Here is a 72,089-nt window from a genome sequence, read left to right on the forward strand (position 1 = left end):
CTAGCATAATTAGAGAAAATGGCCGAGTACGTGGACCCCCATCTCGAGTGCCTCAGCCTGGGTGAGACCTTAGAGTTAATATGCATCTCCTGTAAGAAACAGATGTCAATATCATGGCATAGTAAGTAGCTGTGCATCAATCTAGATTTCCTGCCATCATTAAGGCCTTGTATGTTCCATGTTAAAACCTTTGTTACACCCATTAACTCTTGCCCAAAGCAGTGAGCGCAAATATCGATTGACTAATTTTAGAACTCTGTACAATGCATCTCTGGTATATACTCAATTGCCATTGACAATTCGCCAAACTACCCCGTTCCCCAAACCACCCGCCGCCCACACCAACCCCCCAATCAGGTTGTGTATAAACCCCCCTCATTACGCCAACGGCGTCGAAACAGTAGAACTGTGGAATTATGGGAGACACCCCTGGGAGGTGTTGCAGTCCGAGCATACACCCCTGTTTGCACAGGGTGGCTGCAATATTACAAGCTGTTTGTGCAGTGTATGGATTGAATACACGACCAGGTATAGAGTGTCAAGGGCAATATATAGAGCACACAATATTAAACAAAGGCAGAGGCACTACATAAATCAAGTTCCCGATTATTCCTAATTCACAGGGCAGATCTATAGGAGCAGGACAAGTAGTCAGTGTGACAACTCTGATATGAGCAGCAGGAGCTGTGTTACATCCAAAGGTGCCCAAGTATCAGGGCAAACTTATTTCAGTCATTGTCACTCATGGAGCCGCCCCCGTCAACCTCTGTGCGTGCTTTCCTCTTTGATTTAGACCCACACACATGTTTAGCAAATTTTAGAGCAGATTTGGCATCGAGGAAGTGGTGCGCCGTGCCATCATGCATGACCCGCAGCTTGGCCGGATATAGGAGGGAATATGGGATCTCAGCTTGAAGCAGTAACCTTTTAGCTGGCAGAAATTCCTTGCGGGCCGCTTGCACCAGTGGTGTGAAATCGGGATAAAAGGAAATGTTGTTACCTTTGTGTGTTATTTTTCCTTTCTCCCTTGCCAGACGCAGTATCAGATCCCTGTTTTGGTAGTTGAGCAGTTTCACCAGAATCGGTCTCGGTGGAGCCCCGACAGGTGTTTTTTTCCCCAATGTTCTGTGCGACCCGCTCCACGGTGAACACCGGGGAGAGGCTCGGGTCAAAGATGTCGTGCAGTAGATCAGTAATAAAGGCTTCCATTTTCCCCATTGCTGTGGTCTCCGGAATCCCCGTGACCCTGATGTTGCTTCTTCGAGAACGCGCCTCCAAATCGTCCACCTTGGCGCAAAGAGTGTCAATCCTAGTTTCCAAGTCAGTGATATGCGTTTTGGTCTCCTGCTGGAATTCATTGCACTCTGTGTTTCGGTTTTCAAGGCTTCTAGCCGTGTTTCATGGGTGGCAACCTGAGAGCGCACAGTGTCTAATTGGGCCGCCATGGTGTCAAGTTTGGCATCTATGCTTTTGAGGCTTGACCGCACCTCCATCAAGAGTGCTGCGACATCTATGTCCGGAGGGGCCTCTTGTGTCGACCCCCCTGCAGCCAAAGCATCCTGTTCAGTCTGTTTGGCTTGTTTTTTTTGCTCAGATGCTAGCTTCGGTTGGCGAGGATCGCCCTTGCCCATGTCGTGATCGGCCCCCACACACTGATTCCGAATCAGCAGGTGAGGTCACTGTCCGGTATAGTGTCGTCGCAGGATCGCGGAGTTGGCGCAGCAGATCACAGGTGGCACCAATATGACCAATACAGCCACATTCCTCTAAGCGGTGCTCTGCTGCTCATGTGAAGGCACCGACCAGGCAGCACACATGGGCAGTGACACAGTCAGAGGGGGCACCACATTGACCCTGGGCAGTGAAGCGCCAAAAGGGAGATGGCGAGCCCGCGCCGAACCACCACAGGGCCAAGGGCGCACAACAAACACAGTCTCAGTAGGTCTCCACGCTAAGGCCCAGGAGAGTGACTCCGAGAAGCGGGGAGCGGCCCTCCGAATGTCCGATCACAGGCAGACGCCGTTTACTGCTCCCACTATCGCCCGCGTCGCGATGTTGTCCAGCTTGGCATAGATGTGCATTGGTGCATGCCAGCCACAACGCGTGCGTGTGCCTTGAATTTGTTAGTTGAGGCCACGGATTTCTACACACGGCATCAGGTCCCCCATGCACACATCACTCAAACGGAGGCTCAACAGAGCAATCGTAGCCGAGTTGTCTCTTGCGCCTGAGCGTTCCAATTCAAAATGGCGGCACACCACCTCACCGGCCTGCAGAGAGCCACCACCCAGAGAGTCGGGTGATCTGCAAATCTTCCCCCGGGAGCCACGGGCGGGCAGGGGATCTGTGAGGGAGAGCGGCGATCCTATCTCACCTCTGTGTGAACAGCCTCAACACCGTTCGTCTCCCGCCCGTTCCACAAGCGGTAGGCCCAAGTGTCCCCGGCCTCGAGTAGTGGGCGGCTCCGGAGGTGCACCTCCACCGTCCCCGGGCCGCAGCGCAGCACCGCGCCGGTCGAGACAGCCGGAGTCTGTGTCTTTGGCAGCTTTCCTTTCCGGACGTCAGAACTTGGGTCGATCGTGCCCAGGACCCTATGGAGGCAGTGGATATCGAAATCAGGTAGGTATCTCTTGGAACAGCTAGGATTTTAACAGGATTAATATAGCCGCCGGGGGAGCTTGCCGATTAAGCGGCCATTTCGCAGCTCGGGCAGCCACGCCCCTGGGAAGGTCTAATATTAAATGCAAGTGGTTTGGAGAAAATCCATGGTGATTTATTTTGTTTTTTTGGCACTCCTGACTGTTTTGGGGGGGCTGTTTGGGGGCGTTCCCCATTTCTGGGGGTGGGTCAAGGGGTCTGGGAGCACTGCTGGGAAGGTTTAATTTTGATTGCAAGTGGTTTGATGAAAATTCATGGTGGAAAAGGGGCGTTTGGGCCTAGCTGCATAGCGGGTTTGGCACAATTTAAAGGTAGGCCTCGCTGAGGATAGCACTCCTGTGTGTTTTTGGGGGACTGCTTGGGGGTGTTCTCCATTTATGGGTGTGGGTTGAGGGGTCTGGGAGCACTGCTGGGAAGGTCTAATTTTGATTGCAAGTGGTTTGAAGAAAATACATGCTGGAAAAGGGGCGTTTGGGGCTAGCTGCAGAGTGCGTTTTGGAGCGATTTAAACTTAGGCCTCTGGAGATTCTAAGTGTTGCATTTCTGTGATGGCCTGTTTGGGGGGTTCTACATTTTTTAGGGTGGGTCGAGGGGTCTGGGAGCACTGCTGGGAAGCTCTAATATTGAATGCAAATGGTTTGGAGAAAATCCATGGTGAAAAAGTATTTTTTTGCACTTTTGCGTGTTTTTGGGGGGCTGATTGGGGGTGTTCCCCATTTCTGGGGGTGGGTCGAGGGGTCTGGGAGCACTGCTGGGAAAGTCTAATTTTGATTGCAAGTTGTTTGAAGAAAATCCATGGTGGAAAAGGGGTGTTTGGGCCTAGCTGCAGAGCGCGTTTGGCATGATTTAAAGGTAGGCCTCGCTGATAGCACTCCTGTGTGTTTTTGGGGGGCTGTTTAGGGGTGTTCCCCATCTCTGGGGGTGAGTCGAGGGGTCTGGGCGCACTGTTGGAAGGTCTAATTTTGATTGCAAGCGGTTTGAAGAAAATCTATGTTGGAAAAGGGGGGTTTGGGCCAAGCTGCAGAGTGCGTTTTGGAGCGATTTACACTTAGGCCTCTGGAGATTCTAAGTGTTGTATTTCTGTGATGGCCTGTTTGGGGGGTTCTACATTTTTGAGGGTGGGTCGAGGGGTCTGGGGGCACTGCTGGGAAGGTCTAACATTAAATGCAAGTGGTTTGGAGAAAATCCATGGTGAAAAAAATGGTTTTTTTGGCACTCTTGCATGTTTTTGGGGGGCTGTTGAGGGGTGTTCCCCATTTCTGGGGGTGGGTCGAGGGGTCTGGGAGTACTGCTGGGAAGGTCTAATTTTGATTGCAAGTGGTTTGAAGAAAATCCATGGTGAAAAAGGGGGTTTGGGCCTAGCTGCATAGCAGGTTTGGAACGATTTAAAGGTAGGCCTCGCTGAGGATAGCACTCCTGTGTGTTTTTGGGGGGCTGCTCAGGGGTGTTCCCCATTTCTGGGTTTGGGTTGAGGGGACTGGGAGCACTGCTGGGAAGGTCTAATTTTGATTACAAGTGGTTTGAAGAAAATCCATGGTGGAAAAGGGTGGTTTGGGCCTAGCGGCAGAGCGGGTTTGGAGCGATTTAAAGGTAGGCCTCGCTGAGGATAGAACTCCTGCGTGTTTTTGGGGGGCTGCTCGGGGGTGTTCTCCATTTCTGGGGGTGGGTTGAGGGGTCTGGGAGCACTGCTGGGAAGGTCTAATTTTGATTGCAAGTGGTTTGAAGAAAATCCATGGTGGAAAAGGGGGGTTTGGGCCTAGCTGCAGAGTGCGTTTTGGAGCGATTTAAACTTAGGCCTCTGGAGATTCTAAGTGTTGCATTTCTGTGATGGCCTGTTTGGGGGGTTCTACATTTTTGAGGGTGTGTTGAGGGGTCTGGGAGCACTGCTGGGAAGCTCTAATATTGAATGCAAGTGGTTTGGAGAAACTCCATGGTGAAAAAGGAAGGTTTGGGCCTAGCTGCAGAGTGCGTTTTGGAGCGATTTAAATTTAGGCCTCTGGAGGTTCTAAGTGTTGCATTTCTGTGATGGCCTGTTTGGGGGGTTCTACATTTTTGGGGGTGGATCGAGGGGTCTGGGAGCACTGCTGGGAATCTCTGATATTGAATGCAAGTGGTTTGTAGAAAATCCATGGTGAAAAAGGTTTTTTTTCGGCACTCCTGCATGTTTTGGGGGGCTCTTTGGGGGTGTTCCCCGTTTCTGGGGGTGGGTCGAGGGGTCTGGGAGCACTGCTGGGAAGGTCTAATTTTGATTGCAAGTGGTTTGAAGAAAATCCATGGTGGAAAAGGGGGTTTGGGCCTAGCTACAGAGCGGGTTTGGCACGATTTAAAGGTAGGCCTCGCTGAGGATAGCACTCCTTCGTGTTTTTTAGAGGGCTGCTTGGGTGTGTTCTCCATTTCTGGAGGTGGGTCGAGGGGTCTGGGAGCACTGCTAGGAAGGTCTAATTTTGATTGCAAGTGGTTTGAAGAAAATCCATGGTGGAAAAGGGGGGTTTGGGCCCAGCTGCAGAGTGCGTTTTGGAGCAATTTAAACGTAGGCCGCTGGAGATTCATTGTTGCATTTCTGTGATGACCTGTTTGGTGGGGTTCTACATTTTTGGGGGTGGGTCTTGGGGTCTGGGAGCACTGCTGGGAATGTCTAATATTGAATGCAAGTGGTTTGGAGAAAATCCATGGTGAAAAAAAATGTTTTTTTCTGGCACTCCTGCATGTTTTAGGGGGGCTGTTTGGGGGTGTTCCCCATTTCTGGGGGAGGGTCGAGGGGTCTCGGAGCACTGCTGGGAAGGTCTAATTTTGATTGCAAGTGGTTTGAAGAAAATCCATGGTGGAAAAGGGGGTTTGGGCCTAGCTGCAGAGCGGGTTTGGCACGATTTAAAGGTAGGCCTCGCTGAGGATAGCATTCCTTCGTGTTTTTGGGGGGCTGCTTGGGTGTGTTCTCCATTTCTGGAGGTGGGTCGAGGGGTCTGGGAGCACTGCTGGGAAGGTCTAATTTTGATTGCAAGTGGTTTGAAGAAAATCTATGGTGGAAAAGGGGGGTTTGGGCCTAGCTGCAGAGTGCGTTTTGGAGCGATTTAAACGTAGGCCGCTGGAGATTCAGTGTTGCATTTCTGTGATGACCTGTTTGGGGGGGTTCTACATTTTTGGGGGTGGGTCTTGGGGTCTGGGAGCACTGCTGGGAATGTCTAATATTGAATGCAAGTGGGTTGGAGAAAATCCATGGTGGAAATTCTTTTTTTTTGGCACTCCTGCATGTTTTTGGGGGGCTGTTTGGGGGTGTTCCCCATTTCTGAAGGTGGCTCGAGGGGTCTGGGAGCACTGCAGGAAAGGTCTAATTTTGATTGCAAGTGGTTTGAAGAAAATCCATGGTAGAAAAGGTGGGTTTGGGCCTAGCTGCAGAGCGCGTTTGGCACGATTTAAAGGTAGGCCTCGCTGATAGCACTCCTGTGTGTTTTTGGGGGGCTGTTTGGGGGTCTTCCCCATCTCTGGGGGTGAGTCGAGGGGTCTGGGAGCACTGCTGGGAAGGTCTAATTTTGATTACAAGCAGTTTGAAGAAAATCTATAATAGAAAAGGGGGGTTTAGGCCTAGCTGCAGAGTTCGTTTTGGAGCGATTTAAACTTAGGCCTCTGGAGATTCTAAGTGTTGCATTTCTGTGATGGCCTGTTTGCGGGGGTTTTACATATTTGAGGGTGGGTCGAGGGGTCTGGAGCACTGCTGGGTAGGTCTGATATTGAATGCAAGGGCTGTGGAGAAAATCCATGCTGAAAAAAAAAATTTTTTTTGGGCACTCTTGCATGTTTTTGGGGGGCTGTTTGGGGGTGTTCCCCATTTCTGGGGGTGGGACGAGGGGTCTGGGAACACTGCTGGGAAGGTGTAATTTTGATTGTAAGTGGTTTGAAGAAAATCCATGGTGGAAAAGGGGGGTGTGGGCCTAGCTGCAGAGTGCGTTTTGGAGCGATTTAAACTTAGGCCTCTTGAGATTGTAAGTGTTGCATTTCTGTGATGGCCTGTTTGAGGGGGTTCTACATTTTTGGGGGTGGGTCGAGGGGTCTGGGAGCACTGCTGGGAAGGTCTAATATTGAATGCAAGTGGTTTGGAGAAAATCCATGGTGGAAAAGTTTTTTTTTGGCACTCCTGCATGTTTTTGGGGGGCTGTTTGGGGGTGTTCCCCATTTCTGGGGGTGGGTCGAGGGGTCTCGGAGCACTGCTGGGAAGGTCTAAATTTGATTGCAAGTGGTTTGAAGAAAATCCATGGTGGAAAAGGGGGTTTGGGCCTAGCTGCAGAGCGGGTTTGGCATGATTTAAAGGTAGACCTCGCTGAGGATAGCATTCCTTCGTGTTTTTGGGGGGCTGCTTGGGTGTGTTCTCCATTTCTGGAGGTGGGTCGAGGGGTCTGGGAGCACTGCTGGGAAGGTCTAATTTTGATTGCAAGTGGTTTGAAGAAAATCCATGGTGGAAAAGGGGGGTTTGGGCCTAGCTGCAGAGTGCGTTTTGGAGCGATTTAAACGTAGGCCGCTGGAGATTCAGTGTTGCATTTCTGTGATGACCTGTTTGGGGGGGTTCTACATTTTTGGGGGTGGGTCTTGGGGTCTGGGAGCACTGCTGGGAATGTCTAATATTGAATGCAAGTGGGTTGGAGAAAATCCATGGTGGAAAAGTTTTTTTTTTGGCACTCCTGCATGTTTTTGGGGGGCTGTTTGGGGGTGTTCCCCATTTCTGAAGGTGGGTCGAGGGGTCTGGGAGCACTGCTGGAAAGGTCTAATTTTGATTGCAAGTGGTTTGAAGAAAATCCATGGTAGAAAAGGGGGGTTTGGGCCTAGCTGCAGAGCGCGATTGGCACGATTTAAAGGTAGGCCTCGCTGATAACACTCCTGTGTGTTTTTGGGGGGCTGTTTGGGGGTCTTCCCCATCTCTGGGGGTGAGTCGAAGGGTCTGGGAGCACTGCTGGGAAGGTCTAATTTTGATTGCAAGCAGTTTTAAGAAAATCTATGTTAGAAAAGGGGGGTTTGGGCCTAGCTGCAGAGTTCGTTTTGGAGCGATTTAAACTTAGGCCTCTGGAGATTCTAAGTGTTGCATTTCTGTGATGGCCTGTTTGGGGAAGTTTTACATTTTTGGGGGTGGGTCGAGGGGTCTGGAGCACTGCTGGGTAGGTCTAATATTAAATGCAAGGGCTGTGGAGAAAATCCATGCTGAAAAAAAATGGTTTTTTGGGCACTCTTGCATGTTTTTGGGGGGCTGTTTGGGGGTGTTCCCCATTTCTGGGGGTGGGACGAGGGGTCTGGGAGCACTGCTGGGAAGGTGTAATTTTGATTGTAAGTGGTTTGAAGAAAATCCATGGTGGAAAAGGGGGGTGTGGGCCTAGCTGCAGAGCGGGTTTGGCACGATTTAAAGGTAGACCTCGCTGAGGATAGCATTCCTTCGTGTTTTTGGGGGGCTGCTTGGGTGTGTTCTCCATTTTTGGAGGTGGGTCGAGGGGTCTGGGAGCACTGCTGGGAAGGTCTAATTTTGATTGCAAGTGGTTTGAAGAAAATCCATGGTGGAAAAGGGGGGTTTGGGCCTAGCTGCAGAGTGCGTTTTGGAGCGATTTAAACGTAGGCCGCTGGAGATTCAGTGTTGCATTTCTGTGATGACCTGTTTGGGGGGGTTCTACATTTTTGGGGGTGGGTCTTGGGGTCTGGGAGCACTGCTGGGAAGGTCTAATATTGAATGCAAGTGGTCTGGCGAAAATCCATGGTGGAAAAGTTTTTTTTTGGCACTCCTGCATGTTTTTGGGGGGCTGTTTGGGGGTGTTCCCCATTTCTGGTGGTGGGTCGAGGGGTCTCGGAGCACTGCTGGGAAGGTCTAAATTTGATTGCAAGTGGTTTGAAGAAAATCCATGGTGGAAAAGGGGGTTTGGGCCTAGCTGCAGAGCGGGTTTGGCACGATTTAAAGGTAGGCCTCGCTGAGGATAGCACTCCTTTGTGTTTTTGGAGGGCTGCTTGGGTGTGTTCTCCATTTCTGGAGGTGGGTCGAGGGGTCTGGGAGCACTGCTAGGAAGGTCTAATTTTGATTGCAAGTGGTTTGAAGAAAATCCATGGTGGAAAAGGGGGGTTTGGGCCTAGCTGCAGAGTGCGTTTTGGAGCAATTTAAACGTAGGCCGCTGGAGATTCATTGTTGCATTTCTGTGATGACCTGTTTGGTGGGGTTCGACATTTTTGGGGGTGGGTCTTGGGGTCTGGGAGCACTGCTGGGAATGTCTAATATTGAATGCAAGTGATTTGGAGAAAATCCATGGTGAAAAAAAATGTTTTTTTCTGGCACTCCTGCATGTTTTAGGGGGGCTGTTTGGGGGTGTTCCCCATTTCTGGGGGAGGGTCGAGGGGTCTCGGAGCACTGCTGGGAAGGTCTAATTTTGATTGCAAGTGGTTTGAAGAAAATCCATGGTGGAAAAGGGGGTTTGGGCCTAGCTGCAGAGCGGGTTTGGCACGATTTAAAGGTAGGCCTCGCTGAGGATAGCATTCCTTCGTGTTTTTGGGGGGCTGCTTGGGTGTGTTCTCCATTTCTGAAGGTGGGTCGAGGGGTCTGGGAGCACTGCTGGGAAGGTCTAATTTTGATTGCAACTGGTTTGAATAAAATCCATGGTGGAAAAGGGGGGTTTGGGCCTAGCTGCAGAGTGCGTTTTGGAGCGATTTAAACGTAGGCCGCTGGAGATTCAGTGTTGCATTTCTGTGATGACCTGTTTGGGGGGTTCTACATTTTTGGGGGTGGGTCTTGGGGTCTGGGAGCACTGCTGGGAATGTCTAATATTGAATGCAAGTGGGTTGGAGAAAATCCATGGTGGAAATTCTTTTTTTTTGGCACTCCTGCATGTTTTTGGGGGGCTGTTTGGGGGTGTTCCCCATTTCTGAAGGTGGGTCGAGGGGTCTGGGAGCACTGCAGGAAAGGTCTAATTTTGATTGCAAGTGGTTTGAAGAAAATCCATGGTAGAAAAGGGGGGTTTGGGCCTAGCTGCAGAGCGCGTTTGGCACGATTTAAAGGTAGGCCTCGCTGATAGCACTCCTGTGTGTTTTTGGGGGGCTGTTTGGGGGTCTTCCCCATCTCTGGGGGTGAGTCGAGGGGTCTGGGAGCACTGCTGGGAAGGTCTAATTTTGATTACAAGCAGTTTGAAGAAAATCTATAATAGAAAAGGGGGGTTTAGGCCTAGCTGCAGAGTTCGTTTTGGAGCGATTTAAACTTAGGCCTCTGGAGATTCTAAGTGTTGCATTTCTGTGATGGCCTGTTTGCGGGGGTTTTACATTTTTGAGGGTGGGTCGAGGGGTCTGGAGCACTGCTGGGTAGGTCTGATATTGAATGCAAGGGCTGTGGAGAAAATCCATGCTGAAAAAAAATTTTTGGGGGGCTGTTTGGGGGTGTTCCCCATTTCTGGGGGTGGGACGAGGGGTCTGGGAACACTGCTGGGAAGGTGTAATTTTGATTGTAAGTGGTTTGAAGAAAATCCATGGTGGAAAAGGGGGGTGTGGGCCTAGCTGCAGAGTGCGTTTTGGAGCGATTTAAACTTAGGCCTCTTGAGATTGTAAGTGTTGCATTTCTGTGATGGCCTGTTTGAGGGGGTTCTACATTTTTGGGGGTGGGTCGAGGGGTCTGGGAGCACTGCTGGGAAGGTCTAATATTGAATGCAAGTGGTTTGGAGAAAATCCATGGTGGAAAAGTTTTTTTTTGGCACTCCTGCATGTTTTTGGGGGGCTGTTTGGGGGTGTTCCCCATTTCTGGGGGTGGATCGAGGGGTCTCGGAGCACTTCTGGGAAGGTCTAAATTTGATTGCAAGTGGTTTGAAGAAAATCCATGGTGGAAAAGGGGGTTTGGGCCTAGCTGCAGAGCGGGTTTGGCACGATTTAAAGGTAGTCCTCTCTGAGGATAGCATTCCTTCGTGTTTTTGGGGGGCTGCTTGGGTGTGTTCTCCATTTCTGGAGGTGGGTCGAGGGGTCTGGGAGCACTGCTGGGAAGGTCTACTTTTGATTGCAAGTGGTTTGAAGAAAATCCATGGTGGAAAAGGGGGGTTTGGGCCTAGCTGCAGAGTGCGTTTTGGAGCGATTTAAACGTAGGCCGCTGGAGATTCAGTGTTGCATTTCTGTGATGACCTGTTTGGGGGGGTTCTACATTTTTGGGGGTGGGTCTTGGGGTCTGGGAGCACTGCTGAGAATGTCTAATATTGAATGCAAGTGGGTTGGAGAAAATCCATGGTGGAAAAGTTTTTTTTTTGGCACTCCTGCATGTTTTTGGGGGGCTGTTTGGGGGTGTTCCCCATTTCTGAAGGTGGGTCGAGGGGTCTGGGAGCACTGCTGGAAAGGTCTAATTTTGATTGCAAGTGGTTTGAAGAAAATCCATGGTAGAAAAGGGGGGTTTGGGCCTAGCTGCAGAGCGCGATTGGCACGATTTAAAGGTAGGCCTCGCTGATAACACTCCTGTGTGTTTTTGGGGGGCTGTTTGGGGGTCTTCCCCATCTCTGGGGGTGAGTCGAAGGGTCTGGGAGCACTGCTGGGAAGGTCTAATTTTGATTGCAAGCAGTTTTAAGAAAATCTATGTTAGAAAAGGGGGGTTTGGGCCTAGCTGCAGAGTTCGTTTTGGAGCGATTTAAACTTAGGCCTGGAGATTCATTGTTGCATTTCTGTGATGACCTGTTTGGTGGGGTTCGACATTTTTGGGGGTGGGTCTTGGGGTCTGGAGCACTGCTGGGTAGGTCTAATATTGAATGCAAGGGGTGTGGAGAAAATCCATGCTGAAAAAATGTTTTTTTCTGGCACTCCTGCATGTTTTAGGGGGGCTGTTTGGGGGTGTTCCCCATTTCTGGGGGTGGGACGAGGGGTCTGGGAGCACTGCTGGGAAGGTGTAATTTTGATTGTAAGTGGTTTGAAGAAAATCCATGGTGGAAAAGGGGGGTGTGGGCCTAGCTGCAGAGCGGGTTTGGCACGATTTAAAGGTAGACCTCGCTGAGGATAGCATTCCTTCGTGTTTTTCGGGGGCTGCTTGGGTGTGTTCTCCATTTTTGGAGGTGGGTCGAGGGGTCTGGGAGCACTGCTGGGAAGGTCTAATTTTGATTGCAAGAGGTTAGAAGAAAATCCATGGTGGAAAAGGGGGGTTTGGGCCTAGCTGCAGAGTGCGTTTTGGAGCGATTTAAACGTAGGCCGCTGGAGATTCAGTGTTGCATTTCTGTGATGACCTGTTTGGGGGGGTTCTACATTTTTGGGGGTGGGTCTTGGGGTCTGGGAGCACTGCTGGGAAGGTCTAATATTGAATGCAAGTGGTCTGGCGAAAATCCATGGTGGAAAAGTTTTTTTTTGGCACTCCTGCATGTTTTTGGGGGGCTGTTTGGGGGTGTTCCCCATTTCTGGTGGTGGGTCGAGGGGTCTCGGAGCACTGCTGGGAAGGTCTAAATTTGATTGCAAGTGGTTTGAAGAAAATCCATGGTGGAAAAGGGGGGTTTGGGCCTAGCTGCAGAGCGGGTTTGGCACGATTTAAAGGTAGACCTCGCTGAGGATAGCATTCCTTCGTGTTTTTGGGGGGCTGCTTGGGTGTGTTCTCCATTTCTGGAGGTGGGTCGAGGGGTCTGGGAGCACTGCTGGGAAGGTCTAATTTTGATTGCAAGTGGTTTGAAGAAAATCCATGGTGGAAAAGGGGGGTTTGGGCCTAGCTGCAGAGTGCGTTTTGGAGCGATTTAAACGTAGGCCGCTGGAGATTCAGTGTTGCATTTCTGTGATGACCTGTTTGGGGGGGTTCTACATTTTTGGGGGTGGGTCTTGGGGTCTGGGAGCACTGCTGGGAATGTCTAATATTGATTGCAAGTGGTTTGAAGAAAATCCATGGTGAAAAAGGGGGTTTGGGACTAGCTGCATAGCAGGTTTGGAACGATTTAAAGGTAGGTCTCGCTGAGGATAGCACTCCTGTGTGTTTTTGGGGGGCTGCTCAGGGGTGTTCTCCATTTCTGGGTTTGGGTGTAGGGGACTGGGAGCACTGCTGGGAAGGTCTAATTTTGATTACAAGTGGTTTGAAGAAAATCCATGGTGGAAAAGGGTGTTTTGGGCCTAGCGGCAGAGCGCGTTTGGCACGATTTAAAGGTAGGCCTCGCTGAGGATAGAACTCCTGCGTGTTTTTGGGGGGCTGCTCGGGGGTGTTCTCCATTTCTGGGGGTGGGTTGAGGGGTCTGGGAGCACTGCTGGGAAGGTCTAATTTTGATTGCAAGTGGTTTGAAGAAAATCCATGGTGGAAAAGGGGGTTTTGGGCCTAGCTGCAGAGTGCGTTTTGGAGCGATTTAAACTTAGGCCTCTGGAGATTCTAAGTGTTGCATTTCTGTGATGGCCTGTTTGGGGGGTTCTACATTTTTGGGGGTGGATCGAGGGGTCTGGGAGCACTGCTGGGAATCTCTGATATTGAATGCAAGTGGTTTGGAGAAAATCCATGGTGAAAAAGGTTTTTTTTCGGCAATCCTGCATGTTTTGGGGGGCTCTTTGGGGGTGTTCCCCATTTCTGGGGGTGGGTCGAGGGGTCTGGGAGCACTACTGGGAAGGTGTAATTTTGATTGCAAGTGGTTTGAAGAAAATCCATGGTGGAAAAGGGGGTTTGGGCCTAGCTGCAGAGCGGGTTTGGCACGATTTAACGGTAGGCCTCGCTGAGGATAGCACTCCTTCGTGTTTTTGGGGGGCTGCTTGGGTGTGTTCTCCATTTCTGGAGGTGGGTCGAGGGGTCTGGGAGCACTGCTGGGAAGGTCTAATTTTGATTGCAAGTGGTTTGAAGAAAATCCATGGTGGAAAAGGGGGGTTTGGGCCTAGCTGCAGAGTGCGTTTTGGAGCAATTTAAACGTAGGCCGCTGGAGATTCAGTGTTGCATTTCTGTGATGACCTGTTTGGTGGGGTTCTACATTTTTGAGGGTGGGTCTTGGGGTCTGGGAGCACTGCTGGGAATGTCTAATATTGAATGCAAGTGGTTTGGAGAAAATCCATGGTGAAAAAAAATGTTTTTTTCTGGCACTCCTGCATGTTTTTGGGGGGCTGTTTGGGGGTGTTCCCCATTTCTGGGGGAGGGTCGAGGGGTCTGGGAGCACTGCTGGGAAGGTCTAATTTGATTGCAAGTGGGTTGAAGAAAATCCATGGTGGAAAAGGGGGTTTGGGCCTAGCTGCAGAGCGGGTTTGGCACGATTTAAAGGTAGGCCTCGCTGAGGATAGCACTCCTTCGTGTTTTTGGGGGGCTGCTTGGGTGTGTTCTCCATTTCTGGAGGTGGGTCGAGGGGTCTGGGAGCACTGCTGGGAAGGTCTAATTTTGATTGCAAGTGGTTTGAAGAAAATCCATGGTGGAAAAGGGGGGTTTGGGCCTAGCTGCAGAGTGCGTTTTGGAGCAATTTAAACGTAGGCCGCTGGAGATTCAGTGTTGCATTTCTGTGATGACCTGTTTGGTGGGGTTCTACATTTTTGGGGGTGGGTCTTGGGGTCTGGGAGCACTGCTGGGAATGTCTAATATTGAATGCAAGTGGTTTGGAGAAAATCCATGGTGAAAAAAAATGTTTTTTTCTGGTACTCCTGCATGTTTTAGGGGGGCTGTTTGGGGGTGTTCCCCATTTCTGGGGGTGGGTCGAGGGGTCTCGGAGCACTGCTGGGAAGGTCTAAATTTGATTGCAAGTGGTTTGAAGAAAATCCATGGTGGAAAAGGGGGTTTGGACCTAGCTGAAGAGCGGGTTTGGCAAGATTTAAAGGTAGACCTCGCTGAGGATAGCATTCCTTCGTGTTTTTGGGGGGCTGCTTGGGTGTGTTCTCCATTTCTGGAGGTGGGTCGAGGGGTCTGGGAGCACTGCTGGGAAGGTCTAATTTTGATTGCAAGTGGTTTGAAGAAAATCCATGGTGGAAAAGGGGGGTTTGGGCCTAACTGCAGAGTGCGTTTTGGAGCGATTTAAACGTAGACCGCTGGAGATTCAGTGTTGCATTTCTGTGATGACCTGTTTGGGGGGGTTCTACATTTTTGGGGGTGGGTCTTGGGGTCTGGGAGCACTGCTGGGAATGTCTAATATTGAATGCAAGTGGGTTGGAGAAAATCCATGGTGGAAAAGTTTTTTTTTTGGCACTCCTGCATGTTTTTGGGGGGCTGTTTGGGGGTGTTCCCCATTTCTAAAGGTGGGTCGAGGGGTCTGGGAGCACTGCTGGGAAGGTCTAAATTTTGATTGTAAGTGGTTTGAAGAAACTCCATGGTGGAAAAGGGGGGTGTGGGCCTAGCTGCAGAGTGCATTTTGGAGCGATTTAAACTTAGGCCTCTTGAGATTCTAAGTGTTGCATTTCTGTGATGGCCTGTTTGAGGGGGTTCTACATTTTTGGGGGTGGGTCGAGGGGTCTGGGAGCACTGCTGGGAAGGTCTAATATTGAATGCAAGTGGTTTGGAGAAAATCCATGGTGGAAAAGTTTTTTTTTGACACTCCTGCATGTTTTTGGGGGGCTGTTTGGGGGTGTTCCCCATTTCTGGGGGTGGGTCGAGGGGTCTCGGAGCACTGCTGGGAAGGTCTAAATTTGATTGCAAGTGGTTTGAAGAAAATCCATGGTGGAAAAGGGGGTTTGGACCTAGCTGAAGAGCGGGTTTGGCAAGATTTAAAGGTAGACCTCGCTGAGGATAGCATTCCTTCGTGTTTTTGGGGGGCTGCTTGGGTGTGTTCTCCATTTCTGGAGGTGGGTCGAGGGGTCTGGGAGCACTGCTGGGAAGGTCTAATTTTGATTGCAAGTGGTTTGAAGAAAATCCATGGTGGAAAAGGGGGGTTTGGGCCTAACTGCAGAGTGCGTTTTGGAGCGATTTAAACCTAGACCGCTGGAGATTCAGTGTTGCATTTCTGTGATGACCTGTTTGGGGGGGTTCTACATTTTTGGGGGTGGGTCTTGGGGTCTGGGAGCACTGCTGGGAATGTCTAATATTGAATGCAAGTGGGTTGGAGAAAATCCATGGTGGAAAAGTTTTTTTTTTGGCACTCCTGCATGTTTTTGGGGGGCTGTTTGGGGGTGTTCCCCATTTCTAAAGGTGGGTCGAGGGGTCTGGGAGCACTGCTGGGAAGGTCTAAATTTTGATTGTAAGTGGTTTGAAGAAACTCCATGGTGGAAAAGGGGGGTGTGGGCCTAGCTGCAGAGTGCATTTTGGAGCGATTTAAACTTAGACCTCTTGAGATTCTAAGTGTTGCATTTCTGTGATGGCCTGTTTGAGGGGGTTCTACATTTTTGGGGGTGGGTCGAGGGGTCTGGGAGCACTGCTGGGAAGGTCTAATATTGAATGCAAGTGGTTTGGAGAAAATCCATGGCGGAAAAGTTTTTTTTGGCACTCCTGCATGTTTTTGGGGGGCTGTTTGGGTGTGTTCCCCATTTCTGGGCGTGGGTCGAGGGGTCTCGGAGCATTGCTGGGAAGGTCTAAATTTGATTGCAAGTGGTTTGAAGAAAATCCATGGTGGAAAAGGGGGTTTGGGCCTAGCTGCAGAGCGGGTTTGGCACGATTTAAAGGTAGACCTCGCTGAGGATAGCATTCCTTCGTGTTTTTGGGGGGCTGCTTGGGTGTGTTCTCCATTTCTGGAGGTGGGTCGAGGGTCTGGGAGCACTGCTGGGAAGGTCTAATTTTGATTGCAAGTGGTTTGAAGAATATCCATGGTGGAAAAGGGGGGTTTGGGCCTAGCTGCAGAGTGCGTTTTGGAGCAATTTAAACGTAGGCCGCTGGAGATTCAGTGTTGCATTTCTGTGATGACCTGTTTGGGGGGGTTATACATTTTTGGGGGTGGGTCTTGGGGTCTGGGAGCACTGCTGGGAATGTCTAATATTGAATGCAAGTGGGTTGGAGAAAATCCATGGTGGAAAAGTTTTTTTTTGGCACTCCTGCATGTGTTTGGGGGGCTGTTTGGGGGTGTTCCCCATTTCTGAAGGTGGGTCGAGGGGTCTGGGAGCACTGCTGGAAAGGTCTAATTTTGATTGCAAGTGGTTTGAAGAAAATCCATGGTAGAAAAGGGGGGTTTGGGCCTAGCTGCAGAGCGCGTTTGGCACGATTTAAAGGTAGGCCTCGCTGATAGCACTCCTGTGTGTTTTTGGGGGGCTGTTTGGGGGTCTTCCCCATCTCTGGGGGTGAGTCGAGGGGTCTGGGAGCACTGCTGGGAAGGTCTAATTTTGATTGCAAGCAGTTTGAAGAAAATCTATGTTGGAAAAGGGGGGTTTGGGCCTAGCTGCAGAGTTCGTTTTGGAGCGATTTAAACTTAGGCCTCTGGAGATTCTAAGTGTTGCATTTCTGTGATGGCCTGTTTGGGGGGTTTTACATTTTTGAGGGTGGGTCGAGGGGTCTGGGAGCACTGCTGGGTAGGTCTAATATTAAATGCAAGGGGTTTGGAGAAAATCCATGCTGAAAAAAAATGTTTTTTTTTGGGCACTCTTGCATGTTTTTGGGGGGCTGTTTGGGGGTGTTCCCCATTTCTGGGGGTGGGACGAGGGGTCTGGGAGCACTGCTGGGAAGGTGTAATTTTGATTGTAAGTGGTTTGAAGAAAATCCATGGTGGAAAAGGGGGGTGTGGGCCTAGCTGCAGAGTGCGTTTTGGAGCGATTTAAACTTAGGCCTCTTGAGATTCTAAGTGTTGCATTTCTGTGATGGCCTGTTTGAGGGGGTTCTACATTTTTGGGGGTGGGTCGAGGGGTCTGGGAGCACTGCTGGGAAGGTCTAATATTGAATGCAAGTGGTTTGGAGAAAATCCATGGTGGAAAAGTTTTTTTTGGCACTCCTGCATGTTTTTGGGCGGCTGTTTGGGGGTGTTCCCCATTTCTGGGGGTGGGTCGAGGGGTCTGGTAGCACTGCTGGGAAGGTTTAATTTTGATTGCAAGTGGTTTGAAGAAAATCCATGGTGGAAAAGGGGGGTTTGGGCCTAGCTGCAGAGCGCGTTTGGCACGATTTAAAGGTAGGCCTCACTGATAGCACTCCTGCGTGTTTTGGGGGGCTGTTTGGGGGTGTTCCCCATTTCTGGGGGTGGGTCGAGGGGTCTGGGATCACTGCTGGGAAGGTCTAATTTTGATTGCCAGCAGTTTGAAGAAAATCTATGTTGGAAAAGGGGGGTTTGGGCCTAGCTACAGAGTGCGTTTTGGAGCGATTTAAACTTAGGCCTCTGGAGATTCTAAGTGTTGCATTTCTGTGATGGCCTGTTTGGGGGGTTTTACATTTTCGAGGGTGGGTCGAGGGGTCTGGGAGCACTGCTGGGAAGGTCTAATATTGAATGCAAGTGGTTTGGAGAAAATCCATGCTGAAAAAAAATGTTTTTTTTGGGCACTCTTGCATGTTTTTGGGGGGCTGTTTGGGGGTGTTCCCCATTTCTGGGGGTGGGTCGAGGGGTCTGGGAGCACTGCTGGGAAGGTCTAATTTTGATTGCAAGTCGTTTGAAGAAAATCCATGGTGGAAAAGAGGGGTTTGGGCCTAGCTGCAGAGTGCGTTTTGGAGCGATTTAAATTTAGGCCTCTTGAGATTCTAAGTGTTGCATTTCTGTGATGGCCTGTTTGAGGGGGTTCTACATTTTTAGGGGTGGGTCGAGGGGTCTGGGAGCACTGCTGGGAAGGTCTAATATTGAATGCAAGTGGTTTGGAGAAAATCCATGGTGGAAAAGTTTTTTTTTGGCACTCCTGCATGTTTTTGGGGGGCTGTTTGGGGGTGTTCCCCATTTCTGGGGGTGGGTCGAGGGGTCTGGTAGCACTGCTGGGAAGGTTTAATTTTGATTGCAAGTGGTTTGAAGAAAATCCATGGTGGAAAAGGGGGGTTTGGGCCTAGCTGCAGAGCTCGTTTGGCACGATTTAAAGGTAGGCCTCACTGATAGCACTCCTGCGTGTTTTGGGGGGCTGTTTGGGGGTGTTCCCCATTTCTGGGGGTGGGTCGAGGGGTCTGGGAGCACTGCTGGGAAGGTATAATTTTGATTGCAAGCGGTTTGAAGAAAATCCATGTTGGAAAAGGGGTTTTGGGCCTAGCTGCAGAGTGTGTTGTGGAGCGATTTAAACTTAGGCCTCTGGAGATTCTAAGTGTTGCATTTCTGTGATGGCCTGTTTGGGGGGTTTTACATTTTCGAGGGTGGGTCGAGGGGTCTGGGAGCACTGCTGGGAAGGTCTAATATTGAATGCAAGTGGTTTGGAGAAAATCCATGCTGAAAAAAAATATTTTTTTGGGGCACTCTTGCATGTTTTTGGGGGGCTGTTTGGGGGTGTTCCCCATTTCTGGGGGTGGGTCGAGGGGTCTGGGAGCACTGCTGGGAAGGTCTAATTTTGATTGCAAGTCGTTTGAAGAAAATCCATGGTGGAAAAGAGGGGTTTGGGCCTAGCTGCAGAGTGCGTTTTGGAGCGATTTAAATTTAGGCCTCTTGAGATTCTAAGTGTTGCATTTCTGTGATGGCCTGTTTGAGGGGGTTCTACATTTTTGGGGGTGGGTCGAGGGGTCTGGGAGCACTGCTGGGAATGTCTAATATTGATTGCAAGTGGGTTGAAGAAAATCCATGGTGGAAAAGGGGGTTTGGGCCTAGCTGCAGAGCGGGTTTGGCACGATTTAAAGGTAGGCCTCGCTGAGGATAGCACTCCTTCGTGTTTTTGGGGGGCTGCTTGGGTGTGTTCTCCATTTCTGGAGGTGGGTCGAGGGGTCTGGGAGCACTGCTGGGAAGGTCTAATTTTGATTGCAAGTGGTTTGAAGAAAATCCATGGTGGAAAAGGGGGGTTTGGGCCTAGCTGCAGAGTGCGTTTTGGAGCAATTTAAACGTAGGCCGCTGGAGATTCAGTGTTGCATTTCTGTGATGACCTGTTTGGTGGGGTTCTACATTTTTGGGGGTGGGTCTTGGGGTCTGGGAGCACTGCTGGGAATGTCTAATATTGAATGCAAGTGGTTTGGAGAAAATCCATGGTGAAAAAAAATGTTTTTTTCTGGTACTCCTGCATGTTTTAGGGGGGCTGTTTGGGGGTGTTCCCCATTTCTGGGGGTGGGTCGAGGGGTCTCGGAGCACTGCTGGGAAGGTCTAAATTTGATTGCAAGTGGTTTGAAGAAAATCCATGGTGGAAAAGGGGGTTTGGACCTAGCTGAAGAGCGGGTTTGGCAAGATTTAAAGGTAGACCTCGCTGAGGATAGCATTCCTTCGTGTTTTTGGGGGGCTGCTTGGGTGTGTTCTCCATTTCTGGAGGTGGGTCGAGGGGTCTGGGAGCACTGCTGGGAAGGTCTAATTTTGATTGCAAGTGGTTTGAAGAAAATCCATGGTGGAAAAGGGGGGTTTGGGCCTAACTGCAGAGTGCGTTTTGGAGCGATTTAAACGTAGACCGCTGGAGATTCAGTGTTGCATTTCTGTGATGACCTGTTTGGGGGGGTTCTACATTTTTGGGGGTGGGTCTTGGGGTCTGGGAGCACTGCTGGGAATGTCTAATATTGAATGCAAGTGGGTTGGAGAAAATCCATGGTGGAAAAGTTTTTTTTTTGGCACTCCTGCATGTTTTTGGGGGGCTGTTTGGGGGTGTTCCCCATTTCTAAAGGTGGGTCGAGGGGTCTGGGAGCACTGCTGGGAAGGTCTAAATTTTGATTGTAAGTGGTTTGAAGAAACTCCATGGTGGAAAAGGGGGGTGTGGGCCTAGCTGCAGAGTGCATTTTGGAGCGATTTAAACTTAGGCCTCTTGAGATTCTAAGTGTTGCATTTCTGTGATGGCCTGTTTGAGGGGGTTCTACATTTTTGGGGGTGGGTCGAGGGGTCTGGGAGCACTGCTGGGAAGGTCTAATATTGAATGCAAGTGGTTTGGAGAAAATCCATGGTGGAAAAGTTTTTTTTTGACACTCCTGCATGTTTTTGGGGGGCTGTTTGGGGGTGTTCCCCATTTCTGGGGGTGGGTCGAGGGGTCTCGGAGCACTGCTGGGAAGGTCTAAATTTGATTGCAAGTGGTTTGAAGAAAATCCATGGTGGAAAAGGGGGTTTGGACCTAGCTGAAGAGCGGGTTTGGCAAGATTTAAAGGTAGACCTCGCTGAGGATAGCATTCCTTCGTGTTTTTGGGGGGCTGCTTGGGTGTGTTCTCCATTTCTGGAGGTGGGTCGAGGGGTCTGGGAGCACTGCTGGGAAGGTCTAATTTTGATTGCAAGTGGTTTGAAGAAAATCCATGGTGGAAAAGGGGGGTTTGGGCCTAACTGCAGAGTGCGTTTTGGAGCGATTTAAACCTAGACCGCTGGAGATTCAGTGTTGCATTTCTGTGATGACCTGTTTGGGGGGGTTCTACATTTTTGGGGGTGGGTCTTGGGGTCTGGGAGCACTGCTGGGAATGTCTAATATTGAATGCAAGTGGGTTGGAGAAAATCCATGGTGGAAAAGTTTTTTTTTTGGCACTCCTGCATGTTTTTGGGGGGCTGTTTGGGGGTGTTCCCCATTTCTAAAGGTGGGTCGAGGGGTCTGGGAGCACTGCTGGGAAGGTCTAAATTTTGATTGTAAGTGGTTTGAAGAAACTCCATGGTGGAAAAGGGGGGTGTGGGCCTAGCTGCAGAGTGCATTTTGGAGCGATTTAAACTTAGACCTCTTGAGATTCTAAGTGTTGCATTTCTGTGATGGCCTGTTTGAGGGGGTTCTACATTTTTGGGGGTGGGTCGAGGGGTCTGGGAGCACTGCTGGGAAGGTCTAATATTGAATGCAAGTGGTTTGGAGAAAATCCATGGCGGAAAAGTTTTTTTTGGCACTCCTGCATGTTTTTGGGGGGCTGTTTGGGTGTGTTCCCCATTTCTGGGCGTGGGTCGAGGGGTCTCGGAGCATTGCTGGGAAGGTCTAAATTTGATTGCAAGTGGTTTGAAGAAAATCCATGGTGGAAAAGGGGGTTTGGGCCTAGCTGCAGAGCGGGTTTGGCACGATTTAAAGGTAGACCTCGCTGAGGATAGCATTCCTTCGTGTTTTTGGGGGGCTGCTTGGGTGTGTTCTCCATTTCTGGAGGTGGGTCGAGGGTCTGGGAGCACTGCTGGGAAGGTCTAATTTTGATTGCAAGTGGTTTGAAGAATATCCATGGTGGAAAAGGGGGGTTTGGGCCTAGCTGCAGAGTGCGTTTTGGAGCAATTTAAACGTAGGCCGCTGGAGATTCAGTGTTGCATTTCTGTGATGACCTGTTTGGGGGGGTTATACATTTTTGGGGGTGGGTCTTGGGGTCTGGGAGCACTGCTGGGAATGTCTAATATTGAATGCAAGTGGGTTGGAGAAAATCCATGGTGGAAAAGTTTTTTTTTGGCACTCCTGCATGTGTTTGGGGGGCTGTTTGGGGGTGTTCCCCATTTCTGAAGGTGGGTCGAGGGGTCTGGGAGCACTGCTGGAAAGGTCTAATTTTGATTGCAAGTGGTTTGAAGAAAATCCATGGTAGAAAAGGGGGGTTTGGGCCTAGCTGCAGAGCGCGTTTGGCACGATTTAAAGGTAGGCCTCGCTGATAGCACTCCTGTGTGTTTTTGGGGGGCTGTTTGGGGGTCTTCCCCATCTCTGGGGGTGAGTCGAGGGGTCTGGGAGCACTGCTGGGAAGGTCTAATTTTGATTGCAAGCAGTTTGAAGAAAATCTATGTTGGAAAAGGGGGGTTTGGGCCTAGCTGCAGAGTTCGTTTTGGAGCGATTTAAACTTAGGCCTCTGGAGATTCTAAGTGTTGCATTTCTGTGATGGCCTGTTTGGGGGGTTTTACATTTTTGAGGGTGGGTCGAGGGGTCTGGGAGCACTGCTGGGTAGGTCTAATATTAAATGCAAGGGGTTTGGAGAAAATCCATGCTGAAAAAAAATGTTTTTTTTTGGGCACTCTTGCATGTTTTTGGGGGGCTGTTTGGGGGTGTTCCCCATTTCTGGGGGTGGGACGAGGGGTCTGGGAGCACTGCTGGGAAGGTGTAATTTTGATTGTAAGTGGTTTGAAGAAAATCCATGGTGGAAAAGGGGGGTGTGGGCCTAGCTGCAGAGTGCGTTTTGGAGCGATTTAAACTTAGGCCTCTTGAGATTCTAAGTGTTGCATTTCTGTGATGGCCTGTTTGAGGGGGTTCTACATTTTTGGGGGTGGGTCGAGGGGTCTGGGAGCACTGCTGGGAAGGTCTAATATTGAATGCAAGTGGTTTGGAGAAAATCCATGGTGGAAAAGTTTTTTTTGGCACTCCTGCATGTTTTTGGGCGGCTGTTTGGGGGTGTTCCCCATTTCTGGGGGTGGGTCGAGGGGTCTGGTAGCACTGCTGGGAAGGTTTAATTTTGATTGCAAGTGGTTTGAAGAAAATCCATGGTGGAAAAGGGGGGTTTGGGCCTAGCTGCAGAGCGCGTTTGGCACGATTTAAAGGTAGGCCTCACTGATAGCACTCCTGCGTGTTTTGGGGGGCTGTTTGGGGGTGTTCCCCATTTCTGGGGGTGGGTCGAGGGGTCTGGGATCACTGCTGGGAAGGTCTAATTTTGATTGCCAGCAGTTTGAAGAAAATCTATGTTGGAAAAGGGGGGTTTGGGCCTAGCTACAGAGTGCGTTTTGGAGCGATTTAAACTTAGGCCTCTGGAGATTCTAAGTGTTGCATTTCTGTGATGGCCTGTTTGGGGGGTTTTACATTTTCGAGGGTGGGTCGAGGGGTCTGGGAGCACTGCTGGGAAGGTCTAATATTGAATGCAAGTGGTTTGGAGAAAATCCATGCTGAAAAAAAATGTTTTTTTTGGGCACTCTTGCATGTTTTTGGGGGGCTGTTTGGGGGTGTTCCCCATTTCTGGGGGTGGGTCGAGGGGTCTGGGAGCACTGCTGGGAAGGTCTAATTTTGATTGCAAGTCGTTTGAAGAAAATCCATGGTGGAAAAGAGGGGTTTGGGCCTAGCTGCAGAGTGCGTTTTGGAGCGATTTAAATTTAGGCCTCTTGAGATTCTAAGTGTTGCATTTCTGTGATGGCCTGTTTGAGGGGGTTCTACATTTTTAGGGGTGGGTCGAGGGGTCTGGGAGCACTGCTGGGAAGGTCTAATATTGAATGCAAGTGGTTTGGAGAAAATCCATGGTGGAAAAGTTTTTTTTTGGCACTCCTGCATGTTTTTGGGGGGCTGTTTGGGGGTGTTCCCCATTTCTGGGGGTGGGTCGAGGGGTCTGGTAGCACTGCTGGGAAGGTTTAATTTTGATTGCAAGTGGTTTGAAGAAAATCCATGGTGGAAAAGGGGGGTTTGGGCCTAGCTGCAGAGCTCGTTTGGCACGATTTAAAGGTAGGCCTCACTGATAGCACTCCTGCGTGTTTTGGGGGGCTGTTTGGGGGTGTTCCCCATTTCTGGGGGTGGGTCGAGGGGTCTGGGAGCACTGCTGGGAAGGTATAATTTTGATTGCAAGCGGTTTGAAGAAAATCCATGTTGGAAAAGGGGTTTTGGGCCTAGCTGCAGAGTGTGTTGTGGAGCGATTTAAACTTAGGCCTCTGGAGATTCTAAGTGTTGCATTTCTGTGATGGCCTGTTTGGGGGGTTTTACATTTTCGAGGGTGGGTCGAGGGGTCTGGGAGCACTGCTGGGAAGGTCTAATATTGAATGCAAGTGGTTTGGAGAAAATCCATGCTGAAAAAAAATATTTTTTTGGGGCACTCTTGCATGTTTTTGGGGGGCTGTTTGGGGGTGTTCCCCATTTCTGGGGGTGGGTCGAGGGGTCTGGGAGCACTGCTGGGAAGGTCTAATTTTGATTGCAAGTCGTTTGAAGAAAATCCATGGTGGAAAAGAGGGGTTTGGGCCTAGCTGCAGAGTGCGTTTTGGAGCGATTTAAATTTAGGCCTCTTGAGATTCTAAGTGTTGCATTTCTGTGATGGCCTGTTTGAGGGGGTTCTACATTTTTGGGGGTGGGTCGAGGGGTCTGGGAGCACTGCTGGGAAGGTCTAATATTGAATGCAAGTGGTTTGGAGAAAATCCATGGTGGAAAAGTTTTTTTTGGGCACTCCTGCATGTTTTTGGGGGGCTGTTTGGGGGTGTTCCCCATTTCTGGGGGTGGGTCGAGGGGTCTGGTAGCACTGCTGGGAAGGTTTAATTTTGATTGCAAGTGGTTTGAAGAAAATCCATGGTGGAAAAGGGGGGTTTGGGCCTAGCTGCAGAGCTCGTTTGGCACGATTTAAAGGTAGGCCTCACTGATAGCACTGCTGCGTGTTTTGGGGGGCTGTTTGGGGGTGTTCCCCATTTCTGGGGGTGGGTCGAGGGGTCTGGGAGCACTGCTGGGAAGGTATAATTTTGATTGCAAGCGGTTTGAAGAAAATCCATGTTGGAAAAGGGGTTTTGGGCCTAGCTGCAGAGTGTGTTTTGGAGCGATTTAAACTTAGGCCTCTGGAGATTCTAAGGGTTTCATTTCTGTGATGGCCTGTTTGGGGGGGTTCTACATTTTTTAGGGTGGGTCGAGGGGTCTGTGAGCACTGCTGGGAAGGTCTAATATTGAATGCAAGTGGTTTGGAGAAAATCCATGGTGAAAAAAATGTTTTTTTTGGCACTCTTGCATGTTTTTGGGGGGCTGTTGAGAGGTGTTCCCCATTTCTGGGGGTGGGTCGAGGGGTCTGGGAGCACTGCTGGGAAGGTCTAATTTTGATTGCAAGTGGTTTGAAGAAAATCCATGGTGAAAAAGGGGGTTTGGGCCTAGCTGCATAGCCGGTTTGGAACGATTTAAAGGTAGGTCTCGCTGAGGATAGCACTCCTGTGTGTTTTTGGGGGGCTGCTCAGGAGTGTTCCCCGTTTCTGAGGGTGGGTCGAGGGGTCTGGGAGCACTGCTGGGAAGGTCTAATTTTGATTGCAAGTGGTTTGAAGAAAATCCATGGTGGAAAAGGGGGGTTTGGGCCTAGCTGCAGAGCGCGTTTGGCACGATTTAAAGGTAGGCCTCTCTGATAGCACTCTTGCGTGTTTTTGGGGGGCTGTTTGGTGGTGTTCCCCATTTCTGGGGGTGGGTCGAGGGGTCTGGGAGCACTGCTGGGAAGGTCTCATTTTGATTGCAAGCGGTTTGAAGAAAATCCATGTTGGAAAAGGGGTTTTGGGCCTAGCTGCAGAGTGCGTTTTGGAGCGATTTAAACTTAGGCCTCTGGAGATTCTAAGTGTTTCATTTCTGTGATGGCCTGTTTGGGGGGTTCTACATTTTTGAGGGTCGGTCGAGGGGTCTGGGAGCACTGCTGGGAAGGTCTAATTTTGATTGCAAGTGGTTTGAAGAAAATCCATGGTGGAAAAGGGGGGTTTGGGCCTAGCTGCAGAGCGCGTTTGGCACGATTTAAAGGTAGGCCTCTCTGATAGCACTCTTGCGTGTTTTGGGGGGGCTGTTTGGTGGTGTTCCCCATTTCTGGGGGTGGGTCGAGGGGTCTGGGAGCACTGCTGGGAAGGTCTAATTTTGATTGCAAGCGGTTTGAAGAAAATCCATGTTGGAAAAGGGGTTTTGGGCCTAGCTGCAGAGTGCGTTTTGGAGCGATTTAAACTTAGGCCTCTGGAGATTCTAAGTGTTGCATTTCTGTGATGGCCTGTTTGGGGGGTTTTACATTTTCGAGGGTGGGTCGAGGGGTCTGGGAACACTGCTGGGAATGTCTAATATTGAATGCAAGTTGTTTGGAGAAAATCCATGGGGAAAAAGTTTTGTTTTTGGCACTCCTGCATGTTTTTAGGGGGCTGTTTGAGGGTGTTCCCCATTTCTGGGGGTGGGTCGAGGGGTCTGGGAGCACTGCTGGGAAGGTCTAATTTTGATTGCAAGTGGTTTGAAGAAAATCCATGGTGGAAAAGGGGGGTTTGGGCCTAGCTGCAGAGCGGGTTTGCCACAATTTAACGGTAGGCCTCGCTGAGGATAGAACTCCTGCGTGTTTTTGGGGGGCTGCTCGGGGGTGTTCTCCATTTCTGGGGGTGGGTTGAGGGGTCTGGGAGAACTGCTGGGAAGGTCTAATTTTGATTGCAAGTTACTTGGAGAAAATCCATGGTGAAAAGTTTTTTTTTGGCTCCAATACTCTTTAACAATAACACAAAATAATTCAACAGAAAGTTGTCTCTCAGTAACACTAGCAATTTGCAAATACAGTATAACATTTTGGCATGTACCTTTCTGCCGTCTTTGTAGGCCTGTAACAGTGGGAGTTTCAGGAATTCTACTACCAGGCAGCACTATGGACTCAATACGTAGTCAGAGAGTCAGAGAGTACACCAGCATTCTTCTTTTTTTCTCTAGTTTTTTCGAAAGAAATTGCTTGTACGTGAACTTGTGGTAGCCAGCATAATGCCAGCTCAGTCAGCTTGCACCCAAGAAAAAGAGACACAAGCCATGATGACGCAGACTTGCATGCATTACTTTAAGCAGTACATGCAGGTGGGGATAGGGAAGCTCTTACTTTTGTATAGGGGTGGCACTGGCCATACTCGGTTACATCAAGGGCTACTGCTCAATGTAATTTATATTTCGCACTGCCCCCCCGGGGCCTTCAATACTACAAAAGGAAAAGAAAGATTATTCATTTCTGATCATGTATCCAGCCGATCACATGATCTCTTTGCTTATATGATGGATGACTTTAGGTGCTTTGTTGTGATAGATTGAGTGAACAACTGCGATAGTCCACCCATGATTAACACAGCAGAAAGAACATTATGAACATAGGGAGTGAGTGTGGTAACCATAATTGCCGGAGAAAGGGACTTGACTTGATATAATTGTCAACTATACAATACATACACAATATATGCTGTGCTTGCAAAGTAAACTACTGTACTGTTACTTTAGGCAAGGGAGAGTTTCTGAACAATGACAAATTGTAGTATTTGGATTCCTCTAAGCATGAGCGCAAAATCCGCTCCGATCGCGGATTTTGCGGATTTTCGGCAAATCCGCGATCCGCGAACTCTCGCGAATTTGCCGAAAATCCGCAATCCGCGATCGGAGCGGATTTTGCGGTCAAAAGTTCAAGCGAGCCTAATTAACGATGGCGCCGGCAAGCTGCCAGCGCCACCCTGCAATAGTTACTTAATTAGCTTCAACAGGAAGCTCTAATAGATAAGATACAGCAGGGGCTCGAGCGCCTGCTTTATTTTATCAGTTGGAGCTTCCTGTTGAAGCTAATTAAGTAACTTTTGCAGGATGGCGCTGGCAGCTTGCCGGCACCATCGTAAATTAGGCTCCCTTGAACTTTTTTTGGAAAAACGGTGGTGTGTGTCGTCTTGTATAAATATGAAGGGCAGGGTTCATTCGGGCACGACGGTCCTGGCACAAAAAATAAACCTCAACAGGAAACACTTGCAGATATCACTAAAGCATGTGCCCTAGTTGAAGCTTAAATTCAGTGACTCATTCATCAGCCCAAAAACAATCGTGAGCGTTGTGGGGGCTGGGAAGGCGAACTCACCGGAGGTGGCATGACAGTCCATTCAGATGCAGCCTAAACCAGAGCTGTCGCAACCAATACAGCTCATCAGCCAATGGAAGGAATTCGTTCCGAAAATAGGATGTATTAATTACACTCTTAGATTTAGGGAACTCTCCTGGGATATGCAGACTTCTTTAGTCCATAGAGTTCTAAAATATGGCCCGAACGGTGCAACCATAACAGTGTCATTCAGCAGAGATGGAGGCTACTGCCTATGCAAATAACCTACAGGTACAAAGATGTAGAAGGCACTTGCTGGCCAGGTCCTAACACCTCGACTAACTCTGAGTCCTAGTGTTAGTGAGGCAAGTGCACCATGCAGTCCCAGAAATCAGAGCCACCTCTTACGCTGGAACGCGCAGACACAAAGTCGCAGTCAATGCGGCAAAGAGCTGAAACGGGGTACCTTGACATGTAGCGATGGCTGCAACTACAATCCCATGAAATAGAAGCAAAGCAGAAATCAATAGTTCAATGAATGAACATTGGTTGCGGTTGAGGGTTTAGAGCTCAGGATACCTGGAGTTCGATAAATCACTACAAATGGCCGATAGACCCAAAGTTGCCTTTGGCCAAAGTTGTTTGCACTCCCGTCAGGTGCTATCAGGTACCTAACGTCTCTGCGTCTACATACCTTGGTCAGGGGCTGCAGTGCAGCAGAAGTTCTGGTTGGTGATAGAAGGGGGCGCTATCTGATTTGAACACTGCCATTCAAAATAAGGATCACTGATTGAAAGAGGTCAAAGGGAAGGGGACCACAGTTACTTTTGCAGGGTGGGATGCAGGGGCCACAGACGCTTGCTTGACATCCCGCAGCTTGCACAAGTATGTGCAAGGGACAGACTCCATGCGGATGCGGGGGTCGTTGGAGCAGAGTTCATATGACCACCAGGCAGGGTCACTGCTCAGGTCTCTAGTTGTGTTTATCCACGTCTTGGTCATTTTCGACAGTTCTCACAGTCTACCGGTGTTCTGGTTCCTTGGCAGATGCAATGGTCTGTAGAGGACTGTCAGTCAAGGTAGGCTCTTGGTGGGAGATGATGGACTGGCATCAAGGAACCCAGTCGAGTCCAAAGCCAGACATCTGAAAAACAACTCCATTTACAGGCATGTCATTTCCGAGCTGGGATTAGGGGGGGGGGAGGAACATGGCCACGTGGTAGCCCTTTAGAGAGGTGCCACTATAATGTAGGCATGCATCCTCGAGCAGGGATCATACCCATACATTACAGAATTCGTACCACACACCTGGGATAAAGAGGGGAGGTTTCTCCCTTCTGGACAAAGCAAGACACACTTGTGGTGCGTCTCCAGCTGGCAAAAGCCTAGAGGAAAGCTGGAAGACCCTGGGAGCAAAGTTCAAACAAGACACTACCAAGGAAATGAAAAACCATTAGCCTGGGGCACCTGCTTCATACAGTCCTAGTATTTCATCCTTATAAACGTAGAGCTGCAAGATCAACAGAGGAAGAGTGACTGGCACAGGCTTGGGACCTGCACCACTGAGAGGACTGAAGAGGAAGAGCGCAGGACGCAGGCTAGGGATCTGCACAGCAGAGCAGTCTACAGAAGAAAAGTGAAGGGTCCATCCTAGGGGCAAGAGGCATGTGCGCTCGCATGGAAGCCCCGTCCGTTTGGCCCCGCCCACACACTCGAGGAAGCCCCGCCCCCAAATCCGCCGATCCGCAAAATCCGCGGATTTTGCGGATCCACGATCCGTGAATTCGCAAATTCGTGAATCGTGGATCCGCAAAATCCGCCCATGCTTAATTTCCTCTGCTTTGCTACTCTGGCACAGACATGCTGTTCGAACAAAGTAACACTCTTCATGCACTGAGCGTCTGCTCTACATACACCTCACTATGTATGAGGAAGAAGATACCATCCAGGCTTCCAAAGTAAACGTCTATCATTCTTCTTAATGTCTCAACTGTAACAACTTTACTTTTTCTCAACAACCAAATAGCACCCTTTTCATTTTATTTGGTAAACCACTGTCTTGACTTGCATTTGAGTTTCACCCAAATGATATATTGCAATGCACACCACCCATGAATTTTCTGATTCACCCTCACAGGCAGTCATTTTTTCTTTCTCCTCCAACCATCTTGCTTCAAGCAGCCATGCATCTGACTCCTTCCTATCAGCCACCTCCGCCTCCATTCAAAAACACGTATCATTCTTTACAGTCATAAATAATATGACTCGCTCGTCCTTCCATTGACCCTACATTCTTTCCCTTTTCGCTCATCACAACCCTCAAGTTCATCTGATATGACTTGGCTTCACGATAGAAGTTTCCCAGCTGATTTGAAGTCAAATAGAGGGGGCCATTGCTTACTCGAGAACTACCGCCGCTAATGCTATTGCTAAGTCAAGGGTGACTGTCTTCTCCGTGATTGGCTAAAATGTAGTTCTAAATCAGTACAGTGTACTTGTAGTAGTGTACTGTCTACTGTACAGTACATCATACACTCCTTTGCAAGCCTACTCTATAATGTCAATAAGTAAGGCGTATAATAATAACTTACCACCATCCGCCGCTGCTGAGCCATCCCCCTCAGCTCCTCCGGGTGGCACTTGTGGCGCCGCCACATCCACCCCTGGAGTGGACCCCTCCGTGCAGCTGGCCCCGGCACTGGTGATGGGAACTAGTGCCGCATCCGATGTTGTGATGCCTAGAAAATACAAATCATATTTTTAGATGCTATTCACCACCCCCTATTTCGTCTCATAATGGAAGAGAAAATGTTAAACAATTTTTAATTATTGGGACTGAAAAGAAGTCATGGTTTTGGGGAGGGTGTTAACTTATATGCTTAGCCATAACATGCAACTCTTTTTGGCACAACTGATGAATGCTTGCTCTTTAACGTGCACCATTTTTATAATTACAGACAGAACCAACTACTTCTCATCACCACCAGGAGGACTTGAAGTTACAACAAGGTGAGGGCTCCCGAGTCCCGCACAGTTACTTCTGACTGAGGTATGTGGAAAGTCAAACTGCACCTATCAGCAACAATGTCCTATTTCTCTTGCCCAAACTTCTGTATGTGCAGAATAGTCCCTGAAACACTAGCGGTATGGTATGTGCTACTATCATATCAAAAAGCCAAGTACTAAGCTTATTCTTGATGGACATTGACATTTTGTTGTTGGAAATTGTCAAAGCACTAACATTAAGAAGACTGGAATAGACAGCAAGGGCAACCCAGAGGACTGCACTGAGTGCCTCTAGAGCTATTGCTGGATCAGAGTTTGTTTAACACTGTTTGCCGACTGGTCAAGCTTAGCTACCTACACAGACCGACTCATAATAATAGTAAATAGTAGTAGCACAGAGAGTGATGGTAGAGAGGCAGGATAAGAATGTAGAAACAGTATACAAGAAGATCTAAGACTATTTAGTAAAAAATAGAATTAGGAAACAGTTTGGAATTAATAGGAGCTGTAAAAGTTAGGGAAGTATAATTATATTAACAACAGAACAACTTACTGGGGCCAGCAGAAGAGCCTGCAGAGGACCGTTCCTGCCCACTCTGTTCCGCTAGAGTCTGGGGTGTTGCTGTCTTCTTGCCCCTGGGAGATGCTGATGATCATGAAATAAACACAAACATGGATGATTGTTTTTTTGAAACATTTGATTTCTTTGACCACAATCTAAAATTATCTCGGGGAAACAAATTAGCAACAATTGCACTACATGTATTTACCTATCTGATCTGGTCAACTAGGAGGATACTAGTAAAGTATTGCTGGATTCACAGACCGTCTACTTGGAAAGTTATGTAAATCACTAACTAAACCAACAACAAAAAGGTTCTACTACGACTGCCAGCACTCAGCAGCACGCGACGTGACAGACACAGTCCGTCATCATGATTGCATACCACTAAAAATGTCCTACTACTAATAACAAGTCATAATATACTCAATCTATCAATCCATCACTATCTCTTCTTCTTAGTGGCAGCAGGAGTACAAAGGAAGGACTAGACTTGAGTCTCTAGTCTCTCTAGCATTACGCAGTTCTGTAAAGTACTACACTCATACATATACATATTCAGGCCAAATGAGCACAAAGTTGCAAACAAGTAAGCATAGTAGCAACGCCACTGAGGAGGCGAGCACCTGCAATCGCAGAAGCTATTTAAACATTATTTTACTTGCAATGTAACCGAATCAGCAGCATTCTTGCTCTTCGGGAAAAACATATATTAGCAATATAACACAGAGCAGAAGAAAACAAAGTAGTTATTAAATAGCTACTCACCAAGGCCAGGGATCTCCACGCCTAGCAGGTCGAGCAGGTCCTGCTCCCGGTCGAGGAGGTCAGCCCACCGGTGCGTCGCTTGGTCATAGGTGCGCCGAACCACCGCTGGTGACGCTCCCGGAGGCCATACCCTTTACTGGGCCTGCCCCCTGCAGCCACGGTCTTAGGGAGGTGGCGCAGAACAAAGAATATATGAGCAGCCACCTCCACCACGGTGAAAACCTCCCTGACCACTACATCCTCCCCCCTCAATCGCCCGCATGGGAGCCGGGTACGGGGTGCGGGACCCTTCCCTTTGCTTTTCCCGGCTCCCTTTGCCATGGTCCTGGGTGAAAGAAGAAAAGAATAGGGGGAAAAAACAAAAAGTTGAAAAAAACACAAAATATAGATCTAGACAAATAGAGAGATAGATAATGAGCAAAAACTAGCAAAAAAAAGTTCCAAGAAACAATGGATTGCAAAGATTGAAAGAGGATAGAAAAGCCATGCCCAGAACCATAGCAATGAATGAAAAACAAGATGGCCGCGCTCATTGAGGACCACGTGGATAAGTTTGCGCGATATTTTCCCCGCGAGCACGCAAAAACACACGCAAACTTGTAATAGAGCCCTGCACACAACGCGAGCTTGCAAATAGCGCCCGGAAACGTAAATACGCAACGCGTAAAAGATGGCCACGCCCATGTACGACCGCATGGGTAACTTTGCGAATACTCAAAATCTCCACAAATACGCAAAAAAAACGCAAATTGCCATGAATTCGTGGATTATGTGGAACGCGAATTTGCTTTCGCACAAATTTGCGTACTGCGAATTCGCAAATTTCATCCATACTTACTTATTTTGCACCCAAAATTCTTGGTCTCCAATGCACGAATCATCCCAAAGCTTTCCATGACAACCAGAACCTACCTTGACACTTTTACGTGAAAATATCATAATGATTGGTCAAACGATACCAAAGTTATAGGCAATTCAAAAAATTATTTTCCTATGGAACCTGGTTTCCTATTTCCATATGGAACCTAGGTCCTAACACTCCACCACTAGGTGATATATATTTATATATATATATATATATATATATATATATATATATATTACCTACTGGCGGTCGCCAGTAGGTATATATAGTTAGGATTTTTTCCCTATGGGTTTTTTGAAAATTCTATGTCTAATAACTTTGGCGTTTGTGGACGGAATTGGCTGAAATTTTCAGGAAAATGGCACATTTTGTTTCTGAGCAGCCCCTGAAAATTTGGGGGGGTTTCGTCAAGGGGGGGCCGAGAAAAAAGGGGGGTCCCAAAACGTGTTTTTAACATTGATTTTTCCATAGGGCGGTTAGCCTCACTTTTAGCCCGAACGGCTGAATAGATTTGCACGAAACTTGGCAAAATTGTAGGGACTGGTAGCCCGATGTGCCTTTTGTAGGTCTCAATATATGTGCTCCAGTGGATTTTGAGAAATTAACGTTTAAAAAAAGATATATATCTGTAGCAGCGGACCGGGCAGCGCTCCAGGACGCGTACCTTTCGCGCAACGGAGCTTTGTGAAGCGAAGCTGATTGGTTCTCTGGCGTCTGTCAACATTCCAAAAAGTCCGTAGCTGCCGCCATCTTGTCTCTCGGTAGGATCGAGAGACAAGAGGAGGCCAAAACAAAGGGGCAAATAACCATAAGGGGGCATAGTAGATCCTCCCTGACCCCCTAGGTTTAATGTGGAGGCTTTAAAACGGCCCCGCGGGGCAAAAAAAAATAATTTTTTTTTTGTTTTTTTGCGTGGGTAGCGCCCGGTCCGGGAACCGGGAAGCTTTCTGGGCAGCGTACTGCAATGAAAAATGAATGATAGACTTTTATTTTTTAAGGATTGTTTATTGTGTTTAATAATTTATTAAACTTTCTAACGCGGCGCGTCATATGACGCATTACGCGACAACGCAGGTCCAGAATATAGTGAAAATGTCTCCACCAACCAGCGGACGGCACACAACCCCTTTCAGCAGGCTAAATAGTTCTGTTAAATGACAACAGAAGGGACAGGCAACAAGAACCATCAGTCAAAGAGGGGAGGGCAAGTTCTTCTCTACCGGGTCACGTTGGAGCGCTACCGGAACTGATCGAATTGGTAGTCTACAGTGTTTCTGGATGTTTCAGACTGAAGCTGGCGTTAGCATGAGAGCACCACCATTTCGTAGCTCCGTCGTGGCCATTCCACGAGCAATCATGCTAGGCGCTCCCCACCAGAAGCCTGCGGGAGTCGGGGGCCCCCCAAGACTTTTGTAGAATCTTCAAGGATGAGGGGACGCTTTCGAGAATGGAGCCCAAGCTCTAGCAGACAAGCGTCCGAGTTCCAAGGTGTCGCAGGCCCATTTTAGTGGACCACGCCCAAATCTGAAGAGATGGCCGCCATTTTGAGAGTCCTGTGGCAGCCGCCTATCGCTGCGCCGCAAGAGCGGGAGCAACTCAAGTACATGGTGAGCGAGACGCTGTAGTCGAAAGAGCGGGCGGTAAACAGCTGAATAGCGGAAGAGGCACAGTGTAGCAAAAGCGGGCTGAATGGCAAATGAAACGGAAAAGGGGTGCCCCACTACAGCGTGTCTTTAGGTGAAACGGATTGTGGGACAAGGTGAAGAATGGAAGAGTCACCAAAAGGAAAAAAGTTCCGCTTGACCCCGGGAGCCGGCCACCTATGTCGGGGGCGATCTCAGGCCACACCAGGGCAACACGACTTGGGGAGGGGGCCGGAGCCAAGCGCCCCCTCCGAGTCCGCGACATGACACCGTCCCTCGGGGGCCTCCGTCAAGCGGTTCAGGGTGGCACCGCATCACAACAGCCCCCACTTACTTTAAGAATAGTGAAGATGAAGCAATTGCAAATAGGCTTCAGACAATGTTACAAGCACTCCTCAAAACTTTGAACTTTCAGAGTGCATGAGTTGGGACAGCGAGGGGTGATTTGGTTTCTCGGATTTGGTTTCTCGGACTGTTTTTCTGGTCTCTCACCACTGGCATAGTTTAACGTTTTCTTGTTTCTAGGACATTAATAGGTTTTATCATTACGTTATGTTATCGTTTCTTTGTTTGTTGTTTAATAAAAGTTCATGTTCATCAGTGGCCTACTGATTTTCGTTTTCCTATTTTTTTCTTTCCAGGTTGTTTCATGGTAAAGTTTCTGTTAACAGGATACAGTGATCACTTCGTTATTATTGCATATGTCCTTTTCACTAGGGGTGCTCTCTGGTCGGGCCAGATGACGTATCTCTAGTAAATGGTCCGGGTGAAAAAGGTGCATCAATCAGTGGGGAGTAGATAGGCATGACAGATTACAACGGGGGAGAAAGGTCCGCATTACGTACCCTTTCACTACTTGCAAAGATTTTCCTACGTTTATATGCAAACAGGGAATACCTCCAAAAATAACTAATTCCCAAACAGTCAATGTTCGGACAATCAATCAATCAATGAGGAATGAAATAGGTACGACGTGTTAAAGGCTTGCGTTACCTACCCTTCACTATCTGCAAAGGGAGAGAGAATATTCCTATTCTTCCTCGTTTGCAGGTAGAGAAGATCCTTAAGAGAATTAACTTCGAACAATTCAATGCTCGATTGAAACAATCAACAAGGGGTACTGTGAACACAAATGAACGCCGCTTATGTACATACGCATTGCTATTTTCAACAGGTTGTTCCTAATGTTTCTATTTTAGCGAGGTCAAAAAGAGATCCCATTAGTGGCCTACTGATTTTGCTCGATTCCTTTTGTTTTTTTACACGATTTTTCGCTATCTGCAAAGACTAAACAGAGTATTGCGACTCTGTGCTTGTTTGTAAATAGAGAATGAACCAAAGAGAACAATCAATCAAATGGAGAGAGAAGCAGGCACGACGTATTACAAAGGGGGCAAAGGGCTGCGTTAACTACCCTTCACTATCTGCAAAGAGAGAGTACTCCTAATAGAAATGAGGGGTGGGGGGCAGTATTCAAAGCAGATCAGTGTGCATAAACACGAAAATGTTTTTACTTACCACGTACTTGACATTCGACAGCTTATGATATTTGCTATTAAAAAACCATTGAAATTCACTGAAAAAACCATAGGTTATAGACTATATATAGTTAGGAATTAGCATTTACAAAACCTTGAAAATTCACTGAAAAAACCATAGGTTATACACCATATATAGTTAGGAATTAGCATTTAAAAAACCTTATTTTACTCACACAAAACCATTGAAATTCCATATATAGTTAGTTGCACTAACTATATATCGCGCACCCGCAATCCACTGCTGATCATGTCACATATTACATCATTCATGACATGGTCAGTGACATCACTGATGACATCACTGATGACATCTCAAATGACATCACTGATGACATCACTGATGACATCTCATTTGACATCATTCTTGTGCTAATACGATAAACCTCTTCAGACTCTAATATAACCTTAGATACACTCAGTGTAAACAGACACTCACACACTGCCACTCATCCATGGAGTTACTCACACACCCAGTCAGTCATGCAAAGAAACAATCTCACCTCCATTTCTTCAACTATACAGTTAAACACACCTTACTTATTGAAACATATACTAACACATATTTACTCTCTTATACAATCCCTGATACAAGTTCACAATGATCGATACAACCACTCACTCATTCAGTGGCTCTCATGCACAGTTATTTATATATGCCAACTCTCACATGTACTGTGTTTTACATATGTACTTACTATGACATGTAGCATTGAGATATCCATTCACTCATCAATACACTCATGCACACAGTCAACTGCCCATGTAGCTGTTTCCACATGCACTCTTGAACTCATACACCTAGTGAATAAACTGCTCACACATCTATGCATAGAGTCACACACCTTCCAGCCACCCCCACACAAACTCAATCTCCCATAGAAATACTTGGGCAACCAATTAATAACACATATAGCCTCTCGTATAGCTAATGATCAACACATGCAGCAGTTTACAGAACAACAGTCATAATGATGCACAAATTAAGACAGTTTAGTCACTAACCCATGCATTCAGTGAGACACATTTAATCACTCACTCATACAGTCAGTCATGCACCTACTAAATCCTTCATCCAGACACTTATACATCCACTCAAGACATATTTTAACTTTACAGAAAAATACAGTCACTGCATGTTGTCATCAGTGATGTCATTTGAGATGTCATCAGTGATGTCATCAGTGATGTCACTGACCATGTCATGAATGATGTAATATGTGACATGATCAGCAGTGGATTGCGGGTGCGCGATATATAGTTAGTGCAACTAACTATATATGGAATTTCAATGGTTTTGTGTGAGTAAAATAAGGTTTTTTAAATGCTAATTCCTAACTATATATGGTGTATAACCTATGGTTTTTTCAGTGAATATATATATATATATATATATATATATATATATATATATATATATATACATATTACCTACTGGCGGTTGCCAGTAGGTAGTTATAGTTAGGACCTAGCTACCATAGGAAATCCGCAACATTCTATTGGGAATAACTCTGGCGGCGGTTAAGGAATTTGCGTGTAATTTTCCAAAATGTTGGCCAGCTCCGCTCCGCTCCTTCCCTGAAAGGTTCGGGGGGATTCGTGAAGTGGGGGCTGAGAAAAAAGGGGGAGCCCATAACGTGTTTTTCCCATGTTAATTTCCATAGGACGTTCTGACAAGTCTACAGCCCGAACCACTGAACGGAATTACGCGAAACATTGCAAAATTGTAGGGACTGGTACACAGATATGCCTTTGCTTTATTTGGTGAAAATTGCTCCGGTGGTTTTTTTGAAAATTAACTTCAAAAACACATATATATCTATAGGTGCGCTCCGAGCGCTCACCGGTACGCGTTCCGGGGAGCGCACCCGGCGCGCTACGGGAGTGCACAAGCGGAAAGCTGATTGGCTGTCGGATGTCTGTCAACATTCTAAACAGTCCGTAGAGTCCGCCATCTTGTGTCTCGGTAGAATCGAGACACGAGAGGTTAAAAAAAAAAGGGGGAAATGATTAAAAGGGGGCAGGGTAGACACCCCCTGACCCCCTAGGTTTTTTGAGGGGGGCCTAGAAGGACTCTGAAGGGCAAAAAAACTATTTTTATTTTTTAAAATTTTCGCGGGGTAAGCGCTGGGTGCGACCCAGGTGCGCTCTCCGGTACACGCACCCTGAGTGCACCACGGGGAAAAACAGTGCAAGAAAATAGAATAAATAAATAATTTAGAGTGCTTAGAGGTAGGGTAGCTCTGAAAAGAGCTGTTGTGTTATGTGGGTGTTTTTTGTACCTACAAGTAGGTACCAACGCAGAGTCTCAAATTCAAGAGGAAGACTCTATTCCCCTCATCTGTAAAATGTACACCATCTCTCCTATAGATGCCTTGCAGGTTGTAACGCAAGTTGTTGTGGTAAATGGAACCCATACCATAGTCTCTGAGGAAAGCAGAAACAGATTTATTTACATGTTTCCTTGCTTTCTCCATCTGTGGACAAAATTGGTTGGACCAGTTCCATTTTTGCCTTTGGCATATAATAGAAAATACCAAGGCAGTTTTTGGAAAAAGTGACATCAATTGCCCAAAGATGTCCTTTAAAAGTATTTCCAGACCTACCCCAGTCAAAGTGCCTAGGTCATTTCCACCACAGTGCACAATTATAAGGTCAGGGTGTGGAAGATTCAGCGGCCAGGGCAATTTTTGGCCTCCCACGGAGAGTCAGCGCCTCTCTGCTGCGTGGCAGGCTGCATTGGCTATCAATGCCTTGTAGAATCAGGTTTAAAATCCTCACGCTGGCGTTTAAAGCCCTCCACTTGACGGGCCCGGCTTACCTCAGGAAGCGTATTGCCTTCTACGTTCCCCGGAGGAAATTGAGATCTGCCGACCTGGCTAAAGTGGTGGTGCCAGTGATCAAACGAGTGCGGATGGGAGGCCGGTCTTTCCAGTTTACGGCAGCTCGTTTCTGGAATGAGCTCCCTCTCTCACTTCGTAAGGCTAACAATCTGCTGGCCTTTAGGAAGGAGCTGAAGACCGTCCTTTTCTCTGCGTAACCTGTGCGTTGATAGTGTATCCGCTTCTGGGTTTTCTTGGTTATGTTTCAGGTCTCTTTGCTAAAGCGCCGGGACACCCGTCCTGGGTAGCCGTGCGCTCAAAAAGAGCAATATTAACATAACAAGATGCATAAAGGATTTTATCAATGGTATCAATTGGTGACTTCTTAATCCTCTCTGTCCAATCCACACAATGTCCACATTTGGTAAATCAAGGTTGTAAATACCTCTATTGCTTGCAACTTTTCACTCCAGAAGACATAGCTATGACCCAAAAACCAGACTTTTGGCATCTTGAAGGTAGATGTGCTTGTATTCAGATGAGTTGTGGAACTGAAATGGCAGTTTCATTATGATAAAAAGTGGTTGAGATTCAGTGCACTTGAAAAACCATAAATGATTGGTGCTTTCTTAAAAATCTCCACTGAAAATTAGGGTGCATGCTTTTTTTTTTAAAGAAGTCATTTCAATGGTTGAGAAAAAATGTCATTTAAAGAAACATTACACTTGATTAGCTAGTACATTGAGAGGTCAAACACCCTTGCTGGATTCCTTTGCAACATAGTATGATGAACTTCTGAACTGTGTGCTGGGTTAGGAGGGAGTTACCATGGTAACAGGGTGAATGAGCACTGGGGGGATGGGTGAATGGTATGTGAGTTTCAAAGTGTTCAAATGTACAACCAATTAAAATGTGCAGTTTGGTTTTGAATTTGTGTGGGAAGAATTTCGATTGGTTATGTACAAGAATATGGGTCTGAAATTACAAAGAATCTGTGCCATTATTCTGAGGCTCCAGTGAAAGAAGCATTATTCAGAGATTCTGCTTGTGTGTGACTGACACTGTTCTACATCTTTCAAAGCATTTTTAAAGGTGAGTAATGATTCTTTTAATAAAGATAGAGTGCTGTATGCACTATGGGGAAGATTAAGAAGCATATTGTGCTTCTTTATTCTTGCATTTTGTGTCATTGTTTTTTGTAATGTTGTTTAAAAATAGAATGGTGCATATTGGAAATGTATTTTGAAAATGAGTTAGGTTTCTGCTTTGTTTCTGTAGTGGTCATTTAATTGAACCGTGCTTTATGTCTAAAACGATTTAGTATGCAAATATTTTCTGGAAAAAAGTCTGCTTTTTAAATTTTGGAGAAGCATTACACTGACTTTCTGTTTGAAATAAGAGAAAACATTTTCACATTTTTCAAAAATGTCACCTGTGCCTTGTAACAGTTTGCCTCAATTAGCTTAAAGAGTATTCTTTGCTTGTGTCTCACTTTACTCTGTGCCTGTGTGTAATCTGATATATGATTCATTTGATGAAGATACACTGCTGTATGCAGTATAGGGAAGAATAAGAAGCATATTGATAATCTACCTAAGATGGAATGATTACATTGGAATAATATGCTTAGTTGATGTCTTTAAAAATATGGAAGTACGTGTTTTTTGAAGACATAGTAGATTACATGTAACATCCTGGTCGTTGTGCCTAAGGTCACACTGATGGGGGAATCAAGCTTCACTCACAGTGTGATCTTAGGCACATGACCAGGATGCTACATGTATTGAGAAATTAATGTTATGTCTTGCTTATATAGAGGTGGCCTGTTTTTGGCCTGTAGAGACAGTGAAATAATATGAGCAGAGACACGCATACTGCTTGTAGAGACAGACATGGTAGATTATATGTAACATGCTGGTCATGTGCCTAAGATCACACTGTGAGTCAAGCTTGGTTTTTAATAATTCTGGGTGAATAACATGCTTACTTGATGTCTTTACAAATATGGAAGTGCCTAAGATCACACTTTGAGTCAAGCTTGATTTTAAATGGATGTGGGTGAATAATATGCTTACTTGATGTCTTTAAAAATATGGAAGTACATGTTTTTTAGAGAAATGGTTGATTACATGTAACATCCAGATCATGTGCCTAAGATCACACAGTGAGTGAAGCTTGATTTTAAGTGGATGTGGGCAAATAATATGCTTAGTTGATGTATTTAAAAATATGGAAGTACATGTTTTTTAAAGACTTGGTAGATTACATGTAACATCCTGGTTGTTGTGTCTAAGATCACACTGATGGGTGAATAAAGCTTCACTCACAGTGTGATCTTAGGCACATGACCAGGATGTTACATGTAATGAGAAATTAATGTTATGTCTTTCTTATATATAGGTGGCCTGTTTTTGGCCTGTAGAGACAGTGAAATATTATGAGCAGAAATACACATACAGCTTGCAGAGACAGACATGGTAGATTATATGTAACATCCTGGTCATGTGCCTAAGATCACACTGTGCGTCAAGCTTGATTTTTAATGGATCTGGGTGAATAACATGCTCATTTGATATCTTTAAAAATATGAAAGTACATGTTTTTTAAAGACATGGTAGATTACATGTAACATCCTGGTCATGTGCCTAAGATCACACTGGTGGGTGAATCAAGCTTCACTCACAGTGTTATCTTAGGCACATGACCAGGATATTACATGTAATGAGAAATTAATTTTATGTCTTGCTTATATATAGGTGGCCTGTTTTTGGCCTGTAGAGACAGTGAAATAATATGAGCAGAGACACACAAACTGCGTGTAGAGACAGACATGGTAGATTATATGTAACATGCTGGTCATGTGCCTAAGATCACACTGTGAGTCAAGCTTGATTTTTAATGGGTCTGGGTGAATAACGTGATCAGTTGATGTCTTTAAAAATATGGAAGTACATGTTTTTTGAAGACATGGTAGATTATATGTAACATCCTGGTCGTTGTGCCTAAGATCACACTGATGGGTGAATCAAGCTTCACTCACAGTGTGATCTTAGGCACATGACAAGGATGTTACATGTAATGAGAAATTAATGTTATGTCTTGCTTATATATAGGTGGCCTTTTTTTGGTCTGTAGAGACAGTGAAATTATATGAGCAGAAACACACATACTGCTTGCAGAGACAGACATGGTAGATTGTATGTAACATCCTGGTCATGTGCCTAAGATCACCCTGTGAATCAAGCTTGATTTTAAATGGATGTGGGTGAATAATATGCTTACTTGATGTCTTTAAAAATATGGAAGTACATGTTTTTTAGAGACATGGTTGATTACATGTAACATCCAGATAATGTGCCTAAGATCACACTGTGAGTGAAGCCTGATTTTAAATGGATGTGGGTGAATAATATGCTTAGTTGATGTCTTTAAAAATATGGAAGTACATGTTTTTTAAAGACATGGTAGATTACATGTAACATCCTGGTCGTTGTGCCTAAGATCACACTGATGGGTGAATCAAGCTTCACTCACAGTGTGATCTTAGGCACATGACCAGGATGTTACATGTAATGAGAAATTAATGTTATGTCTTGCTTATATATAGGTGGCCTGTTTTTGGTCTGTAGAGACAGTGAAATTATATGAGCAGAAACACACATACTGCTTGCAGAGACAGACATGGTAGATTATATGTAACATCCTGGTCATGGGCCTAAGATCACACTGTGGGGTCGATTCCGATTCGGGAAAAAGCTCTCCGATTAGCAGTTCGGAGCGTTTTTCCCCGTACGAGTCGTACCCGTAGGCGTCTCCGTACGAATCAGCAAGTACGATCACAATCTAAAGCGACACTCCGTACGGCTCGTAAAAAACGCCGTACAAATTGAAAGTCTATACGATTTGCAGTCGGCTGACGCTCGACGCAACGTCCGACCGTAAAAAGAGCGCGTCTCCCGAACCAGGAAGTACGATCCGTGTAGAACACACTCCGTACGGCTCTTTGTCTACGAGACCTCAAAACTACCGTAAAACCACACTCCGGCACGAACCGCACCCGGTACGCGACAAGCAGGACAAGAACGCCATCGTCCGTCTCATCCCTATCCTGTACGGCCACCACCTCGTACTTAGAAACCGACGACGGCGCAGAAGGTGAGTACAATGAAATCCAACATACCTGTACGTGTTGCCACACACGCACATCTCCATTGCATGACTGTCATCTCTGGGTACGTTGGTCCACACACTCCCGCACTTCACCAGTGTAATACGTGCTGCATGTACGCCATCCAGCTGGGGTACGGTACGTCAACGACCTCGGGGTACGGTACGTCACCGCACAACACCAGTGCAATACGGAGACGTACCGCACCTACGTCATCGAACTACGTCACCGCACTTCAAAAGTGTAATACGTGCAGCATGTACGCCATCCAGCTGGGGTACGGTACGTCAACGACCTCGGGGTACGGTACGTCACCGCACAACACCAGTGCAATATGGAGACGTGCCGCACCTACGTCATCGAAGAACGTCACCGCACTTCACCAGTGTAATACGTGCAGCATGTACGCCATCCAGCTGGGGTACGGTACGTCAACGACCTCGGGGTACGGTACGTCACCGCACAACACCAGTGCAATACGGAGACGTGCCGCACCTACGTCATTGAAGTACGTCACCGCAGTTCACCAGTGTAATACGTGCAGCATGTACGCCATCCAGCTGGGGTACGGTACGTCAACGTCCTCGGGGTACGGTACGTCACCGCACAACACCAGTGCAATACGGAGGCGTGCCGCACCTACGTCATCGAAGTACGTCACCGCACTTCACCAGTGTAATATATGCAGCATGTACGCCATCCAGCTGGGGTACGGTACGTCAACGACCTCGGGGTACGGTACATCACCGCACAACACCAGTGCCCTGCATCAGAGTGTGTGTGTGGCTGAGACCCCCACCAGTGCCCACTAGTGCCCAGCATCAGAGTGTGTGTGTGGCTGAGACCCCCACCAGTGCCCAGCATCAGAGTGTGTGTATGGCTAAGACGCCCACCACTGCCCACCAGTGCCCAGCATCAGAGTGTGTGTGTGTGGCTAAGACGCCCACCACTGCCCACCAGTGCCCACCAGTGCCCAGCATCAGAGTGTGTGTGTGGCTGAGACCCCCACCAGTACCCAGCATCAGAGTGAGTGTGTGGCTAAGACGCCCACCACTGCCCACCAGTGCCCAGCATCAGAGTGTGTGTGTGGCTAAGACGCCCACCACTGCCAACCAGTGCCCACCAGTGCCCAGCATCAGAGTGTGTGTGTGGCTAAGACGCCCACCACTGCCCACCAGTGCCCAGCATCAGAGTGTGTGTGTGGCTAAGACACCCACCACTGCCCACCAGTGCCCACCAGTGCCCAGCATCAGAGTGTGTGTGTGGCTGAGACCCCCACCAGTGCCCAGCATCAGAGTGTGTGTGTGGCTAAGATGCCCACCACTGCCCACCAGTGCCCACCAGTGCCCAGCATCAGAGTGTGTGTGTGGCTGAGACCCCCACCAGTGCCCACCAGTGCCCAGCATCAGAGTGTGTGTGTGGCTAAGACGCCCACCACTGCCCACCAGTGCCCACCAGTGCCCAGCATCAGAGTGTGTGTGTGGCTAAGACGCCCACCACTGCCCACCAGTGCCCAGCAGTGCCCAGCATCAGAGTGTGTGTGTATAACACCCCCCCACTGCCCAACAGTGGCCAGCCATTACAACAAAAACCTACCATTCTTAACCACATTACCACCAGGAGATTGACACATGTCAACATACCTATATTTTAACATCACACCACCTCCCAGGCACACAGCAGTCACAGACATTTTCACACAAACTAAAGTTCAGAAAAGGAAAATAATAGCTTTATTCAGCTGGTTCAAAATATAAAAGCAAATAAGAGTCCTCGCTCATTAAAGGCCAATGGACAGTCCAAAGATGTCTCTGCAACAGTCTGTGCCTCCATGGGTGTGCACACACCCAAACTTGCCTGCACATGGCGTTTAATCCGCTGTGGAAACTACGGGGGCACAATCTGTGGAATCCTCCGGCACCGCATGGACAGGTGGAGTGGGTGCAGGTGTACTGAATTCATCCACACTGGTTGGGCATCGCCAAAAGTAGATTCAAAAACCTGGCTGCACACCGCAGCCAGTGCAGAAAAACTACCACCTGAACCCGGGGACACATTGGGGGTGGAGGTACAGGGCTGTGAGTCAGTTCTACTGGGTGTGTGGATGCGCGTGTGAGGTGTCTCCCCTCTCCCTGGGTGTGTGCCTACTTCCCCTTGAGAATGGGTGCGTGGAGCTTTGAGCTTCTTATGCTGTGTGGGTGCGCTGGGTGTGTCTGACCTGTGGCGTGTGCGAGTATGCTGTGTAGGTATGTGAGAGGCAGAGGTGGATGGGTCTGAAGGATGGGGGGGGACAGATGCTGCTGGGTGTACAGAGATGCCGTCAGTGTTGACTCCATGGCAGCCACACTCCGACGTAGATCAGACATGGCCGATGACATGCCCTCCATGAACGACACCACCTCTGTAAGCAGTTGTGTATGTCCATGGAGGACAGTCAGCATGGATGTCTGACCTACTGCAATCTGCCGGAGTAGGTCCACAGTCTCAGCACTGAGGGCAGCAGGGGACACAGGGGCAGGGGCTGCGGTGCCGGGAACAAAGGAGACACGTGGTCTAGCACGGACCCTAGGGACACTAACGACTAGGAGGGTGGAGATGGTACTGGAGGAGGGGAGGGCAGCCAAAGAAGAAGATGTGACCATTGCTGCATATTCCCCCTCCTCCTGAGAGTCTGACTCGGAGTTGTCGGCATGGTAAGATGTGTCAGCCACATGTCGTCCGGCCTGCAGACTCTCCTCACCCTCCGTGCCACTGCCTCCCTCTGACTCCTCATAGCATGTGGCACTGTCGCTGGGTCCCTCTGCCTGGTCGGCGCCTGTGTCTCCTTCAGATTCAGATGCTGCTGCTGTGGGCAAGGAAAACAACAAAAACATATCAGTCACCTGTACACATCAGACATATAAGCTACAATACATTTTGCCTCATTTCTAAACATGGCATGCATCATGAGTCACATGACACAGAACTCTGCACAATGCAAAGTCTAGTTGTGGCCTATTGTGAGAGACACAACGCTCAATGTATAGTAGGATACAAGCAACAGGCAAGGAAAACACTAGTATGAGAGACACAATGATGATCCACTGCCTGACAACAGGATAGCTGATTATGCATCCCAGCTCATTTTCCCACCCTGCCACCCAAACCCAGACCTGGACATGTTTGAATTGCTTACACCTTGTGCCACATGGGAAAAGTCCTGCCTGAACTGAAATGTGATGCCATCCTGGGACATGAATCAAGTGTAACATCACCTCAGACTGGCATCACAGCTGTTGACACCCAAAGCCACATTGTGTGGCTGACCATCATTATTAGTTAGAAACAGCAATCTAAGTATTTGGCGAATATGCACACACGCACTGCCCAGTGTGACTATTCATGAGCACAAAATATTGCACATGTACATTGTGCACCTGTATCCAACACATGACAAATTGAAAGAGTACCATGGACAAAGGCCACTGAGGCTGACTCGTGCAGAAAAGACGTGTTGACACTCAGGATTCGTGCCAAAGTATTAAGAATGGCAGACACAGTGCACATGTGGTGCTACATGTAATGTACCAACAGGTGTCACAGACCCACCTCCAACATGATGATGTGCAAAGGAAGATGCATACTGAGACATTGCACCATAGGAGTACATGTGAAAAACAAACATCAGCCAAAGCGCAGGGCAAATGTGGAGTACGGCTAAACGTTTAAAGAAGCAGCTGCAGAAACTGGGACATTCTAATGCCAATGCATGGAGTGCCTGTCTGACCACACCACTCAAACTATGAGAGTGTTGCCATGCCATGGAGCACTGCAGGGAGCATGTGACACACATGACAACAAACAGACATGTACCTACCCCCTACTTGCTGCTGTCCCTCCTGCAACTGCCTATGGAGGTCTGGGAACACCACTTCCAAGACCCGGAGCATGTGGGGGGTGAGGTGGCGGGTGCCACCATGCCGGCGTGGAGCTTCCAGATGCAGCTGGACTCTGGCGATGCGGCGGGTCCAGCACCGGATGTCCTGCCACCTCTTCTTGATGTTTCTGAGCCTCCTGCGAGGCCCCCCTCACTCCTGACAGCCCTGGCGATGTCCAGCCAGATTTCACCCTTCTCATAGGTAGATACCTGTCACAAATGTAAAGTAAAAGAGCATCAGTACACCTGGCCCATGTTCAAAAGACACACATATGTGCACAAAATACTTGATGACAACAGGACATCGTAGCCTCCACACATTTGTATCATTGTCCATGAGTATGTGGCCTGTGAGCAAACACTGCTGCAGTACATGCCATTGAAAGGCTACAGATGACATGACATGCGCTAAACACTCTTAGAGTATGGCACTCACAGAGCAATGTATGCTACATCTGGATGCACTGCAACCCGTGACACGCTGTCACACACCCCACTACAAGAAATAACCCTCTTGACACAACACTGTACACCCTGGCATTCACTCCCAACAACATTGCATCTAAACACCATACATACACAGTGGCCATTATGTCACACACACAACAGGTGCACACTCCAAGGTATTGCACACATCACTCACCTGATCCCCTGGTCTCCCATACAGCTTGCTGTAGTTTGTCAAGAGGGCATCCAGCAGGGCCTTGTTCTCAGCATCAGAGAATGCAGGTGCCCTCTCCATGCTCAGCAAATCAGGGTCCAGAGGATTCAGAGACAGCAGCTGTCGTTACCACACCAATGTTGTGCAGGCAAGTGCCCTCCCACAGCCACATGCTGCCTTATATCTGTGCTGCAGAGGGTCTGTGAGTCCAAGGAGTAGTGTGTGATAGGCCACCATAGTTAGCATCCTATGTTCCATCCAATCACATCACACATAAGGCCATGACACACATATGCATAGTTTGAAAACTGAGCCTGAGCTGAACAACAACATTTGCAACATTGTATACTTTTGCCCAACCGAATTTCCTACAACACCTGTAGGAGGCTCAAAAAACTCTGTATCCATGACAACCTGGTTGCATTTTGATCAGTACACTGTTCCCCTAGATGTTGGCTATGTATTTATTCAAATTCCCACACAAGTACAGTGACATTGCCGTTGCGTATGCAACCCATCCAATGGTGTTACGAGGCGTACACACGCACGTACCATTGGGGTACGCTTGGCTCGCGTATGGCTGAAATGCAGTAGGGAAACGAGGCGTACACATGCACGTACCATTGGGGTACGCTTGGCTCGTGTATGGCTGAAATACAATAGGGTAACGAGGCGTACACACGTACGAACCATTGGGGTACGCTTGGCTCGCGTATGGCTGAAATGCAATAGGGTAACGAGGCCTACACACGCACGTACCATTGGGGTATGCTTGGCTCGCGTATGGCTGAAATGCAATAGGGTAACGAGGCCTACATACGCACGTACCATTGGGGTACGCTTGGCTCACGTATGGCTGAAATGCAATAGGGAAACGAGGCCTACACAGGCACGTACCATTGGGGTACGCTTGGCTCGCGTATGGCTGAAATGCAGTAGGGAAACGAGGCGTACACACGCACGTACCATTGGGGTACGCTTGGCTCGCGTATGGCTGAAATGCAATAGGGTAACGAGGCCTACACACGCACGTACCATTGGGGTACACTTGGCTCGCGTATGGCTGAAATGCAATAGGGTAACGAGGCGTACACACGCACGTACCATTGGGGTACGCTTGGCTCGCGTATGGCTGAAATGCAATAGGGTAAAGAGGCCTACACACGCACGTACCATTGGGGTACGCTTGGCTCGCGTATGGCTGAAATGCAATAGGGTAACGAGGCCTACACACGCACGTACCATTGGGGTACGCTTGGCTCGCGTATGGCTGGAATGCAATAGGGAAACGAGGCCTACACACGCACGTACCATTGGTGTACGCTTGGCTCACGTATGGCTGAACTGCAGTAGGGAAACGAGGCGTACACACACACGTACCATTGGGGTACGCTTGGCTCGCGTATGGCTGAAATGCAATAGGGTAACGAGGCCTACACACACACGTACCATTGGGGTACGCTTGGCTCGCGTATGGCTGAAATGCAATAGGGTAACGAGGCCTACACACGCATGTACCATTGGGGTACGCTTGGCTCGCGTATGGCTGAAATGCAATAGGGTAACGAGGCCTACACACGCACGTACCATTGGGATACAGTGCGTCAGACATGCTCAAGTGTACGATTGTGTTGGCTGCGTCCCTGTCCTACCCCATGTCACCATTGGGAGAGTGAGTCCAGGAAATCACATAGCAGGGATGTAGTCTACACTCATGTCTAGGATGTGGATGCATACATCAGCATGGCATCCATACATCAGCATGCCCAAGGTGTGGCAGACATAGAAGAAGCACAGGGACTGTGACTTTGTGACTCAGTTGATGTGTGAAGAGCTGGCGAGACATGTCATCAACCATATTTCACATGTGCATCACATGCATTCAACACTTCACACCGGAGTAAAGTCTGCAACATATTGTGATGCACATCAACACTGGAATGCCACACCATTCAGTACAGGGAACTGGCACATGATGACAGCAACATGCCCACTGTCACAGAGGTCTAATAGCCGCTCAGCATGACCCTGTGTGACCACGTCATGTGTGTGCCATGTGCGACATTGTGCATGATGTTAGCATATGACATTTACAGGTCAGTATCATATTACTCACCTTTGAATATCCCCAAGTGTCATCCTGGATATGGCAATTACCGCTCAGCACTACACTTGTGTGTCGGTAGGCATGGCTTGCGGCTCAGCATGTGTTGTTGGCGTTGTGTGTGCCGTGATGATGTTGTCTGAGTACTCAGACGTCACCTCTGCGTGCACACGTCAGGAACTTTATTTCACAACACAAGCGCTGGTCCCGTATGAGTGTAAGCTTAGTCATTTTTCAAGCAAAATCATAGTACGTTCACTTCAGACCATTTCACTTGGATTGGCTGACTCCGGACGGTGCCAGTATGGATGTCCGCTTCTAAGCCTGTTAGGAATGCCAACGACTCATGTTGGTGACTGACCCTCACCGTTGGTGTCTCCACTGTTTTCACGTCAAGCACAACAACAAGAGCTGCTCCAACTGCTGGGAACACACCTATGAATCCAGGTGTGATTGGACCCACAAGCCGCTCAGACTCCAGCAGTTGGCCCTGTACCACTATAGCTCATGGTCTGGACGTAGGACGAGTGCCTGGGCGTGGGTGTTGAGACATCAGAGCCCCTGAATTACACATCAGTCCTCCAGGGCTGAGTCGTCACGTATCCCAAATGAGTCAAAGATATGTCATCGCACTTCCAAATCCCCACAATGTACGTGCAATGCTGCATGTGATCCGGGTGACACCGGCCATGCGGCTCTGTCAGATTAGCTGCCGTCGTAGCCTGCACCACGACCTCCGGGCCCTGCCCTGCATGTGAAGCAGGAGGAGTCAGTGCACTTCCTCATGTCCATGATATCCCTCAACCCAACAACGGCCTCCGCGTTGGCTCCTGGCCCAGCGGACCCGTCTGGGGGCACGAGCGCGTCTGGTGAATTGCCCCTGATGCCATCACTCGCTTTGTCCCCGACGCAGGCGGCGCATACGTCCCGGAACCGCTGGGACAGACAGGATGTGAATGGTCACCCTGGTCCTCGCTGGTTCACCTCACAACCTCACTGGCAACAGTCCCCCAGGTGTCAGCCTTGGTGCCGTTCTTGGGTGGTGCTGTCCCCAATACCACACACTGTACGGCTCCAGCGTGGAGACTGTGCGGCTGAACACCGCTATTAATGCTGCATGGGGAGTAAAACTTCAATGAGCCTGCCACAGCTCATTACAATGGGTGTTCATGAAGACCCAGTGGCACGTGAGTGTCAGTCCCAAGATGACAGGACAGGTGGACTGGGGGATGCGAGTGGTCTGGACACCTAGCCTGACACTGGTGATGTCTCTACTCCAAACGTGTTTCTGGATGAGCGGGCAACGTACAGTGTAGTGTTTACGTGGGTGGCCGGAGCCTTGCCCCTTCATCTCCCCGTTGCCGCCGTGAGGACCAACCTCCTCACTTAGGTCCTTCAACTCCACTCACGCTCCGCTGTGCCTCTGCAGGCCTATCTTCAGGAATGTACTGTATCTATATTGGCCAGCATGTACAGGCACGCTGCATGTTTGGCTGTAGGTAGGCACGTTGTCAGACGCCCACTCCCCTCCCCGGACTGACCATGTTCCCTGTCCTCCCACCCCACCCCAGAGAGCATGGGCATCCAGGCCCCCAAATCACAGACCACATTCCTGTTAGCTCCGCTGTAGAGGGCATCCAAGAGGTATGAGCACTACGGAAACATGTCTTCATCCTCCCTGAGTCTGGGAGTGCGCTCTTCCTACATCACATGCCTCTTTGTCTGGTACCCACACTCTCGGTGGAGAAGTGTGGCTCACTGGTTAGAGGCGGCAGACCCGTAAGCAGAGAACGGCCCGGGACCAGGGTTCGATTCCCGACGCGGCAGGGTCGTGGACCAGGGTCAGCAGACTCGATAATTCTCGCCTCGGTGCCTACTCTAGTCAGAAACCAAACTCAGCAACTCTGGGCATCAGCTTGCCTCATCTTCACAACGGCCCCCCCAGACTGCCGGGGTGTCATGTGCGGAAGTACACCCTGAAGAGCGCCGGTAAATAAGATTCAGGCCACTATGACTACATATCCCAGAATCCCCGGAGTTGTGGGCGGAGTATAAAGGGAGGAAGTTGACAACGCGGGGGCGTCGGATATTTTGGTTCCGGACCGGGAGTTGGGCGTTTTCTTGTTTGGAGTTCCTGTGTACTGCGAGTGGTTCTTGTTTGCTAAGGAGTCACTGTCTAGTGAGGAGTGGAGGCGGAAGCTGCTTCGGATTTCTGTTGCGGTGAGACGCTGTCTGTTACACCTTGTGTGAGCTATCAAGGTGCTTCCTTGTTTCGCTTTATTGTCCATATTAGCGCCCCTGTTGGCTGAGCCTTTTTTCGTCGGCTCGTGCAGGGTGCGCTAAGCGTTTGCAGCCTGTGTTGTTTCCTACCCGGCGTCCCCCGTTGGCAGAGCCTTCTTTCCTCGGCTCATGCGGGGAACGCCTTGTGTACATTTTCCTAAGTCCGTGTTGTGCCTGGTGGCGTCCCCCGTTGGCAGAGCCTTCTTGCACCGGCTCATGCGGGGAACGCCTAGTTTCTTTTCTTTCGTGTGGTGCATCCCTGTTGGCTGAGCCTTTTTTCACCGGCTCGTGCAGGGTGCACTCCGTTTCCTTTTCCTACGGTGCCCCTGTTGGCAGAGCCTTCTTGCATCGGCTCATGCAGGGTGCACCGAGCTACCTGTAACAGACCTGAGACTTCTTATCAGGTACTGTAGACATTATATTACTTTTGGGTGACGTAACCTGTTATTCCATCATTATTATTTCTTACCTGATACATTGGTGTGTGGTCCATGCAAAAGCGAATCTGAGTTTAGTGACGCCATCAGAGTAGTATGGTATGTACTGAGCAAATGTTCCTCTGATATAGTCAGGACCGTGTTGTCCGCATTCACAAACACCCCTATATGATTGTGTATTACAGATGGTGTGTCCTATGTTACAAACCTGCTTGTCGGATCATATAGAGGGGAAGAGAAGTATCTCCAGGGTCTATTCTTAGTTTATTTACAGGTACTGGTTGCATTGGTTATAGAGCATTGTTGAGTTGTATACCCTAAGAATTGAGACGATCACTTTTCTATTGTTTTGTCATTACAGTTCTCCCTCCCTGCTGTCCCCATCCTTTCCTTCCTGTTTATTATTTTTTCTCTGCCCTCACCTGATCCTTCTTGGGCCCTGGCTATAATAGCTTTCTGGGTTCGGATAGATCAGGAGGTGGCCTTATTACATCATCCGGCTGATCCCGAGGACTTGGAGGATAACACGGGGATGCTTGGTCGCACCTTAGAGATACCCATCAGGGACCATCTCTCAGGGTGAGCCAGGACGGGTTCCCCAGCGGTCGAAGCGTGGAGATACTCCTCCGGGAGTCGATTCCTAGCGCTATATAAACCCACAATTAAATTAAATTAAATTAAATTTTTCTGTTGGACATGGTTGTGTAACTGCTGGCAGAGTGTGTGTTGTAGGTACGGGCAATACTTGGCCACGCCCTTGTAGGATGCCAATCACCCACACTGTCTTTTTTCCGGTGTGGCCTGGATAGCCCCGACTCACTGGGCAGATCGATGGCATCCAGGGAGGCAAATTTGTCAAAAGCTTGTCATGTATTCAAAGTCGGGATTATGCGAATAACTACTGTTCCTTACTGATATCTTGTTACAAAACGTAAGTAACTCGTCCATACAGTTCAGTACATGTGCTGTAGGAGCATCTATGTTGTGTCCTTGGCGTGATGACCTGGTTTCTAATGTACACACACCATGCCCCGTGTGTTAATTACCCACTCATATGTTTGATGGCAGCACAGACCATTTGTCACAAATCTAAGATTTATGATGTATGATGATGGTCATGTAATAGTTAGGGAATGTAAACACCGCAACATTACTAAGTCAGAACTGTGCAAATGATGGCACATGTGGTGTTTGTGTGTGTATTGCTGTCAGCTGTCTGGATGTGCAGACAAGCTGCTACTCACATTCACATGACGTGTGTCACTGACATGATACATTGTCATGTCCACTAAGACCTTTCCATCAGATCATTTGTATGCATGTCATATCCATTCCACACACCACAGGTCTTTTACTTTTCACGGAGGAGTGGCTGGGAGCTGGCACATGTTACATTAGTGTGTATCCCACGCCACACTCCAAATTGTCTAGATTATTTGAAGCAGTGTTGCTTGTGCCATGTACATTGTTATTGTCTTAGTCAGACCGTTGAAGACATTTTCTATAAATTGTGTATTGCAGGGCACCCCCTCTGGAAAGGCCTTTGCCTGACTTGGAAGCCATGAGGGAGCGCAATTGCATCCGTCGTTATCGCTTCAACAGACAGATGATCAAGGACCTGACGGACAGGCTGGAGGCTCACCTACAACCACGTCACAGGTATCCAACTGCGCTGACACCCAAGGTAAAGGTGATGGCAGCCCTCCATTTCTTTGCCACAGGTACGTTCCAATTTACCATAGCTGATGTGGGAGGGATGTCTCAGACTATGTTTAGCCGGGTATTGGGTGATGTATTGGCAGCTATGTTGCTGCACCTGGATGAATTCATTACATTCCCTACTCCAGAAGAGTTGACAGATGTCAAGGGGGAATTCTATGCCCTGGGCCGCATGCCACATGTAATTGGTGCAATTGATGGTACACATGTTACTCTAGTGCCACCACAGGCTCAGGAGCAAGCGTAACAGGACACACTACCACTCGATAAATGCCCTGGTGGTGTGTCTTGCCAACATGATTATCTCACATGTTTGTGCACGTTTTCCAGGATCGTGCCACGATGCTTTCATCATGAGGCGTAGCAGGGTACCACAGATGATGCTGCAGCTGCACAACCACCGGGCATGTCTTGTTGGTGAGTATACCCTGTCAGCTATGTATGTCAGTATGTCACAACTTCATGATCTGCATCATATTACACACTCATTTCCATGATGTCAATTTGCAGGAGACGCTGGATATCCAAACATGCCGTGGTTAATGACTCCACTACGCAACCCCAGGACAGCTGCAGACCAGGCGGGTGATCGAGCGAACTTTTGGACTCCTGAAGAGCCGGTTCAGGTGCCTGGACAAGACAGGCGGAGCCCTCCAATACAGCCCACGCAAGGTGTGTGACATCTTCACCGTGTGCTGCATGCTACACAACATGGCAGTGGAGAAGGCCGTGCCACTCTACCTTGATCCTGATGAGCTGGAACATCCGCCCGTTGAGGATGAAGGCCTTGCCCAGGATGCCAGCGACGAGGAGGGTGAAGATGATATCCAGAGTCACCTCATCCGCAACTTCTTTTCATGATGGTGAGTCATAGCAGCTGTAATCTGAAACATCTAAAATAGAGTTGCATGGGTAGCATGCTGTGTATGCAACAGACTGTATGCAAGCTCACTTGGATGTTTGTTGTGCAGTGTCACACAGGTGCAGATGTAATACAACACACATACGTGCTATGTGTGCATCTTGAATGTACAGGTGTACTACAACATATGGATAATAAACAGGATATTGTCAAAATGACATGAAACAGAACTTGACCCCTTGTGTGCCACTCTCATCCACAGCTCGCCCTACCTGTTGTCCGTTGGGGTCATCGTGGTCATTCTGCTATTGCTCATCATGATTGCAACGTCTGCCAAATCAACAGAGCATGCATGGACATGTGGAGAAGTCAATTTGGGTAAGGACTCATATGAGGCTGTTTAGCGTTGGTATGTTTTGAAACGTGTGGTACATGTTCATGTGCATGTAGCGAGACCATGGATACATGCAACTACAAAATGTTACTTATTACATGTATGCCCACTCCCATGACAGGATAGTCACCCCATCTGACTGTCATCTGTTGTAGTTAGAGACTCTGGTGAAATCATCTATGTGTGTAGACATTGACACTGCTACATTGCATGTACCATGTCTTTACATTGTGTCAGAGGTCACAACCACGGACTCTGTGGGGGATTGCAGCCTCACTGTGTGCATTAGAATGTGACTGGATCCTCTCCTCCAGCTTGTGGGCCAGTTCCGTTTGATTACCATCAAACCATGTGGTGTAGGTGTGGCACAGTCTATGTTACACATGTTGAGATAACTGTCCTGTCATTCTGTTTACATGGATGCATTGCCCCTTGTTGCAGTATATCATGTCACTGTCATGTCATTACCGCAGTGCAGCTCGAAAATACAGCTACACCAGCCTTCACAGTGAGTAGCAGTTCTGTTTTGATTCACATGATGCCATGAATGTTTAGCATGGGAAATGACAATGTTTGGGTGATGCATATGTGATTTATTGTGTAGCACCAGTGGAGTGCGGTCATTCCCATGAATCTCTAGTCCCGTGCAGCATTACTGGGCAATGCTAGGGTCTCATTATGTGGCTTGGATCAACATCACTTCCACTTTATATCTTATAAACCTGCATATCATGTTTAGCATAGTAATGCAAGCTTGACAGATCAAAAGACTGGCTACTGAGTGCCTTCATTGCATTTAGATCATTAGCTTTGTCATCATATGTGATACTTACAGCTGTTGTGGGTCAAGTCAAGTTGGGGTACATGGCCCTGTGACTGGTACAGTGTAGCTAATGATGTTTTTGAAGTGTCAGTGACATGAGAATGTACTCCTAATGGTTATTTACCTCTGTTTCAGGTCTCCCTCCCAGCAGTTCCCATCCTCTCCTTCCCTCGCCTGATCACCCTTTTGTGTCTGTCGTTTGTACTCAGACCAAGAGGCTATTTGGAGGTGGAACCCTTTGAGCATCACACCACTCTGATGAAGTAAGGTACGGCCAGTCCTTGACAGGCTTGTAGCCAATAGTACTGCTGCATTACAGGTGACATCATTAATAATGTTATTTGGAGTTCTTGCCAATGCTCATGTATGTTTGATAATGCTCTATGGGCTCACAATGTAAATAATCATGTTGTGCATGACGCCTGACTTCTACAGATAATTGTGCCGCCTTGATGTCAACGCACATGTCCTTCTAATGTGTATGTATACTATTTAGCATGAAGTTAGCTTATGCTTGTTATGTGTTTACCTGTAAAGTGACCACACACATGGTGTGGGGGAGGCTAGAATACTATGTTGTGTGTGAGGTAGATGGCTTTGTAGTTGCTGTTTGGCTTTGAACACACTAGCTGTAGTGTACACCTGCTGACGCTGTGTGTCTTGTGCCCCACTTGTCCGTAAGGGCCCTGATCCAGTGGCTGTGATCTTTGGTGATTACTGTGCCATTTTATTTGCTGTGACCCTGAGTGAGGCTGACACTCCTGCCTTCACATACACATGTCACTTTGTGGCTTGCAAATGCCCTTGTGGTATGTGCTTGTTTTGCAAGTTGTCACACCCCTCCTGCCAGCATGTCTTCACTCACTGCTGCTGCTGCATATACAGGCACCATGCCTCGCACATTATCCAGGGACACAGAGACCTACAGGATGACCCTCCTTCCATCCATTTATAGAGCATGCTCCTGCCACCCTACACAGAGACTACCCCAGACATTCACCCTCCTGCTATCACAATGCTTCTAACTCAGCCATTGCAGCTGCTATGCCGGTGTGTGCAACACATACTGGCACGACTATGGCAGATTCACATTACATTGTGTCTAAGTACCATCAGGTCATGTGCCGTGTACAGCACACACACACCTTCCATAGGCACAATATTGTACAGTGTTACCTTGTCAACGCCACAGCAGCAAAAACATAGCTGTCACTGTCAGTCAAGTAGCCACAGGGGAGACAAACCATGACCACGTCTCTTGGGTGTGGTGTGATTTCCCCATTCTGGTGTAGGTATTTGTCAGATGTGGGTAGTTGTTCTGTATGCGTTGCTACCATTACAGTAGTATAGTACTTGTAGCTACATAGGGGTAGGTCACCTATTCAGGTGTGCTTGTGTAGAGTGCTACAGCCCATTGCCCACAGTCTGTCCTGCCAACCTTGTCCTGTGCGCCATTCATCACATCCACAGTACTGCATCATGCAGACGATAGTTCACATACCTGAGGACACAGTTGTAGGTACTCCCTACGTGGGCAACTACTTTTGTCACACTGATCTGTACACCTCAAAGTGACTCTCCTGGGCCTGCCTGTGATAGCATTTTTGGGCTCCAAACCCCCCTCCAGCATTTACTATCCCACACAGGTGTGTCTTTCCATCCATGTATCTAGTTGTTAGGATTTTTCCCCCAATGTGTGTCCACACTCAGATTCTGATCCAAGTGTGTGGTTGGCTGCTGTTTGTCGGATACCCTTGCATTTCATACATTTGCACACACATATCAATTTATGCTGTGGTTCAAAGATAACTCACCACATGCGTATGAGGATTAGTATATTTATTGGGAGATCGTGTGCAGGAAACGTGAATAAGTGCTGTACAGAAAGGGGTGGAATCCAAAGTTCACTGCCGGAGATGAGATGCCTTACAGTTTCAGTCAACAGAGTCCAGGCCACAGTGCTTGGCATCATTGGGCAGACTGTGACTAGCATGTCCATGTGGGAGAGTCTCATAGGGGATGCTGTTGCACCCAGGGGCAATATGCCAGGTCCAGTGTCCTGGGAGATGTGCAAGGCCCACTGCCCCTCAACGTCTTAGCCGTGGACGACCCACCTTCCTTGGGGGACCCTCAGGTGCAGGCCTGGACGATGCATGGGATGCTACGTCAGAGAGTTCCTCCTCCTCCTCCTCCTCCCTCCCTGTGGCTGGTGTCACACTTTGCCGTGATGTTGCTGGCCTTGTGACACAGGGAGGGTGCTGCATGTTGGCAGCTATCTGACCTAGCGATTGGCTCATTTCCCGATGCACCGTCAAGAGCTGAGCCAGACTTGCCTCCACCCGTCCATAATGTAGGTCTTGCCTGGCAATTTGCTCTGCCTGCTGTTCTTTCACCTGGTTGAGGGCCTCCGCAAGCTGGCCTATCTCCCTGGTGTCCCGCCGGTATGCCTCCAGGATGTTAGCGAGTTAAGGCATACCGGGTGCTGCAGCTGACTGGCCAGAATCTCGCCTCCGCCTTCCGTCACTCCCACCACCCTGACCCACACGAACACCGCCTGCGCTTGTGGACACATCCAATCGACGGGCCCCCCGAGTGCTGCCAGGGTGGAGGTCGTCTGCAAACTCAGGGGCGCCCGACAAAGGGTGTCCCTCATTTTCAGACTGGCTCTCTTGTGGATCATGGACAGGGCTGTGACCTGTCTGCTGGGATGTGGTGGGAATGGGTCCAGTGGTTGGCTGAGATGTAGCTGGTACAGTTGCTGCAGGCGTTTGGGATCCAGAGGAGCCAGGTTGGTTGGGGTCATCCACAGTGCGTTGAGTGGTGTCGCTGTCGGTGGGGTCTGGGTCCTGCTGAGCCTGGGACTGGGATCCTTCTCCCCCCTGGTTGGGGGGGGGGCACACGTTCCCCTGTGTGTGGGAGAGACAGACACTGTTAAGGCACTATCAAGTGACATCTTGTTTAGTTATCCATTATTATTACATTGTTGACATAGTTCTGTTGTGTATGTAGTGGTAGTAATTTGACATGTACTCTGGGGTATTTTCATTATTCCATTCTCTTGACAATGACTGACACAGCCATTGCTGTGTCTTGTATTGGCGGCACAACACATGTAAGGCATTGGTCATGTTCAGGCAACATCCAGGATACGGTGTAAATCCGTATGTCTGCGTCAAGCGTGCACAGAGTTTAGATACAGCATGTTGATGTAAGAGATAGAGCATCATTAATTTGCATGACATCTACTACTTTGGGTGTCTTTTGCTGTACCGTGATGGCCAAACAATGCCAACACCCCTGGACCTGTACACACACTTATAGAGCATGGATTTTGAACTTGGCACTTCTGTAAGACGCATTACCTTGTCAATACCTTGTCCATGTTGGTACTTCAGTGCATCCACAACGTTAATGAGATGGGGCACGTGCATTGTTTGAGCGGCACAATGGACTTGAGCATCTGAAATGTGCATGTATGAGTAGTATGAGTTATCATATGAGTGAGTGTTTTGTTATGGTACATGACAATTGGGACAGTGTTGCACTCCAAAGCCTGTCCCCAGGGGATGAGTTTCTGTAAGGTGGGTGTAGGATAGGCCATGGTAGTAGTTTGTGTGTGATTTGCAAGCGTCCATCGTTCATGATTTGGCTGCCCCCTGATGTTGCATGCTGGCATATTAGTGGTTTTGTGTTGATGCACAGGGTGTGTGACCTTGTCCTGGTGTTTGTGTTTGCTGTGATCACAGGAGGGACTTGTGCTTCCTACACCTGTGGCCATTGTGTAATACAGAGGTTTCCGATATGTGTGTCCTGACACAGTACAGTGTTGGCTGGAAATGGTGTGTGTGTTGCAGGCACTTAGTGGATGACTGCTGGTAATTAGGAGACATCCCTACACATTCTGCTCTATGGTGTTTGTAAGGCCTGTGCAGTGCTTGGGTGCAACTGTGTGTGTGCCCAGGGAGATGCGGTGAGGTGACAGTGGGAGGGAGGGCGACAGAGGGAGAGGGCGACAGAGGGAGAGGGCGACAGAGGGAGAGGGCGACAGTGGGAGAGGGCGACAGAGGGAGAGGGCGACAGAGGGAGAGGGCAACAGAGGGAGAGGGCGACAGAGGGAGAGGGCAACAGAGGGAGAGGGCAACAGTGGGAGAGGGCGACAGAGGGAGAGGGCGACAGAGGGAGAGGGCAACAGAGGGAGAGGGCGACAGAGGGAGAGGGCGACAGAGGGAGAGGGCGACAGAGGGAGAGGGCAACAGAGGGAGAGGGCGACAGAGGGAGAGGGCGACAGAGGGAGAGGGTGACAGTGGGAGAGTGGGACAGTGGGAGGGAGGGCGACAGAGGGAGAGGGCAACAGAGGGAGAGGGCGACAGAGGGAGAGGGCAACAGAGGGAAAGGGTGACAGAGGGAGAGGGCAACAGAGGGAGAGGGCGACAGAGGGAGAGGGCGACAGAGGGAGAGGGCGACAGTGGGAGAGTGTGACAGTGGGAGGGAGGGCGACAGAGGGAGAGGGCAACAGAGGGAGAGGGCAACAGAGGGAGAGTGCGACAGAGGGAGAGGGCAACAGAGGGAGAGGGTGACAGAGGGAGAGGGCGACAGTGGGAGAGTGTGACAGTGGGAGGGAGGGCGACAGAGGGAGAGGGCAACAGAGGGAGAGGGCAACAGTGGGAGAGGGCGACAGAGGGAGAGGGCAACAGTGGGAGAGTGTGACAGTGGGAGGGAGGGCGACAGAGGGAGAGGGCAACAGAGGGAGAGGGTAACAGTGGGAGAGGGTGACAGAGGGAGAGGGCAACAGTGGGAGAGTGTGACAGTGGGAGGGAGGGCGATAGTGGGAGAGTGTGACAGTGGGAGGGAGGGCGACAGAGGGAGAGGGCGACAGTGGGAGAGGGCGACAGAGGGAGAGGGCAACAGAGGGAGAGGGCGACAGAGGGAGAGGGCGACAGAGGGAGAGGGCGACAGAGGGAGAGGGCGACAGAGGGAGAGGGCAACAGTGGGAGAGGGCGACAGAGGGAGAGGGCGACAGAGGGAGAGGGCAACAGAGGGAGAGGGCGACAGAGGGAGAGGGCGACAGAGGGAGAGGGCGACAGTGGGAGAGTGGGACAGTGGGAGGGAGGGCGACAGAGGGAGAGGGCGACAGAGGGAGAGGGCGACAGAGGGAGAGGGCAACAGAGGGAAAGGGCGACAGAGGGAGAGGGCAACAGAGGGAGAGGGCGACAGAGGGAGAGGGCGACAGAGGGAGAGGGCGACAGTGGGAGAGTGTGACAGTGGGAGGGAGGGCGACAGAGGGAGAGGGCAACAGAGGAAGAGGGCAACAGAGGGAGAGGGCGACAGAGGGAGAGGGCAACAGAGGGAGAGGGTGACAGAGGGAGAGGGCGACAGTGGGAGAGTGTGACAGTGGGAGGGAGGGCGACAGAGGGAGAGGGCAACAGAGGGAGAGGGCAACAGTGGGAGAGGGTGACAGAGGGAGAGGGCAACAGTGGGAGAGTGTGACAGTGGGAGGGAGGGCGACAGAGGGAGAGGGCAACAGAGGGAGAGGGTAACAGTGGGAGAGGGCGACAGAGGGAGAGGGTAACAGTGGGAGAGTGTGACAGTGGAAGGGAGGGCGACAGTGGGAGAGTGTGACAGTGGGAGGGAGGGCGACAGAGGGAGAGGGTGACAGTGGGAGAGTATGACAGTGGGAGGGAGGGTGACAGAGGGAGAGGGCGACAGTGGGAGAGGGCGACAGAGGGAGAGGGCAACAGAGGGAGAGGGCGACAGAGGGAGAGGGCGACAGAGGGAGAGGGCGATAGTGGGAGGGGGAGACAGGGTTGGAGGCAGGTTGTTTGTGCTTGCTCACTTGCTACACTGCCTTACTGTGTCACAAAATATTGTATCTCTGGAAGGTGTGTCCACAACATGATATTGTTTACGAGCTGTGGTCTACTTTCTTGTGTGATATTTCCCTATCCCTGTACATTGGGTATGGTGCCTGGGTGAGGCCCTGGGGCATATGGGATGAGAGCAGCCTCCTACCCTCCACCTTCTGCCCTTTGTGGGTCCCACTTGCAACAAACCACTTTTAGTTGTGTCCTGCTAGGACTCATGGCCACCCACCCCATGCTGCTGGGCACTGTTGTAAGTCCACCCATGTAACATGTATTTTTTGTTCACTCACCAGACTCAACGGCTCCTTTGATTCCATGTACTTCCACCGATGGCAGCAGGGCCATGACTTTCTCCTCCCAGGGCTGGTATACAGGAGGTCTGCGGGGACCACCACCTCCAGTGTAGTATGCATTGGCGTAGTCCTGGTCCATTTATTTCTTGACCATCCTCCGCAGATCATACCACCTGGCCTGGCATTCCCCCTTGGTGCGCCGGATGGGTGCAACAGCATTGACCCGGTCTACGATCCTCTCCCACAGGCGTGTTTTTTCTGCCATGCTGGTCTGTCTGACCAATGCGCCAAACAGCTGTGGCTCGACTCTGATGACTTCATCTGTAAGTATCTCCATCTCCGGGTTAGTGAACTTTGGATTCTTGGGTGTGGTCATGGTGTCGGGTGTATGTGATTGAGGGGGTGATGGTGTGTATGGATGAGGGTGTGTGGTTGTGATTGTGAAGGGGGTGGTGTGGGTGTAGATGTGATAGGGTGTATGTGTGAAGGTATGTGGCAGCAATAGTTGGTGTGCTCTCTGTTTCTTTGCAAGAATGGGTATGTTGCAAAGGATGATGGGTTGTATGTGTGGAGCCTTTTATTGGTCAAATAGTGGGTGTGGCTTAATTTGAATTGGTTGTGTGTGTGTTATATGGGGTGGGTGTTAGTGTTGACCTCTGTTTGGCTGTGACCAGGACATTGATTCTGTATGGTGTGTACACAGGAGACATGTTTTGTGTTGTTGTGCCACTTGTTTGCAAAGTCCTTGTGCTGGTTTGGGTGTTGGCGTTATGTGTGCGTGTCGTACTTGGGCGTGCGATTGACTGGTACGGGCCGTTGGCCGGTGGGGGTGTTCGCGTAGGCTTGTTGGGGGGGTGTGCGTGTCGTACTTGGGCATGCGATTGACTGGTACGGGCCATTGGCGGGTGGGGGTGTTCGCGTAGGCTTGTTGGGGGGGTGTGCGTGTCGTACTTGGGCGTGCGATTGACTGGTACGGGCCGTTGGCGGGTGGGGGTGTTCGCGTAGGGGGGTGTGCGAGTCGTACTTGTGCGTGCGATTGACTGGTACGGTCCGTTGGCGGGTGGGGGTGTTTGCGTAGGCTTGTTGGGGGGGTGTGTGTGTCGTACTTGTGCGTGCGATTGACTGGTACGGGTCGTTGGCGGGTGGGGAAGTTCGCGTAGGCTTGTTGGGGGGGTGCGTGTCGTACTTGTGCGTGCGATTGACTGGTACGGGCCGTTGGCGGGTGGGGGTGTTCGCGTAGGGGGGTGTGCGTGTCGTACTTGTGCGTGCGATTGACTGGTATGGGCCGTTGGCGGGTGGGGGTGTTCGCATAGGGGGTATGCGTGTCGTACTTGTGCGTGCGATTGACTGGTACGGGCCGTTGGCGGGTGGGGGTGTTCGCGTAGGCTTGTTGGGGGGTGTGCGTGTCGTACTTGTGCACGCGATTGACTGGTACGGGCCGTTGGCGGGTGGGGGTGTTCGCGTAGGGGGGTGTGCATGTCGTACTTGTGCGTGCGATTGACTGGTACGGGCCATTGGCGGGTGGGGGTGTTCGCGTAGGCTTGTTGGGGGGGTGTGCGTGTCGTACTTGTGCGTGCGATTGACTGGTACGGTCTGTTGGCGGGTGGGGGTGTTCGCGTAGGCTTGTTGGGGGGGTGTGCGTGTCGTACTTGTGCGTGCGATTGACTGGTACGGGCCGTTGGCGGGTGGGGGTGTTCGCGTAGGGGGGTGTGCGTGTCGTACTTGTGCGTGCGATTGACTGGTACGGGCCGTTGGCGGGTGGGGGTGTTCACGTAGGGGGGTGTGCGTGTCGTACTTGTGTGTGCGATTGACTGGTACGGGCCATTGGCGGGTGGGGGTGTTCACGTAGGCTTGCTGGGGGGTGTGCGTGTCGTACTTGTGCGTGCGATTGACTGGTACGGGCCGTTGGCGGGTGGGGGTGTTCGCGTAGGGGGGTGTGCATGTCGTACTTGTGCATGCAATTGACTGGTACGGGCCGTTGGCGGGTGGGGGTGTTCGCGTAGGCTTGTTGGGGGGGTGTGCATGTCGTACTTGTGCGTGCGATTGACTGGTACGGCCGTTGGCGGGTGGGGGTGTTCGCGTAGGGGGGTGTGCGTGTCGTACTTGTGCGTGCGATTTACTGGTACGGGCCGTTGGCGGGTGGGGGTGTTCGCGTAGGCTTGTTGGGGGGGTGTGCGTGTCGTACTTGGGCATGTGATTGACTGGTACGGGCCATTGGCTGGTGGGGGTGTTCGCGTAGGGGGGTGTGCGTGTCGTACTTGGGCATGCGATTGACTGGTACGGCCGTTGGCGGGTGGGGGTGTTCGCGTAGGGGGGTGTACGTGACGTACTTCTGCGTGAGCGAGGGGTACGCGTGTGGTATGTGTTGACGCTGCTAGTTGCGAGCCGCATATAGCCATACGAATCATTATTCAAGTGCGATAACTTTGTTACGTACGATTCGCTGTCAGGCTTCTCGTACAGGATCGTACTTGTGTGTTTGTATGGGCTGGTTACGAATCGTACAGTAGGATTCCCGATGCATGTTCGTACGAATCATCGACTGTGATTCGGACGGTTCGGTGATATTCGTACGGAAATAGACGGGAACGGATCGGAATTCGCAGGTCGGACGTAAAGTTCTCATTCGTACGGATTCGGATACGGATGCGAGTCGTACGGCAGAATATTTTACCGGATCGGAATCGAGCTTAATTTTAAATGGATGTGGGTGAATAATATGCTTACTTGATGTCTTTAAAAATATGGAAGTACATGTTTTTTAGAGACATGGTTGATTACATGTAACATCCAGATAATGTGCCTAAGATCACACTGTGAGTGAAGCTTGATTTTAAATGGATGTGGGTGAATTATATGCTTAGTTGATGTCTTTAAAAATATGGTAGTACATGTTTTTTAAACTCATGGTAGATTACATGTAACATCCTGGTCGTTGTGTCTAAGATCACACTGATGGGTGAATCAAGCGTCACTCACAGTGTGATCTTAGGCACATGACCAGGATGTTACATGTAATGAGAAATTAATGTTATGTCTTGCTTATATATAGGTGGCCTGTTTTTGGCCTGTAGAGACAGTGAAATAATATGAGCAGACACACACATATTGCTTGTAGAGACAGACATGGCAGATTATATGTAACATGCTCGTCATGTGCCTAAGATTACACTGTGAGTCAAGCTTGATTTTTAATGGATCTGGGTGAATAACGTGATCAGTTGATGTCTTTAAAAATATGGAAGTACATGTTTTTTGAAGACATGGTAGATTACATGTAACATCCTGGTTGTTGTGCCTAAGATCACACTGATGGGTGAATCAAGCTTCACTCACAGTGTGATCTTAGGCACATGACAAGGATGTTACATGTAATGAGAAATTAATGTTATGTCTTGCTTATATATAGGTGGCCTGTTTTTGGTCTGTAGAGACAGTGAAATTATATGAGCAGAAACACACATACTGCTTGCAGAGACAGACATGGTAGATTGTATGTAACATCCTGGTCATGTGCCTAAGATCGCCCTGTGAGTCAAGCTTGATTTTAAATGGATGTGGGTGAATAATATGCGTACTTGATGTCTATAAAAATATGGAAGTACATGTTTTTTTGGGACATGGTTGATAACATATAACATCCAGATCATGTGTCTAAGATCACACTGATGGGTGAATCAAGCGTCACTCACAGTGTGATCTTAGGCACATGACCAGGATGTTACATGTAATGAGAAATTAATGTTATGTCTTGCTTATATATAGGTGGCCTGTTTTTGGCCTGTAGAGACAGTGAAATAATATGAGCAGAGCCACACATACTGCTTGTAGAGACAGACATGGTAGGTTATATGTAACATGCTGGTCATGTGCCTAAGATCACACGGTGAGTCAAGCTTGATTTTTAATGAATCTGGGTGAATAACATGCTCAGTTGATGTCTTTAAAAATATGAAAGTACATGTTTTTTAAAGACATGGTAGATTACATGTAACATCCTGGTCATGTGCCTAAGATCACACTGATGGGTGAATCAAGCTACACTCACAGTGTGATCTTAGGCACATGACCAGGATGTTACATGTAATGAGAAATTAATGTTATGTCTTTCTTATATATAGGTGGCCTGTTTTTGGCCTGTAGAGACAGTGAAATATTATGAGCAGAAAAACACATACTGCATGCAGAAACAGACATGGTAGATTACATGTAACATCCTGGTCCTGTGCATAAGATCACACTGTGATTGAAGCTTGATTCACCCATCAGTGTGATCTTAGGCACATGACCAGGATGTTACATGTAATGAGAAATTAATGTTATGTCTTTCTTATATATAGGTGGCCTGTTTTTGGCCTGTAGAGACAGTGAAATATTATGAGCAGAAAAACACATACTGCATGCAGAAACAGACATGGTAGATTACATGTAACATCCTGGTCCTGTGCATAAGATCACACTGTGATTGAAGCTTGATTCACCCATCAGTGTGATCTTAGGCACATGACCAGGATGTTACATGTAATCTACCATGGCTTTAAAAAACATGTACTTCCATATTTTTAAAGACATCAACTAATCACATTATTTACCCAGATCCATTTAACATAAAGCTTGACTCAAAGTATGATCTTAGGCACATGACCAGGATGTTACATATAATCTACCATGTCTGTCTCTGCAAGCAGTATGTGTGTTTCTGCTCATATAATTTCACTGTCTCTACAGGCCAAAAACAGGCCACCTATATATAAGCAAGACATAACATTAATTTCTCATTACATGTAACATCCTGGTCATGTGCCTAAGATCACACTGTGAGTGAAGCTTGATTCACCCATCAGTGTGATCTTAGGCACATAACCAGGATGTTACATGTAATCTACCATGTCTTTAAAAAACATGTACTTTCATATTTTTAAAGACAACTGAGCATATTATTCACCCAGATCCATTTAAAATCAAGCTTGACTCACAGTGTGATCTTAGGCATATGACCAGGATGTTACATATAATCTACCATGCCTGTCTCTGCAAGCAGTATCTGTGTCTCTGCTCATATTATTTCACTGTCTCTACAGGCCAAAAACAGGCCACCTATATATAAGCAAGACATAACCTTAATTAGTAAATTGTTTTTGACACAAAGCAAAGCACATGTAATGTAAATCAGCCTTTTGTTGTATACTAGTGTTTATATTGTTTACTTATTGTAATTGCTATGCAATCTATTTGTAGTGGTCTATAATATGTTATTTTTTCTTTACCACAGATTATAATCATCTATACAAAGAAAAAACAAATATGCCATCCAAACAAAGATGTGAAAAGCAATATAAAAAAGAATTAAGGGCAAGGAAAAAAAATACAAGAGTCAACCAAAACAAAATCTTCAGAGAAAAAAATAATGCTCCTGGTAAGCAAAGTAAAACATTTCTCAGGAACTTATTGAAATGTCAAAAAATAAAATGTGTGATTTCAAAGAAGAATAAGACAGCTGTAATTAAAAAGAAGAAAGTGTGTCCCTCCAAAAATGTTAGACCTGTAGAAGGAGATGATATTGTCTATAGCAATAGAAGGAGAAATCAATTTATTGAAATTCGTAGACGAATGTTTTATAACAGAATTATATCCAATTTATTAAAAAATGTAAAGAGGTATCAAAAAAAGACCGCTTTTTACAAGAAAAAAAAACTTAGTTAAGATTGTGGATGAAGCATTTAAAGTGAAAAATAAATTGTTTAGTTTAGTAATGAATAGAATTCGTACACTCGATAAGGTAATCAATGTGTTCAAATCAAAATGTAAGTGGGGGAGAGTAATTAATCGGACTCATTTGTGTGATGTTTTTTTCTGGAGAATGGAAGCATAGTTCAAGTTGTGAGCCATTATTTAATGAAGAAAGGTACTTTCAGGATAATTATTTGGTGCATGCAGTTGACACCAGTGGTCGAGCATATGAGGTGAAGGATGGTTGTCCGGTTGAAAAAGAAGAGATTGTGCCTAGAAATACAGAAGAGGTGTCAGCTGATGAAGTTTTAGGGACATGTCCTAAGGCTCCAGTGTATACTTGGAATTGTAGTATTTGTAGTGTGCGACAGGATTCAATTGATTTGTTTCGCAGTTTCATACGGACATATAGTAAGAAAAGTGTAAAACAAAAAATGAAAATTTTACAAGAGTTAGATCCTTGTAGAGTGAGAGAAAAAAAGGTTTGGAAGGGCATTCACTGGCTTGTCTTTCAAGAAAAGTATGCCAGAGTGTTTTTCACCATTTAAGGATGTTAGCAGTGCATCATAATAAAGTGAGGAAATTAGTGAGAAGGTTGTATTATGCAAAAAGTCCAGCACTTAAACTAAAACAGTTAAACAGTGCTCTTTTGCATGGAACTGAATTAGATGCGAAAAACATTTGTGAAGAAATTGAGTTTTGTTACTTTGGTGAAAAAGAGGACAGTGCAGAAATTGATACAGTAATAGAAGGTAATGTAGAAGAGAATGAATAGATTTCAAGTACAGAAAAATTTGAACATGAAATAACAAAGTTTAAGGTCAATTCAAGTGAAAGTCCTAATTTTACTTGTTTGTGTTGTCGACGAACTCATTATAAGCATCAGACTAGATTAGTTGATTTATATGTAAAAAGCGAAAAGATAAATAATAATGAGTGGAAGTATTTTGGAACTTATTTGTTGGTAGAAAATTGTTTTGATTTGGGTTCTGATCAATGTATTTGTAAATATTGTTATATTAAATTAAATGAAAACAGAATGTCTGCTAGAGCTGTTCATAATAATCTGGAGTTGGTAGACATTCCTTCTGAATTGATGGATTTAAATACATATGAGTCTATTCTGATTCAATGTGTGCATCCTTTTCAGGCTATTGTTCGCATGGAGTCTAAGACAGGGAAATTGCCTCCTTCATATTTACAGAGAGGATTAAAGGGAAGAGTTGTTTATTTGCCTCTAGATTTTAAGAAAAATATTGATCCAATTGGTGTAGAAAAAGTAGAAGAGGAACCTCTGGTTATTCTAGTTAATGGTGTTCCGACAAAGAGTAAGAAAATCTGGCAAGAATTAGTGGATGTTAGGAAAGTCAAAAAGGCAACGTTGTATCTGGTAAAAAATAATCAGTACTATAAAAATGTGTATGTTGGAGAAGAGGAAACAACTGTACTAGACGACACTGATTTCTCAGCTGGGCAAATTGAAAAAGTTGATGTCTCTAGTAGTGAAGAAATTAATGAACATTATAGTGTTTATCCATTACATTCCAAAGAAGTAATGGGGAATGCTATTGACTTGTTTCAAATGTAAAAAGCCAAAGGAAGTCCCATTAGTGTATGGGAAGAAAGTTTGGAAGCTCGTTGTTTTCCACAGTTATTTCCAACAGATGAAGGTGGACGATATGACGACCGACCTGTTCAAATTCCTGCATCTGAATACCGGACTTCAAGATTAAATGCAGAAGATCCAAGGTTTCGTCAATGCATTCCATCTACTGTTTGAGAGTGACTTGTCTGGACTTTCTTATGCAGTAAACCATATACTGAAAAGTGGAACACATCTACAAAATGTTTCAGCAAGGGATTTTATGGATGAAGTGAAACTGCAAGACAGTGTTTTGGAATCTCAGCTAATTAACCTCATGGCATGTCAGCGTGGTACTAACGAGTATTGGTACCGTCGTCATGGGGAATTGAAATGTATGCTAAGAAACTTAGGAACTCCTACATGGTTTCTCACTCTTAGCTGTGCTGAGTATGCTTAGGAAGACTTACTTGAATGTCTTCGAGAGGCAAATAAAAACATTGAAAATATTGAATACATGACACCTGGAGAACTGTGCTCTTTGGATCCAGTTAATGTATGCCGATATTTCAATCATAGGTTTGAAGCTATGATGTCTTTTATTACAAACAAAAAAAAATCCTCTGCTTGGAGAGGTGTTGGATTTCTTTTGGAGAAAGGAGTATCAAGCAAGAGGTGCTCCTCACATACATATGCTGCTATGGATTAAAGTTGCACCAAAATTTGGAACAGATTCAGATGAGAAAGTGATGAGTATCATTGAGAAGTATTCTACATGTGCTGTTCCGAAAAGTACAGAAGAAAACAATTTAAGACATCAAGTTTTACGCTTTCAATACACATCGTTGTGGGAAATACTGTCGTCAAAAATACAAATCCAAGGACAAGTTCTACACGAAATTTCGTTTTGCATTTTCATGTCCAGTAACATCGAAAGGAAGAGTCAACAATTTTATGTCTTCTCTGCGACATACTGTGACAAGAAAATCACCCAAAAATACATACAACCGAAGAAGAAATGAGGAATCCAAATATATAAATGACTACAACCCAGTCATTTTGTCCATGTGGAATGCTAACATGGATATTCAATATGTGGCTGACAACTCCATTGCTGTGGCTCGATATGTGACGTCTTACATCACAAAATCTGAAAAGACGGAACTGAAGGAAATGTGGGAGGAAATTTCACATGAAAAGAGTCTAAGCAAGAAATTATACAGTTACAGTCTGAAGATGTTGTCGCATCGAGAAATTGGAGCATACGAATGTGCTGATCGGTTATCATCAGCAAGTCTATATGCCAAATCTAGAACCATCATTTGGGCAAGTCTAGGTCTTGCTGCAACACGAAACCGAGTTTTGAAATCTGTACAAGAAATAGAGTATTTGGCAGAAAAAGAACCAGACAGTATAGATATTTTGAAGACAAATATGTTGGATACATACTATCCAAATAGAAGTACTCGACTTGAGAACGTTTGTCTCTATGAAGGTCTGCAAACCTATACTTTTAAAAGGAACGTCACAGAAGACATCAATAAAGGTCTATATGCTGTAATTAGATATGAAGGTTGTCTAGTGAAACAAAGAAAAGGCCATTTGATTAATCATCGAAAATTGAGTTGTGAATCTCCAGACAAAAGGGAATTGTATTACTTATCTCTTTTGCAACTGTTTAAGCCTTGGCGTACAGAAGAGGAACTACTTGGAGATTTTCTTACTCATGAAGATTTGTTCAATGCAACCAAGGATACCATGGAATGTCCTGTTTTTTCAAATTATCTAAAAATGTTGAACAAGGAAATACAGCAAGAAGCTACAATTGCAGCAGAGATTGCTAGAGACAGTTCTCAAGATAGTCAGAGTTCTGCTTCATTGAGTCAGGATCCACTAGGAGTACCAATTATACAAAATGAAGTTGCCACTGCCATGGACGAAGTTGAAAGTGCCATGGAACAAGCTAAGGAGGATGGAGTTAACTTAGAAGATTTGGAAAAAGAACTAAACGTTGAGCAGAGACAAATATATGACGATGTCACAGAACAAATTGAGCATGGTTTATTTCATGAGAAAAAAGAGTGCTCATGTACATCATTTATACCTGTCCGACTGTACGTGAGTGGAGAAGCAGGAACTGGAAAAAGTTTCCTGATT

The sequence above is a fragment of the Lissotriton helveticus genome, chromosome 6 (genome assembly GCF_964261635.1).
Source record: "Lissotriton helveticus chromosome 6, aLisHel1.1, whole genome shotgun sequence".
Classification (NCBI taxonomy): domain Eukaryota; kingdom Metazoa; phylum Chordata; class Amphibia; order Caudata; family Salamandridae; genus Lissotriton; species Lissotriton helveticus.